Source organism: Pristiophorus japonicus, chromosome 13 (assembly GCF_044704955.1).
Source record: "Pristiophorus japonicus isolate sPriJap1 chromosome 13, sPriJap1.hap1, whole genome shotgun sequence".
Taxonomy (NCBI): domain Eukaryota; kingdom Metazoa; phylum Chordata; class Chondrichthyes; family Pristiophoridae; genus Pristiophorus; species Pristiophorus japonicus.
This window is the reverse complement of record NC_091989.1, coordinates 112,929,429-113,001,517: the sequence shown is the minus strand read 5'-3', so window position 1 is coordinate 113,001,517 and position 72,089 is coordinate 112,929,429. Positions and strand designations below refer to the sequence as shown.

The following is a 72,089-nucleotide window of genomic DNA, read 5'->3' as shown; positions in this document are numbered from 1 at the left end:
TTTTCTGCTCAGGTAGAAAAGACTTGTATTTACAAGGGTACAGTAGCGTAGTGGTTATATTACTGGACTAGTAATCCACAGGCCTAATGATCTGGAGATGTGAGTTCAAATTTAAATTCAGTTCGTTAAATAAATCTGGACTAAAAAGCTAGTATCAGTAATAGTGACCATGAAACTACCGGATTGTCATAAAAACCCATCTGGTTCACTAATGTCCTTTTGGGAAGGAAAGCTACCGTCCTTACCCGGTCTGGCCTATATGTGATTCCAGACCCACAGCAATGTGTTTGATTCTCAACTGCGCTCTGAAATGGCCTAGCAAGCTACTCAGTTGTACCAAATCACTAGGGTACCTTCACCACAAGGGCTGCAGCGGTTCAAGGCGGCGGCTCACCACTACCTTCTCAAGGGTAAATTGGGATGGGCAATAAATGCTGATGTTGCCAGTGACACCCACATCCCATGAACGAAAAAAAAATAGCACCTTTCACGACCTAACGATGTCTCAAAGCGCTTTACAGCCAATAAAGTACTTTTGAAGTGGAGTCACTATTGTAATGTAGGAAATGTGGGAGCCAAATTTGCGCACAGCAAGATCTCGCAAACAGCAATGTGCAAATGACCAGATAATCTGTTTTTGTTGTCATCCAAAATTTGGCACCTGCGACAGTGCAGCACTCCCTCTGCACTGGAGTGTCTGCCTAGATATTTTGCTCAAGGCTCTGGAGTGGGACCTGAGATCAGAGGTGAGAGTTCTAGCCAATGAACTGCTGACACTTGTGTGACTCGGTGCCAACTTTTTCTGACAATGTTACTTTGAAGCACCTTGGGACGTTTTATTGTGTTAAAGGCACTATATAAATGCAAGTTGTTGTTGCTGTCAATGACATTGATTCAATCAAAAGACAAGCCACCTCTATCTTAGGATCCTTAGGCACTACAATTATACCAGGTCTGCTATTATCTGTTCCAGGTAGCTGCGTCCTTAATTAATTTTAACCTCAAATGCTCAATGGCGAAATGCTGACACAAGTGACCCTCTTCCTGCTGGGAAATCAATAGTTAATCACATTTTCAGGAGCAACTTGAGGGATGGACTGTAAGCGTTAATTTCTGCGGTCTGGAAGAGTCCGTGTTCCATGTTTTTATTGAATGTACGAGGTTGCAGCCCCTGTTCCATTATTTAAAGGGGCTGCTCCTCAATTTCTGGCTGCACTTCAGTCCCATACTCCTGATCTTTGGGCACCCTGTGCGGAGGGGAGCGGGTAGGTCCTAAGGCCTCCTTGTAGGACTGCTCCTGGGCACGGCCAAGGGTGCCATCAGCCGGTCCAGACAGTGGGCGGTCGAGGGGGTCGTTCAGCCTGACTGCCTGCCTCTCTTCCGCCTACATCCGGGCCAGGGTGTCCTTGGAGATGGAGTACGCTTGCGGCCTTCCGCGAGAGGTGGGCGCCGGAGGGACTGGAGTGCATCGTCAACTCCGGCAACCAAATTTTAATTTGATTTTATATGTTTTAAAGTTTAATTTGTTTCAACTGCCGGTTTTAGTGCCCCCCCTTTTATAGGGGGCACTTGTAATAATCTATGCTTTTAAAGCCCCCCCCCAAAAAAACACAAAAAAAACCCAAAAAAAGGAAAAAAGGGCAGTCGAAAAGTGTTTGGAGCGTCCCCCTGATCGGGGGGGGGGGGGGGGGGGGGGGACGGACACTTGAATTAATGTTTATTTTGTTTACTCCGAAAGAGTTGTAAGCGTTAATTTCTGTCAACATTGCCCACTCTTTTAATTACCTAAAGTGGCTACTTTAATGCTAATTTTGATCTCGAATTCATCAAATCAGTTAACTCTCTTGCAGAGTTGACACATAACAGCTGAGAATGATGTCGGTGTCTGTCGGCCTCGCCCACTAACCCGCAAAGAAAGTCTTAAAAGCCCTTTGACCAGTACCAGATAGTAATTGTTAGAGAAAAGTATACAAATGGTATGTGTAAGCGTATTTTTTTTAAAAATGCCTTCTGAAAAATCGCGTTGGGCGAATCAGAAATGATATCTTGTGTGTTTTTGCAGGTGCTGTTTGAGGTGCTGATATTTTGTGGATTTTTTGTGCCAGCCTACAGTACTGGTAAGAGAAAAGAAAAGTTCCTCACGCTGTAGTAAAAAGCGGGCTCTTTCCTCTCCCCATCCCCCAACACACACACACTCCACAAAACCTGACCGTGATTCGGGTTTCTCCTGTCTCTGCAAACGCGTATAGCGAAGATTCAACTTTTCATCTCATTTTACTGCTACTCTCTCTCTCTCTCTCTCTCTCTTTGCCCGTGCCCCTCCCCTCTCCCGGGTTAAGTGTCTTGGAAATGTTAATCGCGAAATGTAATTATTTTTCGTCCCTTTCGAGGCTTTCTGCATGAGACAGTAAATGTACATTCCATAATAACGCGCTCTAATTCTTTCTATCATAAACTAATGCTGTCCAAACTGACTTCGAACTGTTTATTTACTACCATAAGAGTATGTCGTGTACTCATATCTTTTATTTAATTTTAATGTTTGTTCAGTAAGGCAAACGGTCCTTCTCAAACCTTTAACCCACAGTTAAACAGGACACATCAGGGAATAAGAAATGCATACAAAACTGGAATGAGTTGTATGTGGGCATATCCTACCTTGAATCACCTTGAGGTCGAAAGTTTAACTAGAAATTTCGAGTCTCCGCGGCAGTTCCAGCATAGCCTACATCAGCTGTGTTCGGTTATGGACCACTCGGGCTCATGGCTGATAGTACTAAACTCCCAGTAGCTTTTACATTACTCAACTGGAGCATAAACAAGATCTTCTAGTAAGTGATCTGAAAACAAACTGAGCTTCAGATATTGCTGCGAATACCACAATTAATAGTTCATGTGGTATTCGCAGCAATATCTGAAGCTCAGTTCGTTTTTGAAATATTTGAAATTACTACTTGACTGGCTATAATCTGTATTTGATGATCCCAATTTGCAATAAATGAATGACTTCCCTCTACTGGTGTCTATCCAGGCTAAATGAAGGGAGAAGACATTAATTCAGTTTGCTCTAATTTGGTTGTACTGATTTATCCAATAGATTGTGATCCCAACCTTTGTAAGAATGAAGGGACCTGCAGTGTTGTGAATGAAGTTGCTCAATGCCTGTGTGTTCATGGGTTCAAAGGAGAGACTTGTGAAGGTAAAACTGCTACAACTCTTTTGGAGTAGTCACCTGGTTTAACAAATGTTTCAATGCAAGCCAGAGACCAGTTATGCACAAACTTTATGCGCAATGACTGGCCTGACTTTCATTCTCAGTTCTACTGCTGCATGTACACTGAATTTGCGAAGGGTGTTTGAATTTAAACGCTGTTTTGAAGAATGACTGACCATGTCGGTTTGTTTCAATTATGTACACAACAGTCACTGTTATAAAAGGCTGCTCGGTCTCCATTTTTTTTTTATCGGCCATCCCCCACGCCAAAGTTGTCTCGGTCCTTTTCAATTCCCCCTAATGCTTATCTTGCTCTACCTAATCCTAACTATTGCTATTTTTTCCCTGTAATTTTGGTAATTGTGGCTTTTGATTTTTAATAGAGAAAATCTAGATTTTAAAATGGGATCCAAACAATGTTTTCCTTGCCCCCGTCCTGTCTGAAATGGAGGCTCTTGACTAGTCTTCTGCATGGGATTCCTGTGGTTTTAATTTAACTGGGGAATCTTCTTGTCGGATTTGACATTTCAGTAATAAAGCGTAAGAATTATGTGGATCTTTGTGAAAATTGTAAGTTTTTAAAAACTGTGAATTCTACCATCTGTTATATCCCTAATGTTTTAACGGACAAGCTGTATACTATTCAGACGCTTAGTAAAAATCAGAATTAATTGAATTTACAACTGATGGGCTAATGGATCTGTAATTTCCTACGTCAAGATTTTTCCCCTCCAGCATAAGTACCACAGTTGCTTGCTTCCAGTCCAGTAGACCCTCCTCCATGGAAGCCTCATCTCTAGTTTTATGGGTCTATTCCAATTATACATTGGGTGTAATTACTGATTTATTTTACAGGTACTTAATCATTTCCCTATCTTATTTATCCTTGGGCTGAAGTGTAAAAATAAAACTATCCTATTTATGATCATGATTTTTACAGATGAGCAGTCACATCATAGGTTATGGTTGGTGTAAAATAAATTGTAGTACATGACTACATAGAACATTGTGGTGGGAGGGGGTTATTAATTACTTGGTGTTTTCTCTGCAGATGTAAAAATGGAGATTATGTGTGAGCAGACCTACATAAAAGTATTGATTATTAAGGATTACTTTGACTGGAAAAATGTAAGCATGGACTCTGTACAATTGTTTGAGGCTGCCTGCAAAGCTGCAATGGAAGTTATACATGGAGAAGAATACTACACTTTCACTATACATCACCATAATTATGCCAGCTGTGGTACTGTTGTCCTGGTGAGAATTTAATTGGACATTATTTATGCAGTTGCATCTTTTGCATGATATGCTCATTTTACCTACTTAATTGGGTGAGGATTACATAGGCATTCTCGAAGATAATTTGTTAAAATTAGTTGGTTTGGGAGTAGTAACTGACTACATAGCTCACAGCAATTGATCCAACATGTATAGCATTAAGTCACTTAAAATTTTTTTTTAAATTGTTCATGGGATGTGGGTGTCACTAGCATTTATTGCCTTGAGAATGCAGGAATGAGTTGCTGCAGTGCATCTTGTAAACACTGCAGCCATGGGGTGCCTGTGGTGGAGGGAGTGAATGTTTTGTTTAAGGTGCTGGATGGGGTGTGACAATCAAGTGGGCTATCTAACAACTTTGGTTTGGGAGGGGAAATAAATATGGAATTGTGTACCTACTCTTTGAACACACACTAAGTCTGAGGTTCAGTCCATGAAATTACACATTTATAATGTACCCATGTGAGATCAAAAGATGACCCATGTTGGAAGGGAAACTTGCTTTTGGGAGGTGGATGGTGCCCTCAATGAACAACCTCAATGTCTGGTACCTGTTGGGAGGGGTGGATACTTGAACATGTACAATTTAACTTGTGAACTAAACACAAATTTAGTTTGTCTTGTATGCTAATTGAGGGAATTGAAATCTTTGCAAAGGGAATGTGAAACCTTCTATTGAATGTAGATGTACAATATTGAAGCAGAACCTGAAAATATTGCTTTATGGTAAATAGACTTTGCTCATGATTTAAATTCACATGGAGGGGGACATTCTCTAGAAGTAGCTCATAGTTCCACTGACTAAGCATGGTTAAACTTTCTTTAGAAAGAAGATCCTGTAGAAGCACTTGCAACTGCAATTTAGAGTTTCTAATGGAAAGTTTGTTCATTTTCATTTCTAGAGTAATGCTACACACATTATGTATATGAATGGATTGCAGACCAAACATATGACCGGTATCATCACCAGGCTTCCTTCTGAAGCAATTGACTTCACTTGTGTATACTATCGTGAGAGGACAGTACAGCTTAAATTCCCAATACAGCCAAAGACAATGTAAGTTCTTGTTTAGTCTGTCTTGTGAAAACTCAGTACTGTTGCCATCTCAGTCTTTGCTTGTACCATAGAAATATAATTGCCTTGGCTTCTGACTTTCAATGGCAGCCTAACTCTAATGCCCATGATAATGCATAAGTAAAGTCTAAAATCCAGCTAGCTTAAAAGTGCCTTAACCTGCCAAGGGGTCTTCAATTGGCATTGGACTAAAAAAAAGGATGGATGTTAGATGGGTTTTCTAAATTGCTAGACTTTATTTAATGCACCCTAAAAACACTTAATCTGAAGCTAAAACATTGCACAAACTTGGGTTCTAAGCAAACCTATCTTCAACCATCACTTTCATTTGCATAAAATTGCAAAATGTTTGAAAATTAGCTTGAATCATTACTTTTGTCATAGAGCTTGTGCTAAATCCAGATGAATTCTGGAAGGTTAATGTAGAATATGCAGGCAACTCCAGTTTCACACATGTTGCCATTAATACCACTATTGAGATGCATGTGTTGAATGATTAGTGATATGCAGTTACATGAGTGAAGCCTATCTCATTCACTCCCATTTTAATAAGAGTCAATGTCAGTCACTCCTCAGTCCTACAAAGCTTCCAGCACCCCTTCTCCTTTTCAACCCACCTCCACTGCTGCCACAGATCTACCTAGAACATCTTGTAAACCAACTTTGTTTTATTAAATAAAACAATGATAAAAGCCACTGATGTAAATGCTGTCCAGGATTTGATCCTGAAAATACAGCCTTATGCACTCCCAAGCACTGCTGAAATGTAATTTTGAATTATTCAGTGACTAAATATATATTTCCTTAATGCCATAAACCCTTGACTTGCCAACAAAACGTGAGTACCTTCATCTCCAATTACCTGTGAGCAGTGATGCAATTGATAAATACAGGTGTAAACTTAATCTATTATGCATTACTTTGACATGTAAATCTTCAATAGTGAATAGTTCAATACCTGTACTAACCTGCCTAGGTTAGGATCCTTGTGCAGATGTACACAGTGGACTAATTCAAGTATTTGGCTGCAGTTTCTACAGCATGTTCTAGCTCGCTCTTCAGTCTCTCTTGGGATTGTTTGCCACCTGTCTTAAGGGTTCTAGTTCCTACTGGCTTCTACAGGAGTAAGTGGAAATCTATATTGAGTAGGCAAAATTGTTAATGTACATTAAAGTATCTTGTGGAATTTGCTCATTAGCTAACTTCCCCCCCCCCCCCCCCCCCAATCAAATCTGAAGACTGTCCAATATTGACTTTTAGTTGTCCTGTCCTATTATTACTTTCTGCCCCTCAATGTGAGCTGAGAAATGGGAAGAGATTTGATATTGGTAACTCACTTGTAACTACAACTTGAGTGGGACCATAATTCTTGATGTGGGGGAAGTGATTTAAAATTTTTGAAGATTTGAGGCAGAAATAATCTTTGCCATTTCTTTAGTATCACAGTGCTACATGTGCAGGAAGGAATGGTTACGGTATCGATGGCACTGTATGAAAGCTCCAAGTATGAGAAGGCTTATGTGGAGTTGCCAGTTCTGCCTTTGACAGAGAGGCTTTACATCAGTGTGAAAATTGAACCTGGAGAACAGAATTTTTTTGACTTGACTATAAATGATTGTTGGGCTACACCAACAAAGAATTCAGATGACTTGCCCCAGTATTATCTAATAAAGAAGGGGTAAGTAAGTTGTCTGTACATGGCTTTAAAGTGCACAATAACCAAATATTAGTGCTAGAGCTATTCCTGGTACAACCTTACCAGCACTTTGAGTACCATTTTCTAAATGTTTGCATCTACTGGTATTACTGGATTGTATGTTTTGAAGTTTACTATAACTTGCAATCTACAGATCAAAATTAAGATTGCTGTAAATAGTGGACTCGACTACAATTTAAATACTGTTGTGCTTAAGTTAGCGAGGCAGACCGTGTACTTTTAGGTATTAATGCTACATTTGTACTTTATTGCACTTTCTGGCTTGTTTTGGTTTTCATCAGTAACCAGACACCACTCCAATCCTAGCTAATGTGAATTTGGCAAACTGGCAGGACCGATAACTTCCAAGGGTTTGGATTTTTGCTGCTAGACTTGATCCTAGCCCAGATTTGCAAATCTGAGTTCACTCATTCCCACTGGTGACTTGCTCTCCAGTGATTATGGTAAAGTTACTTGGAAAATGTTACCATGCACATTTATATTTTAATCCATCCTTGCGCACAAACTTAAATTGTCAACATAATTAAACTTAATTTTGGGGGGGAAAAATATTGGTATCAGCTGGTAGCATTCTTGCCTTGGAGTGGGAAGGTTTTTGGGTTCGTGTCACTCCAGAAACTCAAGCCCAATTTTTCATTGTAACTGAGCTTTTTTTTAAAAATAAGCTGATTTTAAAAAGTCCTTCTATGCAGATGTTAAATCTGAACACCACAAGCAGAGTTTAATGTGCCTCCTGTGTACTGTAACCATTTTAACACTTTAGCTACTCCATGTACTAAATATAACTTGGTGCTTTTTATTAGATGCCCTACTGATGAAACTATGCAGTATCACAATCAAATAGGAAATGAGACTATGGCAAACTTCAGTGTCCAGATGTTTCGATTTATTAAGTATCCAGTAGTGTTCTTGCATTGCAGAACTGAAATTTGTGTTCCCGACAGCCTGGAGCCTTGTATGATTGTGAGTATCTCTCGGCAGTGTTGAGTTTCTACAAAAAAATGTGTAGAATTTTATGAAGTCCTATTCTCTCTGCACAACCAATTGTGTAAAAGCAGCACTTAACACCACCATTTAAGATGCATATGTCTAATTACTTTTTAATGGTATGTAAGTTTTCCTTTCTATTCACAAATTACGTTCCTGTTTTTGTGTAGAACTGTCCTGGCCCATCACCAAAGACCAAAAGGGATATCAACACTGGCTATGAAGGGTTGTTGACTTATGGACCTATTTATTGGACTCTCTCTGAGACCCATTTGCATGAAGTTGGTAAACCTAGTAAGTTTTCTTAATTGCAGACAATGGGGCAAAAAAAATCCCCAGCAAAATCTATGCTCCAGTTTGCTGTTCTATTGATATCTTGCTCAGTGAAGGCATTTTGTTGTGCAGAAGTTCTAGTTAATTTTGTGTATCCAAATAAAGCAATGCCTGGTCAAGTAAAGTATGAACAAAAGGCTTTTTGTAGTGAGGTATTCCATATTCTATCCAACCATCTGGCTTTATTCCAGTCTAAGCACTCGCTGTGACCTTTATTTCCCTTTCTCTACAGTAGCTGAATTGCCATTAAGTGACTTTGGGTTTCAGTCTAGCAGAAAATACTGGGGCCAAAAATCACCTTTTCTTTGCTAAGAGTCCTGTCTATATGCAACACTAAGATATTTACTTGGCAAGTACTGACTTGTGCCTTTCTCCCCCACACCCCATTAGCTAACATGGAGTCTCTCTTACTGTGACATGAAGTTGGTTGTATTAGTTTCAACATATTGCCCAGCAGTCTGGGCACTCTTCTGCAATGACACTAATTCTGCTCTTCGGTAGCTCCTTGATGATGCAGTTCCCTTCCCAGCCATTGAGCTATCTTACTATCTTTATTCCAGATGTAATTATCAACTAAGTTGTACTGTGACCTCCAATTGCTGGGTTTTATTGTAGATCTTTTTTTTTTTTTTTATTGAGGTGTGGCTTTTTATGTCTGTAGACCTCCTATCTGAGCACTGAGTCTCATTGTTGAGAGCATGCCAAAACCAAGCAGAAGGAGTGTACAGCAAACCAGGCTCCCCACCCACCCTTTCCTTCAACCACTGTCTGTCCCACTTGTGAAGGATACTAATTCTTGGACTGTACAGTCACCTGAACTCACTTTGTGGAAGCAAGTCTTCCTCCAATTTTGAGGGACTGCCTATAATGTACAGTAACAATTACCTGCTAACTTAATTTCCTGAAATGGTTTACACTGACTAGCATGTCATGAGCTTTTCTACATATTCCAATTTGTGCAATTAATTTCCCTAGTTCACCAGACCAAGCAAGAATTGGTAATGAAGGCAAGTGAACTCCCAAGAAGTAGATAGTCGAGTTCTTTCCTACCCAACCTCCCCCCCCCCCCCCCTCCCCTGTTTTCTGCTTTGTGCTGTAGCAACTCTTGATCCTACCAAAAGCTGCATAATTAGTCTTAATCTTCTCCTGCAGGCTTGCTGCTTGCTACTGTTCCTGGTGTTGCTGTGCTATCTTCCATGGTGGTCGTTGTCCTTGCAATTGCTTTGGCTAAAGTAATGAGGAAGCAAGGACCAACTGGAGTCATTCGAAGCTATTCAACCAAATAATTACATGTAAAGAACAAACTTGAAATGTAAAGAACAAACTTAAAAATAAAGCAATCAATAATACCTGACTAATCTTGTGGTATATGTACAACACAAATGAGACAATGTTTTTACCACCAATCCAATAGGTAGTATCTGTGTAAGGGGCTGTATTGTCCATTCCATTTAAGCAGGTATGTTTTAGTGCTAAATTCTGACTTGAACAATCCAATTCAGTGAACTTGATATTTAATAGTCTAGGCTTGTAATTGAGGACTAAGACTGCTAGTTTTGCTGAAGTAAGTCTTCTATTGTCTTCAGTACTTTCACTTCAAATTTAAGTATGGGGAATGACCATGCAAGCATTATCCATGGCCTGAGATCTGCTGAAGTGCTTAACTTTAAAATAGCAGACCAAGGGTTCTTCTCACCTGCTCTCTCTCCGAGAGGGCAGTTGACTTTGAATTGCCTTATTTGACTTTGGAAGTCAACTTGCCATGCAACTGAATCTGCATTGGCAGCTGTAGATGCATTATATGGACTTGGACTTGTGTAACTAACAAGTCAACTAAACATTCTTGTAAGTAAGCTATTGCCTCCATTAACTAAATGTATTCATCTGGCAGATAAAAATGGATGTATGTTCCACTAATTCCTAACAGTGCATGGTCAGACTATAAGCCTTGGAATAAAATGCTGTCTAGTTTAGTGCTGCTCTGGTCTGAGTACTATTAAGGGCATGGTGCTTCTATGTTAACACAAGCCATTGAGATCTTGATCCTTGTCTATTACTTGACATGTTGACTGAGGATAAATGTTCAGACTAGTTGGTAGGCTTCCAATATGTTAATTGACATGAAATGAATACTAGCAGGAAAATTTGTGAATCTAATTGGAACTTGTGGCATAGAGCTGGTGTACTGATTATGGACAGATTAGGTTATGGTAAATATACTTCCACTTGTTTCACTCTTTGTAGTGCAATGATCTTTAAGTAAAGTAATTAATCACAAAATTCCTTCTGAAACAATGATTGCCAAAATCTCAATTTGCTATGGGAAAGTCTGGTTTATTCCAGAAAGCTTGCTGAAATGTAATGCATAAAACCTGCACTTCATGCTACACCAGTTCTTCTAGTTGAAACAAGGGATTCTAATTCTGATCTCTCCCCAGTGTCACATGGAGTGTGCACATGTGAACTGTGTATGGATGAGGTTGAACTCCACTGATTGATCATTGAGCCTGCTGCTGTTCAATGCTGCATGGATAATGTCTAGATTCATTCATGAAGTGATGGGGGTGTAGGATGTTTAGATGGTTGCTGGTGATACGTCCTTACTACACAGTATAAATGCACACAAGGCCCATGCTTGAGAGGTCAGTCTGTGACCTGTCCTTTATTCCTTAGCACTCAAGTGATGAAGGTGGGTGGAGCTTCCCCTTTTATACCTGAAGGTCCAGGTTAGGAGTGTCTCCCACCTAGTGGTCAGTGTTCTCACGGTGTACAACTTGGGTCAGGGTTACAATGCTGGTTGAATACATGACATCATCTCCTTCCCCCCCCCCCTCCCCCCCCCCCGTCTTATTGGGATCACAGGTTGAGTCTCTCTGGTGGTTTACACTCCCTTGTAGAGCGCCTGAGTTGGGGCTCCGGTTGTTGGCCGCTGGCCTGAGTGTCTGCTGTTGCAGTGCCTCAGGCCTATCTGGACTGCCCAGTGACTGGGCTCTCCTCTCTTTGGTTCCGGTGTTTGGTCACCTGTGGTGGAGTGAACTCTATCGTGTTCTTCCTCTGCTTCTTTGGGGTTGCTGAACCCCCGTTTTGTTTGATCCACATGTTTGCAGCAGATTTGTCCATTGGTAAGTTTAACTACCAAACACTATTTCCCGCTTTGGCAACTACAGTGCCTGCGAGCCATTTGGGCCCTGCAGCGTAGTTGAGGACAAAAACAGTCATTTACATCAATATATCGCGCCCTCGCATTCCTGTCATGGTAGTGATATTGTGACTGGCGCCTGCTCTTGACAATTTCTCTCATGGTGGGGTGTATAAGGGATAATTGGGTTTTGAGCGTCCTTTTCATTAGTAGCACTGTGAGTGGAACCCCTGTGAGCGAGTGTGGTTGGGATCTATAGGCCAACAGGAGGCGTGATAAGTGGGTTTGTGGGAACCCTCTTGGAATCTGAGCATCCCCTGTTTGATTATCTGCACTGCTCGTTCTGCCTGGCCATTTGAGGCTGGCTTGAACGGTACCATTCTAACATGGTTAATTCCATTGCCTGCCATGAAGTCCTGGAATTCAGTGCTTGTGAAGCACGGGCCATTGTCGCTGACCAAGATGTCCGGTAGACCGTGGGCAGCGAACGTTGCCCGTAGACTTTCTACCGTGGCAGAGGATATGCTTGAATGTAAAATGTCACACTCGAACTATTTGGAGTAGGCGTCTACTACAACCAAAAACATTTTCACAATGAAAGGACCTGCGTAGTCCACATGGATGCGTGACCAAGGCTTGGCGGGCCATGGGCTAACGGGGGCTTCCCTGGGCGCGTGGCCCAGCTGGGCACATGTGTTGCACCTGTGAACACAAAGTTCCAGATCTGCGTCTATCCCTGGCCACCAAACTTGTGACCTGGCAATTGCCTTCATCGTGACAATGCCCGGGTGCCCATTGTGGAGTTCTCTGAACACCCCTCTGCCCATCTGGGGCATGACTACACGGTTTCCCCACAGTAGGCAATTGGCCTGAATCGAGAGTTCATCCTTGCGCCTGTGAAATGGTTTAAATTTCTCAGGGCATGCCCTGTATGTGGCTGCCCAGTCCCCATTCAGGACACATTTCTTGACTAGAGACAATAGCGGGTCTCTATTTGTCCAGACTTTAATCTGATGGGCTGTCACGGGTGAGCCTTCGCTTCCGAAAGCTTCAACAGCCATGACCATCTCAGCAGCATGCTCGGTAGCCCCCTCAGTAGTGGCTAGTGGGAGCCTGCTGAGTGCATCGGCGCAGTTTTCGGTGCCCGGTCTGTGCCGAATTGTGTAGTCATAGGCAGCTAACGTGAGTGCCCACCTCTATGTGGGCCGATGCATTTATGGCCTTGTCGGCCAAAAGGGACGTTGGGGGTTTGTGATCTGTCTCCAGCTCAAATTTCCTGCCAAATAGGTACTGGTGCATTTTCTTTACCGCATATACACATGCGAGCGCCTCCTTTTCTACCATCCCGTATCCCCTTTCTGCCTGGGACAGACTCCTGGAGGCAAAATCTACCGGCTGTAACTGACACACCCGACACCATAGGACGACGCATCGCACATTAACACAAGTTTCTTACATGGGTCATATAGCGTTAACAGATTGTTGGAACATAACAAATTGCGTGCTCTATTAAAAGCCCTTTCCTGGCTGTCCCCCCAGACCCATTCACAACCTTTGCGTAGGAGCACGTGTAGCGGCTCGAGCAGCGTGCTCAATTTGGGAAGGAAGTTACCAAAATAGTTCAGGAGCCCCAGGAACGAACGCAGCTCCGTCGTGTTACGGGGTCTGGGTGCTCTCTGGATCGCTTCCGTCTTGGATGCAGTAGGGCTGATCCCGTCTGCTGCTACCCTCATCCCCAGGAATTCTACCTCTGGAGCTAGGAAGACGCACTTCGCCTTTTTCAGTCGCAGACCTACCCGGTCCAGTCTGCGTAGCACCTCCAGGTTGTGGAGGTGTTCTTCGGTATCGTAACCCGTAATGAGGATGTCGTTCTGAAAAACCACCGTCCCTGCAATCGACTTGAGGAGGCTTTCCATATTTCATTGGAAGATCGCGGCGGTCGAGCGAATCCCGAACGGACATCTGTTGTACTCAAACAACCCCTTGTGTGTCGTGATGGTGGTCAGCTTCTTCGACTCACTCGCCAGCTCCTGGGTCATGTAAGCTGAGGTCAGGTCCAATTTTGAAAAAAGTTTGCCACCGGATAGTGTCGCAAAGAGGTCCTCCGCTCTCGGTAGCGGGTACTGGTCTTGGAGTGACACCCGATTGATGGTGGCCTTGTAATCGCCACATATCCTGACCGACCCATCCGCCTTGAGCACCGGCACAATCGGGCTTGCCCAGTCACTGAATTCGACTGGCAAGATGATGCCTTCCCTCAACAGGCGGTCCAATTTGCCTTCTATCTTTTCCCACACAAATTTGTCCAGGACCTGTGAGCATGATGCTCGCTCCACAGAGGAAATTGCATTGACATCGCCCCATTTCCAGTTCATGACAGCAAGCCAACTCGTCCCCAGTAGTGCGGGACCGTCCCCTGGGACAATCCAGAGTGGCAACCTGTTCTCCGAATCTTTGTGGGTCACGACTACCGTGGCGCTGCCTAGCACCGGAATGATCTGCTTTGTATAAGTCCGTAGCTGTGCGTCAATCGGCGATAATTTTGGCCTCCTGGCCTTGGATGCCCACAACTTTTCGAACTGTTTGATACCCATCAGGGACTGGCTGGCACCCGTGTCTAACTCCATTGATACTGGGATGCCATTGAGGAGCACTTTCATCATTATCGGTGGCGTCCTGGTGTATGAACTGTATACGTGCTCCACATGAACTCGCTGAACTTCAGCTTCCAGCGATTTCCCCTCGTGTCCATTTCTGCAATTTCTGCAGGTATTTTGCTCATCCGGCTGAATGTATGCCTCCACGCCTCCAGCATGAGTTGCGGTTTGAAACAAAAGATCCCATGCCAGTCGATCGTCCCTGACTGCCCCTGTTATTGTCCTCGAGTGCACCATTAACAGGTGTTGATGGCCCCATTACTGGCCGCATTGTCCCTTGCAATGGTGTGAATCGTTGTTCAGCTTGCCATTGTCTCTGTCGAACTCCCCTTCTGGGTTCGACTACATGTTGGGACATGCCTGACTGCCCTTGTCTGCCTGGAGAACTGTGTGCTGCTTTAACAATGTTGAATCTCTGTCCAACCATTCCTTAACACACTACCTCTCGTCTGTTCTGCTAGTGGCCATGCTCACGTGGTTTAAATCCCAGTTTCTTGTCGCCATTGATACGTCCTTACTACACAGTATAAATGCACACGAGGCCCATGCTTGAGAGAAGGTCAGTCTGTGACCTGTCCTTTATTCCTTAGCACTCAAGTGATGAAGGTGGGTGGAGCTTCCCCTTTTATACCTGAAGGTCCAGGTTAGGATTGTCTCCCACCTAGTGGTCAGTGTTCTCACGGTGCACAACTTAGGTCAGTTTATACATGGGTTACAATGCTGGTTGAATACATGACAGCTGGCATCACTAACAACAAGGAACAAAATAGGACAATAACTGAGAAAGATGTACTGTTGAGTTGGTACATGCAATGTTGTCACAGCATATGCTAAGATTGTGAATTAGTAATGAATATACATTCAACATGCTTGGTAACATTGGCATTTAACCATATTAAATGAAGTAGCTGTTGCAATATCTTGCAATTAGGGGAAAAAGCTCTTTCCAAGGTCTGACATCTGGGGACTGCAGCTATTGGTGCTAGCTCTGCCAGCTACACTAAACTTGAGTTTTGGCCTATTTATCTAAAATTTGCAATTTTCATATTTTTATCCAAGCTTTGTATAGTAATAGCTCACTTTTTACCCCTTTGCAACTGGCCCTTTTTTAGCAAATGAGATGTTCTGACAATGCATTGTAGAACTAAAGAGGAACTGAATTCTAAGAAAATAAGAGGTGTAGTAACTGCCTTCAAGCATTAAAATGCAGATCTGAGTATCTATTTATAATGCAGTTTTTTACTTTAGTAGAGAGGCAAGACTAATTTAAGCTCCACGGTAAGGATTGAGTACAACTCTTCTCTCTAGAATCATCCTGCTTATTTCCAGATCTGTAACCGTGGGAGGGACGAAAGAATGTTGGTCACCGCTCTACTTCTAAAAACTGATTAGGTAGCTAGCTCGCCCCTAGTGAGTGGTACCTTTCTAATGTTGGTGTTTTACTAGGAAGGTCGTGTGCATTTTATTGTAAAGGTAAAATGGCATTTTTCCTAGTCCAGTGAGCAAATATCAGTCGGGGAACGTTGCGGGGACAGTGATCAAAAGGTTTAGGTTAAATTGGCAAAGGTCGGAGAAATCTAGCCTTTTTTTAAAAAAAAAGGTTGAGTGGATCTGGCTTGGGTAAATTGGAATCCGTGTGTGGCAGGCAAAATATAGGCTGCCTAATAATTCGGGTATAAGTGGGGCAAGGTGCTCTTGCAGAGAACGGGCCGAAGGGTCTCCTTCCGTGCAGTAACCATTCTATGATTAAGAAATGTTCAAAGAAAAAAAAACATTCGCAACTTTTTATTGCCCTTAATTTTTCCTCCAGGATAGTCACGGCTCGCTCTTGCCGATTTAATTCCTGGAGAGCCCAGGACAATCCCAGCCGGTTGGCAATCTGACGCCCACTGGTGAAGTACACATTCCAACCTGTCCTTTTATAGCCATTCTTCATTCTGCCACCAGAGAAAGACACCACAATAAAAGTCAGTCTGGTGCTTAAAGCTGCAGTCGGGGTTACTTTATTCTGACGTGTTTCCTTCCCTTGGGGGTGGGACTTTCCGGGGAAGAAGTGGCTGTGGCCGCCGTGTGACTGGGGGATAATGGAGAGCGAGTCGGGAGTATACAGCTCCCCAACACCCGCGGCACTGGCTCCAGAAAAGTTTCAGGACTTCACTCTCATCAACCCCCGACATTTGCAAAGTGCGAAGATCGTCGGCTGCGGAGGCTTCGGCGAAGTTTACCAAGCCTTTCACCGGATGTGGATGATTCCCGTAGCAATAAAATACATGACAATGAATCGAAGGTAAGGAATAAGCAGCCACACGGTTGTACTCTGCAATAAGTACACAGCTGTAACGACATATTTCCCTTGTAAAAGACTGCGATGTTGGAATGAAGAGTTGCTCTCTGTAGTTTTAATTGGAATATCCTTGAAGGCGAGAAGTGAAAGGGAGCTGGACTTCCACCCTGACCCTACATGAATTTTGTGTATGTTTAATCTAACTTAAATGGGTGGGTGGTGGGGATGTTTAGGCCAATATTGGATGTGAAGTTCCCCTTTTAATGAACTGAGAGAATACCTGTTTTCTCTGCCACTTCCTTACCATTGCAGGAAAGGGCAACTTGGCAATGTCCCATTTGTGGGATGGTGATTTTATTTTTTGGGTCTCTAATTATGGAGATAAACAAGCGTTTTCCCCATGTTTTATTAGAATAGAAACTACCCCTTGTTTTGTTTGAAATGGGGGAAGAGCTGTACTGCAGTTCCGTCATTGGCAATGGGCCGGAATTTACTATAGCTGGCGAGCGGACGGTGCCCTCCGTTTGTTAGACTTACCTTTGCCAATTTAATTTCCCTGAGCTTTTGAACGGAAAGTTGCTGTAAGTGGGAGATCGAAAGGGCATGCGGCATCTGTGCGAACAGGCCAAGCAACTTTGTATCTCAAGTTAGCTGTGACGCAATGGGTAGCATACTCGCCTGAGCCAGAAGGTTGTGGGTTCAAGTCCCACTCCAGGAACTTAAATCTAGGCTGCCACTCCAGAGCAGTGCTGAGGGAGTGCTGCGCTGTCGGAGGTGCCGTCTTTCGGATGGGACGTTTGAGGCCCCGTCTGCCCCCTCAGGCGGACATGAAAGATCCCATGATGCTAATTCGAAGAAGAGCAGGGGAGTTGCCCTCGGTGTCCTGGCCAATATTTATCCCTCAGTCAACATAACAAAAACAGATTATCTGGTCATTATCACATTGCTGTTTGTGGGAGCTTGCTGTGTGCAAATTGGCTGCCACATTTCCTACATTACAACAGTAACTACACTCCAAAATACACTTCATTGGCTGTAAAGCGCTTTGAGACATCTGGAGGTCGTGAAAGGCGCTCTATAAATGCAAGTCTTTCTTAAGCATCAGATTGAAGAATCGTTACAGAGCAACACAGTCTAAACCAGGACGTGTCAGTTAGAATATTGAATTCAATGTCAATTAAGGTAGAGTTTCACCAGAGGTAAAGAAAGATTGGATTAAGAGTGAGATAAGAGACTAAAAGCAAACAATGTAATTTACATTTTTAAAAAAATCTCCAACAATTAAAAGTTGAAATATTGCAAATTCACATTTGTAATAGTTAATTTTCAGTGCCAGAGAGGTTGTTTGACAATAATTAAAGACTTAGCACGCCATTAAAATTAATACTTACACTTAAATAGACTAGCCCTAACTTTATGTGTGGAGTTTAATTATTATCTACCATCCAAGTACAGGAACTTTACACTGTTTAATGTATTTGAATGGTGAGTCAGATGCAGTTTTCGGGGAGCTAACGGTGGAGCGGAGCATGGGACAGCAACTTCTGGATTTTTGCGTTTAACCCCACATCTGCACTTGCCTGAAGTTGCTCAGCTTTTTCCTCATTAATAATTGTGAGCGCTGTTGGCCTCACTGTTGCTTTGACAGTAAATTGTAGTCCATTCTACAAGCTTCTAGGGGGAGTGTTTGCTCGTGCTGTTGGGGAGGAGTTAAACTAATATGGCAGGGGGATGGGAACCTATGCAGGGAGACAGAGGGAAATAAAATGGAGTCAGAAGCAAAATATAGAAAGGAGAATAGTAAAAGTGGAGGGCAGAGAAACCCAAGGCAAAAAACAAAAAGGGCCACATTACAGCAAAATTCTAAAGGGGCAAAGTGTGTTTTTAAAAAAAACAAGTCTGAAGGCTCTGTGCCTCAATGCAAGGAGTATTGGGAATAAGGTGGATGAATTAACTGCGCAGAAAGCAGCTAACGGATACAATATGATTGGCGTCACGGAGACATGGCTCCAGGAGGACCAAGGCTGGAAACTCAACATCCAAGGGTATTCAGCATTTAGGAAGGAGAAGGAGGCGGGGTGGCGTTGCTGGTTAAAGATGAAATCAATGCAATTGTAAGGAAGGATATTAGCTTGGATGATGTGGAATCGGTATGGGTGGAGCTGCGGAATTCCAAAGGGCAGAAAACGCTAGTGGGAGTTGTGAAAAGACCACCAAATAGTAGTAGTGAGGTTGGGGACAGCATCAAACAAGAAATAAGGGATGTGTGCAATAAAGGTACAGCAGTAATCATGGGCGACTTTAATCTACACATTGATTGGGCTAACCTAACTGGTAGCAATGTGGTGGAGGAGGATTTCCTGGAGTGTATTAGGGATGGTTTTCTAGACCAATATGTCGAGGAACCAACCAGGGAGCTGGCCATCCTAGACTGGGTGATGTGTAATGAGAAGGGACTAATTAGCAATCTTGTTGTGCGAGGCCCCTTGGGGAAAAGTGACCATAATATGGTAGAATTCCTTATTAAGATGGAGAGTGACAAAGTTAATTCGGAAACTAGAGTCCTGAACTTGGGGAAAGGTAACTTCGACGGTATGAGGCGTGAATTGGCTAGAATAGACTGGCAAACGATACTCAAAGGGTTGACGGTGGATAAGCAATGGCAAACATTTAAAAATCACATGGATGAACTTCAGCAAATGTACATCCCTGTCTGGAGTAAAAATAAAACTGGGCTCAACCATGGCTAACAAAGGAAATTAAGGATAGTGTTAAAGCCAAGGAAGAGGCATATAAATTGGCTAGAAAAAATAACAAACCTGAGGACTGGGAGAAATTTAGAATTCAACAGAGGAGCACCAAGGGTTTAATTAAGAGGGGGAACATAGCGTATGAGAGGAAGCTTGCAGGGAATATAAAAACTGACTGCAAAAGCTTCTATAGACATGTGAAGAGAAAACAATTAGTGAAGACAAACGTAGGTCCCTTGCAGTCGGATTCAGGTGAATTTATAATGGGGAACAAAGAAATGGCAGACCAATTGAATAAATACTTTGGTTCTGTCTTCACGAAGGAAGATACAAATAATCTTCCGAAGGTACTAGGGGACAGTGGGTCTAGTGAGAAGGAGGAATTGAAGGATATCCTTATTAGGCGGGAAATTGTGTTCGGGAAATTGATGGGATTGAAGGCCGATAAATCCCTGGGGCCTGCTAGTCTGCATCTCAGAGTGCTCAAGGAAGTGACCCTAGAAATAGTGGATGCATTGGTGATCATTTTCCAACAGTCTATCTACTCTAGATCAGTTCCCATGGACTGGAGGTTAGCTAATGTAATCCCACTTTTTAAAAAAGGAGGGAGAGAGAAAGCGGGTAATTATAGACCGGTTAGCTTGACATCAGTAGTGGGGAAAATGTTGGAATCGATCATGAAGGATGAAATAGCAGCACATTTGGAAAGCGGTGACAGGATCGGACAAGTCAGCATGGATTTATGAAAGGGAAATCATGCTTGACGAATCTTCTGGAATTTTTTGAGGATGTAGCTAGCAGAGTGGACAAGGGAGAACCAGTGGATGTGATGCATTTGGACTTTCAGAAGGCTTTTGACAAGGTCCCGCACAAGAGATTGTTGTGCAAAATCAAAGCACGTGGTATTGGGGGTAATGTACTGACGTAGATAGGGAACTGGTTGGCAGACAGGAAGCAGAGAGTGGGGATAAACGGGTCCTTTTCAGAATGGCAGGCAGTGACTAGTGGAGTGCCGCAGGGCTCAGTGCTGGTACCTCAGCTTTTTACAATATTCATTAACAATTTGGATGAAGGAATAGAGTGTAATATCTCCAAGTTTGCAGATGAAACTAAACTAGGTGGCGGTGTGAGCTGTGAGGAGGATGCCAAGAGGCTGCAGGGTGACTTGGACAGGTTAGGTGAGTGGGCAAATGCATGGCAGATGCTGTATAATGTGGATAAATGTGAGGTTATCCATTTTGGGGGCAAAAACACAAAGGCAGGATATTATCTGAATGGCGGCAGACTAGGAAAAGGGGAGGTGCAATGAGACCTGGGTGTCATGGTTAATCATTCACTGAAAGTGGGCACTCGGGTACAGCAGGCAGTAAAGAAGGCAAATAGTATGTTGGCCTTCATAGCTAGGGGATTTGTATATAGAAGCAGGTCTTACTGCAGTTGTACAGGGCCTTAGTGAGGCCTCACCTGGAATATTGTGTTCAGTTTTGGTCTCCTTGTCTGAGGAAGGACGTTCTTGCTATTGAGGGAGTGCAGTGAAGGTTCACCAGTCTGATTCCAGGGATGGCTGCGCTGTCATATGAGGACTTTATTCACTGGAGTTTAGAAGGATGAAAGAGGATCTCATAGAAACATATAAGATTCTGACGGGACTGGACAGTTTGATGCGGGAAGAATGTTCCCGATGTTGGGGAAGTCCAGAACCAGGGGACATAGTCTTAGGATAAGGGGTAGGCCATTTAGGACTGAAATGAGGAGAAACTTCTTCAATCAGAGAGTTGTTAATCTGTGGAATTCCCTGCCGCAGAGAGTTGTTGATGCCAGCTCAATGGATATATTAAAGAGGGGGTTAGATATGGCTCTTACGGTTAAGGGGATCCAGGGGTATGGAGAGAAAGCAAGAAAGGGGTACTGAAGGAATGATCAGCCATGATCTTATTGAATGGCGGTGCAGGCTCGAAGGGCCGAATGGCCTATTCCTGCACCTATTTTCTATGTTTCTATTATGTTTGGGTGATTTTTATTTGGCACAATTCTTGCCATTGTGTTGCATTGAAAGAATGATTGCCGATCATCAGACAGTAACTTTTAAATACAATGGATTCGAACTTCCATTGCTCCGCCGTCCGGTTTCTCGGTGGTATTGGCCGTTTTGGGCGAGAACCGGGTCGGCGGAAAATTCCCCAGCTGAGTTACGCCGGTGGTTTTAAAGTACCGCTGGGGAGCGGACCACTGGCGTGCACCATCCACAGGTTGCCATCACCCGATTTTTGGCTCCGCGGTGACCCGTATGTAAGTTGAAAAAGAAACATCCACGAGAATTAGCGTAGCTGGGCAATAGATAAGTAGCCCTGCAAGAAAAGGTAAGTAACTGTTTTTTTGCTAATTATTTTTAAATTCTCTTGCAGTGATTTAAGTGAAAAGGATCCTGAGAATGTTGTTCAGATTTTTTTTTAAATTTTGTTTTTTGAAAAAATATTTTTTGTGTTTTTCTCCTCCTATACCCAACCCATAGCCTTGGTGTAAATTTTTAGTAATTTAAGTATTTTTTTTAAAGAACCACCTAATTGGCCCAAGATTCCATTTCTCCCTTGAGAATCGGGGTGTAAGGCCCATTTCCCCCCCCTGAGAATCGGGGTGTAAGGCCCATTTCTCCTTGAAAATCGGGGTGTAAGGCCCATTTCCCCCCCTGAGAATCGGGGTGTAAGACCCATTTCTCCTTGAGAATCGGGGTGTAAGGCCCATTTTTTCCCCTGAGAATCGGGGTATAAGGCCCATTTCTCCCCTGAAAATCGGGGTGTAAGGCCCATTTTTTCCCCTGAGAATCGGGGTGTAAGGCCCATTTCTTCCCCGCGAATCAGGGTGTAAGGCCCATTTTTTTTCGCTGGACAGATTTTTTTCTTTTTCTTTGGGGAATTTTTTTTTACCGGCGATAACTTTGGGAATCTTAGCGATATTTTGGGTGGCAATCTGGCGCTGGCAGATTGTTTGGAAATTCTAGCCCAATCTACATTATGTTGTGCCTTGTGAGGGTAGAGCTTAAACTTAACAAAAACATTAGTTATTTTAAGAACAAATTGTGTTAAAGGAGAATCAGTCAGGTGGGCTCTCACTTCTATCATACTCACTCATAGGCAGCCCCTCGAAACGAGGATGACTTGCTCCTATGCCAAAAAAGGATGAGTTCACATGTGTTTCTATAAAGGACCTGAACTACATCCTCAAGGGTGGAAGATGCCTGTGCGTGGATTTTTTTTTAACGTGTTGTGACCGTTGCACACCAGCCACCACACGGGCTTGACAGAGCTAGGTCTTGGTCCAGTGGCAAGGATTAATCAAGACGACTGGAGACCAGCTCTGCTGCACGGACCAAGTGCTCACACACATCGCAGTGTGGGCTGGCCCGTGCTGCCCCTGGGCCCGTGGCCCCGAACTCACGCCTCCCCTGGGCCCAGATCACTGGCAATATAAAGCAGTTACCGCAGTATTCTGGCCAATATTTTCCCCTGAACCATCATAATTTAAAAAAAAAAAATCCCATATTATTTGGTCATTTATTTCATGCTGTTTGTGGGACCTTGCCAATTGGCTGCCGTGATTTCCCTACATTACAATGGTGTCTATATGCTTCAAAAGTAATTCGATAGCTGTGATGGGGCATCCTGAGGATGTGAAAGGCACAATATAAATGCAAGAAATTGTTGGTGTTTCACCATTTAATTTTTGTTGATCACTGTTAACCTCGCAGATCTGCTTAGTCTTCTAAGCACTGTAGTAGGATTGTAGGACTGAACAAGGTAGGGCACTGAGAAGTGTTTCACCTGTTTAGGATATGATAGTGATACTGTATTACTGTGACTTCTTTCTGACCTTACAGTTGCAGTGGCAAGCATGAATTACTAGAAGAGGCAAAGAAGATGCACAAAGCACAATTTGAGTACGTTGTGCGATTGTATGGAGTTACAGAACGGCATTTTGAGAATGGAATCAAATCGCTGGGATTGGTAACTGAATTCATGGAGAATGGATCATTGAATAACCTTCTTCGCCAACATCAAATCCCTTGGCCTCTTCGTCTGCGTTTTGCATATGAGATTGCTTTGGGAATGAACTTCTTGCATAACCTCCAGCCAGCCCTGTTTCACCATGACTTGAAGCCCGCCAATATTCTGCTGAGCAAAGACTATCGCGTTAAGGTAAATTGATGTGCTCTGCTTAAAAGCTATTAATATTGCCCGAACCTTACCACTTAGTGCAGCTGTGATCTCAGCGATAGTATTGTAAATGAGCTGCTGCCTTGGCACAGTCAGGAACCTATTTGAAACGTGGTGCTACCTGCAATATAAAGGAGAAAACAAAACTGTGAATGGTAGAAATCTCAAATAAAACCAGAAATGCACAGCCAGTCAGTCAGCATCTATCAGGTGAAAAGATAAGTTTGCATTTTTGATGTAAAACCTCTATCACAATCTGGAACATAAATCCAGAGATTGGCCAACACTGCTGTTGGGAAGAAGGGTGAGCTCTTTCGCACCTGTACAGGCTTGCATAATAACTCTGTTCACTGGGCTGTGTATATACTCCCCAACCATTGAGGAGGTCAGAATAGCCAGAAACAAAGCCACAAATAGCAAGTTAAAACCAATTGCAGATGCATAAGCTGGCACAGATGCTCTCTTGTACTGGCTGCCATGGAATTGTCCTGCAATGTTAATGGAACAGATTCCACCATGCTGGGACTAATGGCTTGGCCGATTCGACACTACTGCTTGAGAGAAAATTGACTACCTTGCTTCAAGTTGTTTTTCAAACCATGTGTCTCCCATCTGATCTTTCTTTCTTCCTAGATCTGTGATTTTGGCATGGCAAAATGGCGGAAGTTCACAGGTCAGTACAGCTCTCAATGCAGCAGAAACGGGGGCACCCTTAGTTATATACCACCTGAATGCTTGAAGGACATTAATGCCAGAAAAGATGTAAAGTTTGATGTGTACAGGTAAGCAGGAAAAGTTTCTAAATTACGATAATAATAGAATTTTGTCATGTGTTTCTGAAGTTCATTTTCAACAGTTCTTTAGCGTTTCCTTTTACTAATGAGCACACAAGTGTTATTTAACCAACTTTAAAATACAAATGGCAGCATCAGCAATCTGACATCTTTTGACAATACCTGGCTGCCTTTCCAATTTTCTTCCCTCCTGAATCTTACTGCGGCCATTCTGTTGCCAGACAGCTCGACTACGTGGGCAGCACAGCTGACCCTGAAGTGGTCCTCAATTTTCCCTAAGCCCGTTTTCTGGGGTATTGCCAGAGTAGCGCTGCTGATTTAGGTCAAGGAATGCGCCAGAAAAAGCAGCCGGGCCTTCTGCGCATGCGCAGGGAAAGAAGCTGATATTCTTGACGTCGCTGAAATGGGCGCGCATGCGCAGTAGAGCTCCCAAAGGTCATGTATCCTGTCCTCTCCTCCTCCTCGCCCCCCCCCCACCCTGAGTATTGTGAACTCTCTCCCTCCCCCGCCCCCTCCTCGAGCACCAGCCTTCAGATTGGCTGTCTGCGACCCTCTCCGGTCCCTGAGTGCGTACCTTCCCGGTCTGTGGTGAGGAGTGCCGGTCAGTTTGCTCCCTCCCCCGCCGAGCTTCTTCGGTTCCAAGTGCGTGCTGGTCCCGGTCTGCTCCGTTTCTCACCCCTAGCCCAGGCCGAATGACCTCCGATTTATTTACCTGCGCCGATTTCTTTAACTCTTTGCAAGAGTTTTCTCGAGAGGCCACATACGCTGGCCTAAGCAGAAATGGAGTAACTATCAGCTGGCCAAAGTTCCCTAAATGGCTACAATTGGCGTAGGTGGCTAGTTACAAACCCTTTTGAGGAAAAAAAAATGTACCTTAAAAAAACATAACTGAGTGAGTTACGCTGGTGCAAATTGATTGGGGAAACTGGGGATTTTTAAGTTAGGCCAGCAAAAGCAGCCTGCTCCAAAAAAAAAGGCGCAAATACTGGGGAAAATTGAGCCCATAGGTTAGATTTTCAACATGACGCATGGATCAAAAACTGCCGTTGTGGATTGGCCGATCATTGTAGAAACTGCCCAATTTTCTTTTCCATTATAATGGCGGCATTACTTCCGGATGACAAATCGAAAATCTACCGCTGTCTGTCCACACTTTGCTGCCCTGTGATTCGTGCTGGAATCAGAACTCTTATCTTGGCTAATTTTCCCCCCTCCTTGTCCTTAGCCCAGCAATGTCATGGGGGATCTGCTAATATATAAAAGTTTTGATATATGTCTATCACACTTCAGGTGCCATATTTTGTGTCTCATGCAAATCAACATCTGATTTTTCAAAAGGTATTTTTTATTTCAAAGAGAAAAAAAGCAATTCATTTCCTGCTGGAGATTTTTATGACCCTTCCCTCATTGACTTTAGTATCTCCCTGAGCAGTTAACGTCAGGATACATAGTCATTTTTTAATGAGGTAACAGAGGGTGGATGAGGGCAGTGCAGTTGATGATGTGTATATCGTCTTTCAAAAGGCATTTGGTAAAGTACCACATACTAAGCCTATTAGCAAAAGTAGCATGGATACAAAATTGGCTAAGGGATAGAAAACAGAGTTGTGGTGAATGGCTGTTTTTTGGACTGGAGATTTAGTACTAGGACTAGTGTTCTTTATGATATAAATTAATGACTTGGGGGCTATAGTGTACAATTTTGAAATTTGCAAATGACACGAAACTTGGTGTGTAGTAAATAGTGAGGAAGATAGTAATAGACTTGCACAACATAAGGCATAGGAGCAGGAGTAGAGCATTTGGCCCCTCGAGCCTGCTCTGCCATTTAATAAGATCGTGGCTGATCTGATCCTGGCCTCGGCTCCACTTCCCTGCCCGCTCCCCATAACCCTTTAATCTCTTATCGTTCAAAAATCTGTCCATCTCCACCTTAAATATATTCAATGACCCAACCTTCACAGCTGTCTGGGGCAGAGAATTCTAGAGATTCACGACCCTCTGAGAAGAAATTCCTCCTCATCTCAGTTCTAAATGGGCGACCCCTTATTCTTAAACTATTCCCCCACGAGTGGAAACATCCTCTCTGCATCCACCTTGTCGAGCCCCCTCATTATCTTATGTTTCAATAAGATCACCTCTCATTCTTCTAAAGTCCAATGAGTATAGGCCCAACCTGGTCAACCTTTCTTCATAAGTCAACCCCTTCATCTCAGGAATCAACTAGTGAACCTTCTCTGAAAGGCCTCCAATGCAAGTATATCTCTCCTTAAATACGGACATCAAAACTGTATGCAGGACTCTAGGTGAGGCCTCACCAATACCGTGTACAGTTGTAGCAGGACTTCTCTGCTTTAATATTCCATCCCCCTTGCAATAAAGGCCAACATTCCATTTGCCTTCCTGATTCCTTGCTGTACCAACATACTAACTTTCTGTTTCATGCCTAAGGACCTCCAAGTCCCTCTGTACTGCAGCATTTTGTAATCTCTCTCCATTTAAATAATTTGTTTTTTAATTTTTCCTGCCAAACTGGATAACCTCACACTTTCCCACATTATACTCCATCTGCCAAATGATTTCCCACTCACTTAGCCTGTCTATATCCCTTTGCAGATTCTTTGTGTCCTCCTCACAACTTGCTTTCCCACCCATCTTTGTATCATCAGCAAACTTGGCTACATTACACTCGGTCCCTTCATCCAAATCATTAATACAGATTGTAAATAGTTGAGGACCCAACACGGATCCCTGTGGCACCCCATTAGTTAGCGTTTGCCAACCGGAAAATAACCCATTCATCCCAACTCTCTGTTTACTGTTAGTTAGCCAATCCTTTATCCACGCTAATATATTACCCCAAACCCTGTGAATTTTTATCTTGTGCAGTAATCTTTTATGTGGTACCTTATTGAATGCCTTCTGGAAATCCAAATATACCACATCCACTGGTTTCCCCTTATCCACCCTACTCGTTACATCCTCAAATAACTCGAGCAAATTTGTCAAACATGATTTCCCTTTCATAAAACCATGCTGACTCTGCTTGACTGTGTTATGCTTTTCCAAATGTCCCGCTACTCATCATCACAGGCAGTCCCTTGAAATTGAGGAAGGCTTGCTTCCACTCTATAAAAGTGAGTTCTTGGGTGACTGAACAGTACAATACGAGAATTACAGTTTCTGTCACCGGTGGGACAGAGTCGTTGAAGGAAAGGGTGGGTGGGACTGGTTTGCCACACACTCCATCCGCTGCCTGCGCTTGATTTCTGCATGCTCTCGGCGATGAGACTCTAGGTGCTCAGCGCCCTCCCGGATGCACTTCCTCCACTTAGTGCGGTCTTTGGCCAGGGACTCCCAGGTGTCGGTGGGGATGTTGCATTTCATCAAGGGGGCTTTGAGGGTGTCATTGAAATGTCTCCTCTGCCCACCTTGGGCTCGCTTGTCATGTAGGAGTTCCGAGTAGAGCGCTTGCTTTGGGAGTCTGTTCACATGACTGACACAAATGTGGCCCACCCAACGGAGCTGGTCCTGTGGTCAGTGCTTTGATGCTGGGGATGTTGGCCTGATCGAGGATGCTAACGTTGGTGCGTCTGTTCTCTCAGGGGATTCCTTCCTTAATAATGGACTCCAGCATTTTCCCAATGACAGATGTTAGGCTAACTGGTCTATAGTTTCCTGCTTTCTGTCTCCCTTTTCTAAGTAGGTTGCAACCAATGTGCAGCCACTATCTCTGCAGCCACTTCTTTTAAGATCCTAGGATGCAGGCCATCAGGTCCAGGGGACTTGCCCACTTTTAGTCCCATTAGTTTGCCTAATACTTTTTATCTAGTGGTGATTGTTTTAAGTTACCCCCTTCCTGTAGCCCCTTGATTATGTATTATTGGGATGCTTTTAATGTCTTCTACCATGAAGACCGATACAAAATATTTGTTCAATGTCTCTGCCATTTCCCCGTTCCCTATTATTAATTCTCCAGTCTCATCCTCTAAGGAACCAAGTTTACTTTAGCTGCTCTCTTCCTTTTTATATACCTGTAGAAACTTTTTCTAGTTCTTGATTGTTTACTCTCATAATCCATCTTTTTTTTTTAGTCGTCCTTTGCTGGCTTTTAAAAATTTCCCAATCCTCTGGCCTCCCACTAACAACATTGTATGCCATTGTTTTCAATTTGATACCATCCTTCAAGAAGACATAGGCTGGCAGAATGGGCGGACACATGGCAGAGGAAATTCAACTCGGAAAAGTGTAAGGTGATGACATTTAGATAGGAAGAATGAGGCGAGACAATATATATTAAATGGTACTATTTAAAAGCGGGTGCAAGATGAGAGGGAACTGGGGGTATTTGTGCAGAAATCTTTGAAGGTGACAGGACAGGTTAAAGCAATTAATGAAGGATATGAGATCCTGGGCTCTATAAATACAGGCATAGAATACAAAAGCCGGGAGGTTATGCTAAACCTATAGAAAACATTAGGTCAGCTCCAGCTGGAGTGCTGTGTCCAATTCTGGGCACCTCATTTTAGAAAGGATGTGAAGGCTTTGGAAAGTGTTGTCTCTGCACCTTGTTACAAACTCACACGAGGCATAGATATCTCAGACACGGTCACTCTGTGACCTTCACTTTATTTCCAGGACGGAAGAGTATTGATCCTGGGTGGGACCTCCCCTTTTATACCTGGAAGTCCAGGTGAGGAGCTCACTCCCTGTGGTCAGGGTGTGCATTACAAGGGTACAGGTACTGTAGGCATGAGTTACAGTTACATACTTTTAGTCATTGCAAGATGGTGAAATACATGACATCACCTCCCCCCTTAGGTCTTTTAGTTTCAGAGGTTAATTCTATCGGGTGATCGGCGCTCTCTCGTGGAGCGCCGCAGTTGTAGTTCTGGTAGCTGAGCCTCAGCACGCGTCTCTGTCACTTGAAGTGATTCCGGCCTGTCCGGGCTGGCCGCAGGGACTGTGCATGCTGAGCGCTGTCTTTGTTGCTCGTGCGCTGGCAGTGGTGTGGGTGCTATCTCATCATGCTCTTCTTCCGGTTCCTCTGTGTCTGCACTGAACCTTGTCTTTACTTGGTCCAAGTGTTTGCGGCATATTTGCCCATTGTTTAGTCTGACCACCATGATCCTGTTTCCTTCTTTGCCACTTACAGTGCCCTCAAGCCATTTGAGCTCCTCACCTGGACTTCCAGGTATAAAAGGGGAGGTCCCACCCAGGATCAATACTCTTCCGTCCTGGAAATAAAGTGAAGGTCACAGAGTGACCGTGTCTGAGATATCTATGCCTCGTGTGAGTTTGTAACAAGGTGCAGAGACAACACTTTCCAAAGCCTTCACATCCTTTCTAAAATGAGGTGCCCAGAATTGGACACAGCACTCCAGCTGGAGCTGACCTAATGTTTTCTATAGGTTTAGCATAACCTCCCGGCTTTTGTATTCTATGCCTGTATTTATAGAGCCCAGGATCTCATATCCTTCATTAATTGCTTTAACCTGTCCTGTCACCTTCAAAGATTTCTGCACAAATACCCCCATTAAGAACAAATACCGGGTCATCTATTTTTATACACCTCCCCCTTGAGCCTTGATCATGGAGCTCGGTTTGGGACTGGCGCTTGCCCTCAACAATGTCTGCCAGGGCTGGGTGAATGAGGGACAGCTGCGTCTTGAGCGTGCATTTTATGAGGAGTTCCGCTGGCGGGACTCCCGTGAGCGAGTGCGGCCGGGACCTGTAGGCCAGCAGGAGGCGCGATAGGCGGTACTGAAGGGAGGGTCCTTGGATGCGTTTACGACTTGAACCGCCCATTCCGCCTGGCCATTGGAGGCCGGCTTGAATGGCGCTGTCCGGACGTGCTTGATCCCATTGCCCGACATAAACTCCTGTATTTCATGGCTGGTAAAACACGGGCCATTATTGCTGACCAGGATGTCCGGCAAGCCGTGGGTCGCGAAAACCGTACGCAGACTCTCCACAGTGATGGATGTCGTGCACGAGTTCAATATGATGCGCTCGATCCACTTGGAGTATGCATCGACAACGATCAGGAACAATTTTCCCTTGAATGGGCCCACATAGTCTACGTGAATGCGTGACCATGACCTGGTGGGCCAGGGCCACGGGCTGAGTGAGGCCTCCCTGGGGGCATTGCCCAGCTGGGCACACGTCGTGCACCTGCGAACCCAGTGTTCCAGGTCTGAGTCAATCCGAGCCCACCACACGTGTGACCGGGCAATGGCCTTCATTAACACGATGCCAGGGTGCTCGCTGTGGAGTTCCCTGATGAACACTTCCCTTCCTTTCTGGGGTATGACTACCCGGCTGCCCCATAACAGGTAGTCGGCTTGGATGGAGAGTTCATCCATTCGTCTCTGGAACGGCCTGACTTCCTCGGGGCACGCCGTGTGTGTGGGCGCCCAGTCCCCAGTCAGGACACATTTCTTTATCATGGATAGGAGGGGGTCCCTGTTGGTCCAGAGTTTGATCTGGTGGGCTGTGATGGGGGAGCTCGCAGTATCAAAAGCCTCAATGGCCATGACTATCTCGGTGCTCTGCTCCGACAACCCCTCGGTGGTGGCCAGTGGGAGCTTGCTGAGTTCGTCAGCGCAATTTTCGGTGCCTGGCCGGTGCCGTATGGTGTAGTCATACACAGCCAGCGTGAGGGCCCATCGCTGTATGCGAGCTGACGCATTAGTGTTGACAGCCTTGCTGTTGGACAACAGGGATGTGGTCCGCCTCTAGCTCGAACCGTCTACCGAAAAGGTACTGGTGCATCTTTTTCACACTGCACACACACGAGAGTGCCTCCTTCTCGACCATGCCGTATCCACGCTCTGCCTGGGAGAGCGACCTGGAGGTGTAAGCCACCGGTTGGAGTAGGTCGTCATCGTTACCCTGCAGCAAAACACACCCAACCCCATAGAATGACTCATTGCATGGTAAAACCAGTTTTTTACAGGGGTCATACAAAGTCAACAGTTTGTTGGAACACAGCAGGTTCCTCGCCTTATTGAAAGCCCGTTCTTGACAATCCCCCCAAGACCATTCACAACCTTTACGGAGGAGCATGTGTAACGGCTCCAACAATGTGCTTAAGTTCGGCAGGAAGTTCCCAACAGAGTTCAAGAGTCCCAGGAACGATCGCAACTCTGACGTGTTGCCGGGCCTGGGCGCCCGGCGAATCGCCTCAGTTTTTGATTCAGTGGGCCGGATCCCATCTGCGGCAACCCTCCTGCCCAGGAACTCAACCTCTGGGGCCGAAAACACGCACTTGGCCTTTTTCAGCTGCAGCCTACCTGTTCCAATCGGCGTAGCACCTCCTCCAGGTTGCGGAGGTATTCCTCAGTGTCTCGACCCGTTATAAGGATGTCGTCTTGGAACACGATCATTCCAGGGATGGACTTAAACAAGCTTTCCATTTTTTGCTGAAAGATAGCCGCTGCCAAATGCCAAACGGGCACCTATTGTAAACAAATGATCCTTTGTGTGTCGTGATGGTGGTCAGAAACTTGGATTCTTCAGCCAGGTCCTGAGTCATGTAGGCTGAAGTGAGGTCCAGCTTAGTGAACAGCTTACCACCTGCCAGTGTGGCAAAAAGGCCCTCCGCTCTCGGGAGTGGGTATTGGTCTTGCAGCGACACTCGGTTGATGGTGGCTTTGTAGTCGCCACAAATCCTGACCGAGCCATCTGCTTTGAGGACGGGAACAATGGGACTTGCCCAGTCGCTGAATTTAACGGGCGAAATTATGCTCTCTCTGAGCAGCCTGTCCAGTTCACTTTCAATTTTTTCACGCATCAATGACGGCACCGCTCTGGCTTTGTGGTGCACTGGTCTGGCGTCCAGATTGAGGTGTATCACTACTTTGGTGCCCTTGAACATTCCGACACTGGGTTGAAAGAGTGACTCGAACTTCGCTCCACGGATGAAATGGCGTGCACATCCCCCCCCCATTTCCAATTCATCTCAGCTAGCCAACTCCTTCCCAAGAGCATGGGGCCATTTCCCGGAACAATCCAGAGTGGCAGCCGGTTCTGTGATCCATTCTGTGTTACCACCAAGTTTGCGCTGCCCATCACTGGGATGATCTCTTTGCTGTACGTATGTAGCTGCGTCTCAATGCGTTCCAATTTGGGCCTGCTAGCTCTGTGTGGCCATAGTCTCTCAGATTGTTGGGCACTCATGAGTGACTGGCTAGTTCCGGTATCCAGCTCCATGTGCACCGGGATGCCATTCAGTAAGACTTTCATTATCATGGGTGGCATTTTGGTGTATGAACTGTGGACGTCAGCCACATGAACTCTCTGAACTTCAGCATCCATGGTTGTTCCCCAGGCCTCATCCTGCATTTCAGACCCCTCGTCTGGTTCCTCTGTCTCGCAGACTAGCCTCGCTATTGCCTTTTTGCACATCCTGGCCAGGTGTCCCTTGACATTACAAATCCTACAGGTGTAAAGTTGGAACCTGCAGATTTTTGCAGTGTGTCTGCTCCCACATCTCCAACATGAGCTGAGATTGCTGTTAACAAAAGGACTATTCCCAGGCATTCCTCTCTGATGGCCATTTTGGCTGTTTCTAAGCACTCTGAGGTGGGATGTTAATTGTCCCATCACAGAATGTATTGTTCCTCGTGATGGCGTGAATTGCCGATCCCTTTTCCATTGTCCCTGTTGCCAGGAACTTGTTGCTACCTGGGTGGTGTCGAATTGCCCTTGCCTGCCTGCCCGGACGGTGTCGAATTGCCCTTGCCTGCCTGTGGGTTTCTGTGTCATTTTTATAACATTGATTCTCTGGTTCAACGCAACTTTAAAACCAGGGCTGTGTGCGTAGATTAGCTTGGTCTCCTCTTCCCCCTTCCATAAAGTTCTGAGCTATCAACGCCACCCCTTCTAAAGTCAAATCCTTAGTCTTTATGAGCTTCCTGAAAATGCCGGCATGATTAATGCCCTCGACGAAAATGGCCCTTAACATCCCCCCCCACCCCTGCAGGCATCGGAGAACTTAGAGACTGGCCAAACGCCGCAGTTCCACCACGAAGTCCGAGATGTTTTGACCCTCCCTATGCCGCTGAGAGTAGAACCGGTGCAGGGCCATGTATACGCTACTTGCTGACTTGAGATGCTCACTGATCGAAGGACTTGTCCGCTGGCTTTTGGGGTGCGAGCAGGTCTTTCATTAGCGCATATGTCTGTGGACCACAGCTGGTCAGTAAATGCGCCCTCCGCTTGTCAGGCGCTGCCTCTTCCAGCCAGTCCTTTGTGACAAAGCTCTGCTGGAGTCTTTCCACAAAGTCGTCCCAGTCATCACCCAGACAGTAGCGTTACTCTATGCTGCCGGTTGCCACCCTCGTGGTTCAGTGATTCCCGTTTCTCGTCGCCAGATGTCTCTGCACCTTGTTACAAACTCACACGAGGCATGGATATCTCAGACACGGTCACTCTGTGACCTTCACTTTATTCCCAGGACTAAAGAGTGCTGATCCTGGGTGGGACCTCCCCTTTTATACCTGGAAGCCCAGGTGAGGAGCTCACTCCCTGTGGTCAGGGTGTGCATTACAAGGGTACAGGTACAGTATGCATGAGTTACAGTTACATACTTATAGTCATTGCAAGCTGGTGAAATACATTACAAAGGGTACAGAAGAGATTGACTAGAATGGTTCCAGAGATGAGGGATTCCAGTTACGTGGATAGACTGGATAAGCTGGGGTTGTTCTCCTTGGAGCAGAGAAGGTGAAGATGAGATTTAATAGAAGTCTTTAAAATCGTGAAAGATTTATATAGAGTAAATAAAGAGAAACTGTTTCCGATGGCTGAAGGGTTGATAACCAGAGGGGGCACAGATTTAAAGAACCAGAGGCAACATGAGGGAAAAACTTTTTTACGCTACGAGTGGTTAGGATTTGGAATGCACGTCCTGATAGGAAGGTTCAATAGTAGCCTCAAAGGGAATTGGATAAATACTTTTAAGGAGAACAAAAATTGCAGGAATATGCGGAAAGAGCGGGGGAGTGGTACTAACTGGATTGTTCTTCAAAGGGGCTTGCGCAGACTCGATGGGCCGAATAGCTTCCTTCTGTGCTGTACTATTGTGATTCTATGAATTAGATCTTAATGGGACACACCAGACTGCACACAAGAAAACCATAGCAGCTGGATAATACTGAGTGTTTTATGGTATAAAACAGCGGATCCTCCAACTTACTAAAAGTAATACCATGTGTGATCATCTAATTTTTAAAAAAGTTGTTAAATCATTGAATGGATTTATAATGAAATGTGTACTAAAACTATCGAACTGTTGGGATTTTTTGTGCTGCTAAGTTGTCAACAGTATTGACAGCCTAACGCTGCCTGCAGTGCCCTCTCTGGTCAATGAGCATGCAGCTCTGGGAGTATAGTGGTAGTGTTTATTGTGCTAAAGTGTTTGAGGAGTAGTGGTAAACTCCCTCCTGCAAAGACAATTTTGAGCAGGAGATAAAGCAACAAAGATACAAGCCCTGATTTTAACTATGTGGTGAGAGGTGAGTCTGGGGCTGGTGGGATGAGCAACAGTTTTGCCGGTACCCTTTTAACTCACGAGCCTCATTAACATAGTTTAGGCCCAACTCCCCCCTGAACCTGGCAGGGAGCCATTGCTGGGGACCCATGTGAATGGCTCCCGGAAGTCAGGTAAATGGTGGGGGAGTGGGTGTGGTATGTGATTGCGGTCAGTTGAGAGAGGGGCATGGTAGACCCTAAGTTTGGACCTTTTGAGGAAGGATGTTCTTGCTATTGAGGGAGTGCAGCGAAGGTTCACCAGACTGATTCCCGGGATGGCAGGACTGACATATGAGGAGAGACTGGATCAACTGGGCCTTTATACATTGGAGTTTAGAAGGATGAGAGTGGATCTCATAGAAACATATAAGATTCTGACGGGACAGGTTCGATGCGGGTAGAAATTTCCCGATGTTGGGGAAGTCCAGAACCAGGGGACACAGTCTTAGGATAAGGGGTAGGCCATTTAGTACTGAGATGAGGAGAAACTTCTTTACTCAGAGAGTTGTTAACCTGTTGAATTCCCTGTCGCAGAGAGTTGTTGATGCCAGTTCATTGGATATATTCAAGAGGGAATTGGATTTGGCCCTTACGGCAAAGGGGATCAAGGGGTATGGAGAGAAAACAGGAAAGGGGTACTGAGGGAATGATCAGCCATGATCTTATTGAATGGTGATGCAGGCTCAAAGGGCCGAATAGCCTACTCCTGCACCTATTTTCCATGTTTCTGTTTCCTTGTGACCGTGGAGGAACACTCCTGTTCCTCCAAGCGTACAAGGAAATCTTTATATTAAAAACCTTGGCGCCAGGTTTTCATGGCGATTTCTGCACTCTGCCAAAGGAGCGACTGCTGATTAAATTCCCATCGGGCTCTGAATGGCGTCATCGGACCTTGACTTCTGAATATTTGAGATCTTTGCCTTTGTGTGGCAAAGGCCTCACTCCCCAAACACACCTGTAAAAATTGTGGGTGGGGGTGAGTCTGGCCATTGACCGCGGGAAAGGCACTGTCTCTATTTTGTTGGACGCGGGGAGTTAAAATTGGGCCTACAGTCTACAAAATGTTTCAAATTGATGATGACTTCATTTAAAGTTTACATGTGTCACAGTGAAGTGTGTGATGCAATGACAACGGGATAGAAATGGGAGGTAGTGCAAAACGAGCAGTATAGCATTGACTGCCCAACATATGCTCTGGGCAATACTCTGGTCAATTGACTTTTATGAAACTGAATATCTGGCAAGGCGTATAACAAGCAGCCCATGCAATACAGCTCATTTTATGATCCTGCTCAAGACACAGTTCTCGCCCAATGTATCTAGGTGCTAGAGAGGTAATGGGGACCGGCTAGGATTGTAGTATGGATAGAGGAATATTTGGGCACTTGGAAAGTTTTCTTCTTCTTCTGCACAAATTCAAAGGTGTTTGCTTCATTTAGGGAGTACACTGCAAGTGTCACCTGCAGGAGACAGTTATAGGCATGTAGTTAATCGAACTTGAGCACATAAATCTAGGCTGACACTCCAGTGCAGTGCTGAGGGAGTGCTGCACTGTTGGAGGTGCCGTCTTTCAGATGAGGCGTTATACCGAGGCTCTGTGTGCCCTCTCAGGTGGATGTAAAAAATCGCATATTTTGAAGACGGGAAGGGGAATCCTGGCCAATATTTATCCCTCAATGAACGTAACAAAAACAGATTATCTGGTCATTATCACATTGCTGTTTGTGGGAGCTTGCTGTGCACAAATTGGCTGCTGCATTTCCCACATTACAACAGTGACTACACTCCAAAAGTACTTTATTGGCTGTAAAACACTTAAAGACGTCCGGTGGTTGTGAAAGGCGCTATATAAATGCAAGTCTCCTTTCTTAAATTCCAAATGAGCAGCATTATTTTGTGGAAGCACTGACTAAATGCAAAATAGATCTCTGACAGCGATACTCAGGAAGGTATATTTGGAGCGAAAGCAGTGATACTCCCACAACCCCCGCTCCACCCTGGCATGTTTCTCCAGAGCTAACTGCGCACTGCTTTCGGCAGATCCCCTCACCTGGAACTGAAAGACTTGCATTTATATAACGTCTTTCACAACCTCAGCACGTTCCAAAGTCCTTTACAGTCAATGAAGTACTTCTGTAATTAGTACTGTAATGTAGGAAGCGCGGCAACCAATGTGCGTACAGCAAGGTCCCGCAAACAGCAATGAAATAATGACCAGACAATCTGTTTTAGTGATGTTGGTTGAGGGATAAATATTGGCCGGGACACCAGTAGCACTCCCCTGCTCTTCAAAATAGTATCATGGGATCTTTTCCATCCACCTGAGAGGTCAGATGAGGCCTCGGTTTAATGTGTCATTAGAAAGATCTCACCAGGGCCTCCTGCAATTCCAGTTCTGGCGTTCCCCAAAAGTTCAACAATGTTGAAGTTCTTCAGTGACAAGTGACTGAACCTTTGCCAAAATTGGGAGAGCTATCCCACAGACTAGTCGAGCAACAGCCTGACATTGTCATACTCACAGAAACATACCTTTCAACCAATGTCCAAGATTCCATCACCATCCCTAGATATGTCCTGACCCACCGGCAGGTCAAACATGTGCAATTATATCTCCTGCTGATCATCACCTACCGCCCTCCCTCACCTATGCCCTCCCTCACTTGATAATCAGTACTCCTCCGAATCAGTACTCCTCCATGTTGAACACCACTTGGAAGAAGGACTGCGAGTAGCAAGGGCACAGAATGTACTCTGCGTGGGGGACTTCAGTGTCCATCACCAAGAGTGGCTCGGTCCACCACAGCTGTTCGAGTGCTGAAGGACATAGCTGTCCGATTGGGCCTGCGGCAAGTGATGAGAAAACCAACACAAGGGAAAAACTTACTTGACATCGTCCTCACCAATCTACTTGTCACAAATGCACCTGTCCATGACCGCTTTGGTAGCAGTGAGCACTGCAGTCTTTGTGGAGACAAAGTCCGGTCTTCACACTGAGGACACCCTCCATCGTGTTGTGTGGCACTACCACTGTGCTAAATGGGATAGATTCAGAACAGATCTAGCAGCTCAGAACTGGGCATCCATGAGGTGCAGTGGGCCATCAGTAGCGGCAGAATTATATTCTACCACAATCTGTAACGTCATGGCCCGGCATATCCCTCACTCTGCCATTACCATCAAGACCGAGCAAACCATCCCACAGCCAATGGATCAGATCAAAGCTTTCCAGTCCTGCCACATCCAGTCATGAATGGTGGTGGACAATTAAACAACTAACAGGACGAGGAGGCTCCATGAATATCCTCATCCTCAATGATTGCGGAGCCCAGCATGCAAGTGCAAAAGGCAAGGCGTTTGCAACCATATTCAGCCAGAAGTGTTGAGTGGATGATCTATCTCCGCCTCCTCCTGATGTCCCCACCATCAGACAAGTCATTCTTCAGCCAATTCAATTCACTCCATGTGATATCAAGAAACAGCTGGGCATATTGGCCACAACAAAGATTGTGGGCCTCGACAACATCCCGGCTGTCGTGCTGCAGACTTGTGCTCCAGAACTAGATGCACCTCTAGCCAAGCTGTTCCAATACAGCTGTAACACTGGCATCAACCCGACAATGTGGAAAACTGCCCAGGTATGTCCTATCCACAAAAAGCAAGACAAGTCCAATCGAGCCAGTTACCGCCCCGTCCGTCTACTCTGAATTATCAGCAAAGTGATGGAAGGTGTCATCGATGGTGCTATCAAACGGCAGTTACGCACTGATAACCTGCTCACTGATGCCCAGTTTGTGTTCTGCCAGGTCCACTCGGCTCCAAACCTCATTTTAGCCTTGGTCCAAACATGGACAAAAGAGCTGAATTCCATTGGTGAGGTGAGAGTGACTGTCCTTGATAAGGCAGCATTTGACCGAGTGTGGCACCAAGCAAAACTGAAGTTAATGGAAATCGGGGGGAAAACTCTCCACTGGTCGGAGTCATACAAAGGAAGATGGTTGTTGGAGGTCAATCATCTCTGCTCCAGGACATTGCTGCAGGAGTTCCTCAATGCAGTGTCCTAGGCCCGACCATCTTCAGCTGCTTCATCAATAACTTTCCCTCCATCATAAGGTCAGAAGTAGAGATGTTTGCTGCTGATTGCACAGTTCCATCCACAACTACTCAGATAATGGAGCAGTCCATGCCTGTATGCAGCAAGACCTGGACAACATTCAGGCTTGGGTTGATGAGTGGCAAGTAATATTCATGCCACACAAGTGCCAGGCTATGACCATCTCCAACAAGAGAGAATCTAACCACCGCCCTTTAACATTCAATGGCATTACAATCATCAAATCCCCCATCATCAACATCCTGGGGGTCACCATTGACCAGAAACTTCACTGGCCCAGCCACATAAATATTGTGGTTACAAAAGCAGGTCAGAGGCTGGGTAGTCTGCAGCGAGTGTCTCATCTCCTGACTCCCCAAAGCCTTTCTACCATCTACAAGGCACAAGTCAGGAGTGTGATGGAATACTCTCCACTTGCCTGGATGAGCGCAGCTCCAACAACTCTCAAAAGTTCGACACCATCCAGAATAAAGCAGCCCACTTGATTGGCACCCCATCCACCACCTGAAACATTCACTCCCTCCACCACCACCGCATCGTGGCTGCAGTGTGTACCGTCTACAAGATGCACTGCAGCAACTCGCCATGGCTTTTTCAACAGCACCTCCCAAACCCATGACCTCTACCCCTAGAAGGACAAGGGCAGCAGGCGCATGGGAACATCACCTACAAGTCACACACCATCCTGACTTGGAAATATGTCGCCGACCCTTCATCGTCGCTGGGTCAAAATCCTGGAACTCCCTCCCTAACAGCGTTGTGTGAGTTCCACATGGACTGCAGCTCACCACCACCTTCCCGAGAAATTAGGGATGGACAATAAATGCTGGCTTTGCCAGCGACGCCCACATCCCAGGAATAATTTTTAAAAAAGACTCATCATCGTAGCCCTGTCTTGTCCTCTCCGTGGTTAGGGCTGCCACTTAGACCGTACTTGACTCTACTCCCTCTGCCTTTGTCTTTTCTAGCTGTGCCTTTTTCCTTGCATCCCTGTTCTGGTAAAACCTAAATTTAGTTTATTCTCCATACTTGCACCCTTGGTTAATGTAGTCTGCTTCTTAGGCAGTCCCTCGGAGTCGAGGATGACTTGCTTCCACACTAAAAATTAATTCTCAGGTGACTGAGTCCAATGCGGTCTCTGTCACAGGGCAAGCGGAGATTGAAGGGACGTTGTTTGAAGGGACAGGTGGGTGGGGTGCTTGGGTTGTCATGCGCTCCTTCCGCTGTTTGTGCTTGGCCTCCGCTTGCTCCCGCCGAAGAGACTTTAGGTGTTCGGCACCTTCCCGGATGCTTCTCCTCCACTTTGGACGGTTATGACTGTTATTGCAGATTCAAGAATACAGGCCCTGCCAGCACCAAACCCTCAACAAATGGATGATTATCCATCTGGTTGATTGCTTGGCCTTTAACCAGACCTCGCGACTTTAACACTATGATGCTGTTTCTTCCTGAAACCAATTATAACACACAACATTATAACAATTTTCTATTTATAATCTCGTAGCTATGGAATTGTCATCTGGGAGATACTAACCTGCCAAACACCTTATCAAAGTAAGTGCAACTATGTTTGTGTTTCAATGGCTTAAATGAGGCTTAAATCCTCAGCGTGCGGAGGATTTATCTTTGTGGTATATTATGTGGAGCATTTATCTGTCTTGATCCAGGGCAACTAGGTGCTGGACTTAGTAAAAGTAGATAATTCTCCACTGAGATTTTATTTTATTATATTTTTGTCATTTTTTTCTCGCTGCACACGTTATGTTTTCACACATTTTCCAGGCTCACCTATTCCTGTTTATATATGTAGGTTTAATCCAAGGACCCTATCTGGTAACATGTCATTATTGGGTTCCACTCTCTTATACTGGAATTTAAAAAAAATATTCGTTCCCAGGATATGGGCGTTGCTGGCAATGCCGGCATTTATTGCCCTCGAGAAGGTGATAGTGAGCCGTCGCCTTGAACTGCTGCAGTCCGTGTGATGAAACTGCTCCCACAGTGTTATAGTGGTTTGGTACAACTGAGTGGCTTGCTAGGCCATTTCAGAGGGCATTGCTGTGGATCTGGAGTCACCTATAGGCCAGACCGGGTAAGGATGGCAGATTTCCTTCCCTAAAGTGAACCAGTTGTGTTTTTCTGACCATTCGGTAGTTTCATGGTCACAATTACTGATACTAGCTTTTTAATTCCAGATTTATTTAATTAACTGAATTTAAATTCCCCCAAGCTGCCATGCTGGGATTTGAACTTGGGTCTCCAGATTACTAGTCCAGTAACACAACCACTATACTATTGTACCCCTAATTGTGCCCCATTTTGTGGTCAGGGCTCGTGGTGCTATGTAACCTGCCGATCACCAGTCCTGAGTGGATTCCATGGCTGTGCCCACGTGCAGTCTTCGATGAACTGTTGTTTTAAGAATCACAAGCACAACTTTCATTTTCTGGCCACACACCCATGCCAGTGGCCACAGGTCAAGGATGTGAAGGCCGCGTTACAGCCTTGCTCGGGGGGGCGGATTGTGCAACTCTGCCTTGGCCAGAATAAAATGGCAGCCAGCACTTTATGGCGTCCATTTATATTTCCTGTCGGCAGACAAACCGCCGCTTGAGGTGCTTGTTAGCTGCTGCTCCTACAACAACAACAACTTGTATTTATATAGCGCCTTTAACAGAGTGAATCGTCCCAAGGCACTTCACAGGAGTATTATGAGATAAATTGGCCAGAGGTAGGTTTTAAGCAGCGTTTTGAAAGAGAGGCGGAGAGGTTTGGGCAGGGATTTCCAGAGCTTGGGGTCGAGGCAACAGAAGGCATGACCACCAATGGTTGAGCGATTTGTAATCGGGGATGCTCAAGAGGGCAGAATTAGAGGAGCACAGATATCTTGGTGGGGGGGGGGGGGGTGGCTGAAGGAGATTACAGAGATAGAGAGGGTGGGGGGGGCTGAAGGAGATTACAGAGATAGAGAGGGGCGAGGCCATGGAGGAATTTGAAAACCAGGATGGGAATTTTGAAATCGAGGCGTTGCTTAATCGGGAGCCAATGTAGGACAGCGAGCACAGGGGTGATGGGTGAGGACACGGGCAGCTGAGTTTTGGATTACCTCTAGTTTATATTGGGTAGAATGTGGGAGGCCAGCCAGGGGTGCATTGGAATAGTCAGATCTAGAGGTAACAAAGGCATGGATGAGGGTTTCAGCAGTGGATGAACTGAGGCAGGAGCAGAGACGGGCGATGTTACGGAGGTGGAAATAGACGGTCTTAGTTATGCTGCGGTTATGTAGTTGAAAGCTCACTTCAGGGTCAAATATGACACCAAGATTGCGAACAGTCTGGTTCAGCCTCAGACAGAAGTTGGGGAGAGGGATAGAGTCGGTGGCTAGGGAACGTAGTTTGTGGCGGGGACCGAAAACAATGGCTCCTGTCTTTCCAATATTCAATTTGAGAAAATTTCTGCTCACCAGAACTGGATGTCGGACAAGCAGTCTGACAATTTAGAGATTGTGGAGGGGTCGAAAGAAGTGGTAGTAAGGTAGAGCTGGATGTCATCAGCGTACATGTGGAAACTGACGCTATGTTTTTGGGTGATATCGCCAAGGGGCAATATGTAGATTAGAAATAGGAGGGGGCCAAGGATAGACCCTTGGAAGACACCAGAGATAATGATGCAGGTACAGGAAGAGAAGCTGTTGCAGGTGATTCTCTGGCTATGATTAGATAGATAAGTATGGAACCAGGCGAAGGATAGAGTGATGAACCACTCGGAATGAGTGATCATAGCATGATTGAATTTCAAGTTCAGATGGAGGGTGAGAAAGCTGGATCTCTAACCAGCGTACTAAGCTTAAATAAAGGAGACTGTGAAGGTATGAGGGCAGAGTTGGGTAAAGTGGACTGGGAAAATAGATTAAAGTGTAGGACGGTTGATGAACAGTGGTGTACATTTATGGAGATATTTCACAACTCTCAAGAAAAATATATCCCAGTGAGGAGGAAAGGATGGCTAACTAAAGAAATAAAGGATGGTATTCAATTAAAAACAAGGGCATACAAAGTGGCCAAAACTACTGGGAGGAGAGAAGACTGGGAAGCTTTTAAAAGCCAACAAAGAACGACTAAAAAAATGATTAAGGAAGGGAAGATAGACTCTGAAAGTAAACTAGCACAAAATGTAAAAACAGATAGCAAGAGTTTCTGCAGGTATATAAAAAGGAAAAGAGTGGCTAAAGAAAATGTTGGTCCCTTAGAGGACGAGACTGGAGAACTAGTTATGGGGAACATGGAGATGGCAGAAACTCTGAACAAATATTTTGTATCAGTCTTTACGATAGAGGACACTAACAATATTCTGACAGTGGATAGTCAAGGGGCTATGGGGGGGGAGGAACTTAACACAATCACAATCACTAAGGAGGTGGTACTCAGTAAGATAATGGGGCTAAAGGCAGGTAAATCCCCTGGACCTGATGGCTGGCATCCTAGGGTCTTAAGAGAAGTAGCGGCAGGGATTGTGGATGCATTGGTTATAATTTACCAAAGTTCCCTGGATTCTGGGGAGGTCCCTGCAGATTGGAAAACTGCAAATGTAATGCCCCTATTAAAAAAGGAGGCAGACAAAAAGCAGGAAACTGTAGACCAGTTAGTCTAACATCTGTGGTTGGGAAAATGTTGGAGTCCATTATTAAAGAAGCAGTAGCAGGACATTTGGAAAAGCAAAATTTGGTCAGCCAGAGTCAGCATGGATTTATGAAGGGGGAGTCATGTTTGACAAATTTGCTGAAGTTCTTTGAGGATGTAATGAACAGGGTGGATAAAGGGGAACCAGTGGATGTGGTGTATTTGGACTTCCAGAAAGCATTTGACAAGGTGCCACATAAAAGGTTACTGCACAAGATAAAAGTTCACGGGGTTGGGGGTAATATATTAACATGGATAGAGGATTACCTAACGAACAGAGAGTCGGGATAAATGGTTCATTCTCTGCTTGGCAACCAGGTAACTAGTGGGGTGCCACAGAGATCAGTGCTGGGACCCCAACTATTTACACTCTATATTAACGACTTGGAAGAAGGGACTGAGTGTAACGTAGCCAAGTTTGCTGACGACAAAAAGATGGGAGAAAAAGCAATGAGTGAGGAGGACACAAAAAATCTGCAAAAGGACATAGACAGGCTAAGTGAATGGGCAAAAATTTGGCAGATGGAGTATAATGTTGGAAAGTGTGAGGTCATGCACTTTGGCAGAAAAAAATCAAAGAGTAAGTTATTATTTAAATGGCTAATTTTACGAGCTATTAATGAGGCCACACCTGGAATACTGCGTGCAGTTTTGGTTTCCATATTTACGAAAGGATATACTTGCTTTGGAGGCAGTTCAGAGAAGGTTCACTAGGTTGCTTCCGGGGACTTATGAGGAAAGGTTGAGTAGGTTGGGCCTCTACTCATTGGAGTTCAGAAGAATGAGAGGTGATCTTATCGAAACATACAAGATTATGAGGGGGCTTGAGAAGGTGGATGCAGAGAGGATGTTTCCACTGATGGGGGAGACTAGAACTAGAGAGCATGATCTTAGAATAAGGGGCCGCCCATTTAAAATGGAGATGAGGAGGAATTTCTTCTCTTAGAGGTTTGTATAACTGTGGAATTTGCTGCCTTGGGGAGCTGTGGAAGCTGGGACATTGAATAAATTTAAGGCAGAAATAGACAGTTTCTTGAGCGATAAGGGGTTATGGGGAGCGGGCGGGGAAGTGGAGCTGAGTCCATGATCAGATCAGCCATGATCTTATTGAATGGCGGAGCAGGCTCGAGGGGCCCTATGGCCTACTCCTGTTTCTATTTTTTATGTTCTTAAAGGCTGCAGACAAGTCCAGAAGGACAATGAGGGATAGTTTGCAAAGGATGTGATTTGTGACTTTGAGAGTCATTTCGGTATTGTGGCAGGCGTGGAAACCAGATTGAAGGGATTCAAACATGGAATTGCGGCAAAGATGGGCACGGATTTGGGAGGCCACAACACGTTCAAGGACTTTGGAGAGGAAAGGGAGGTTGGAGATGGGGTGCTAGTTTGCAAGAATGGAGGGGCTGAGGGTTGGTGTTTTGAGGAGAGGGGTGATGATGGCAGATTTGAAGGAGAGGGGAACAGTACCTGAGGAGAGAGAACCGTTAAACAAGTCAGCTAACATGGGAACCAGAAAAGGAAGTTGGGTGGTCAGCAGTTTGGTGGGAATAGGGTCAAGGGAGCAGGAAGTGGGTCTCATGGGCTAGATGAGTTCGGAGAGGTCATGAGGGGTGATCAGAGATACGCTGGAGAAAGATGTGACGTCGTGCTTCCTCAGCTACATCACATTGCTGCCGCTGCCACTAGGCTGGGGGTCGGAGGCATTGCTGTAATGTGAAGTGCAGATTACACTTTATTGTAATCAGAAGCTGCCTCTTTGTGACCAGCAGTTCATTCGTCGAGAAATAAATTGGGGAAATGGCCAATTTTTTATAATCCAAAATTGAAGAGCCAACTTTTTGTTGTACACTGGCATAGAAGAGTTTGCGCATATTTCTAATTGTGTCAAGAAACTACTTTCTTTTTGTTTAGCCTAAATTGTACCCTGTGTTCAATGAGGTTTCTCTTTCTCAGATGCTGTAAATTCTCAGCATATGAGAATGCGTGTAGATGACGGTGACAGACCAGACCTTGGAGACATCCCTCCAGACAGACCAGAATCATCTGATGTGCTCATTCAACTGATGAAAAAGTGTTGGCATCAAAACCCCGATGCTCGGCCAACCTTTTCAAGTATGTTTTATCACTCACTGAATTTATACACCACCATGCGATCGTGAGAGATCTGGGGCAGTGATTACAGTGATATTTGTTAAGAAAGGGTATTCATATCCCCCCATCCCCATCACCCACGTTTGTACCTTTCATCTCCGCTCTCAGATGTTTCACTCCACCCACAACCTTTGACCCCACCCCACGACCTTTGGTATTTCATAAGTCAGTAGTTGCAGCTCAATTTCTTGTTGAAAAATATATATTCCTGGCCTTGTATTTTTCCCCAGCCCATAACACACTCCGACCCTGCCTCAGAATGGGGTCGATAGACTTGTCGCCTTGATAACACCAGTGAGCCAGCCGCTGTTATTTTGAAAGGCTGGAGGACCTGCCTGTTTTGCGGGGTAGGTCTTTGACTATGCAAAGTCTGCAGGGCCAGGTGGGAATGGTCTGGGAGGTGTGGCAGTCAGTCTGGGGAAAGAGGTGGGAGGCGCGGCAGGAAGTCCAATCTGGAGAAATCTGTGAAATAGTTTGTGGATGGATTGAGAATATGTGAACATAGACTGTGTTTGATATCTTCTCTCTCATCAGTGTGTGTTCATGATCTTGAACCAAACCAGTCAAGTGAACAGGAGCTTCGATCAGCAATCCAGACCCTGACCTCACAGGTAGAGGTTTCTTGTTGACTTGATTCTGTCTGTATTGCTCAATTTGTTATTTCCTTTCTCCTCTCCTCTCCTGAAGGAATTGTCTCCCCTGCTGAGGAGCTGTTCTTCAGGCGATGTGCATCCTTCGGTACTTCGCTTCTGTGCCAATTCTTCACTGGTGAGCCTAGGCGGTGAATGTTGGTGCTCTATTTAACCAAACAGGGCATTGAGCTCTGACCCGATTCTGTATCGCCCGATACCCACGCAAACATCCAGCAGGGTCAGGAGTGGCAACTTTGGCCTAATTTCTCCTCTCTGGTTCAGAGGTTAAAGGTACTGCCTCTACTGCTGATGTCACTCACTCGATACGCTATCGGAGAAATGACACTTTAGTGTTGGGTGATTTGCTTCTTGTGTGATTCTTTGTTCAACACTTCAAATTGCTGTGTTATTAGCAACTGTGACAGACCCATAAGTATCTATACTTCACCATAGTGTTGCACGAAAATAGCGTGAGAATGAGTGAGTCTAACTGTGCTGCTGAATGTTTTTCACAAATCAAATGGACATAGCACAGCCATTTCACATGATGCATAGGAACAGGTGTAGGCCATTCAGCCCCTCGAGCCTGTTCTGCCACTCACTGGGATCATGGCTGATCCGTATTTTAACTCCATCTACCTGCCTTGGCTCCATATCCTTTTATACCCTTTCCAGCAAAAAAACGATTAATCTCTGATTTAAAATTGTTAACTGAGCTAGCATTTACTGCTTATTGTGGGATTGTTCCACACTTCTACCAATCTTTGTGAAGACGTTTTTCCTAACTTCTCTCCTGGATGGCCTGGCTTTGTTTTTGAGGTTATGTCCCCTTGTCCTCATCTCCCGCATCAGCGGAAAAAGTTTCTCTCTATCTACCCCATCAGTTCCTTTCACAAATCACCTTACAACCTTCTATATTCCACTGAATATGATGATGAACTCCCTTGGCATATGTTCATATAAACTGGTCAGTATTCCAAGATCATTTTGAATTGCAAATTAACCCCCGGCTACTATTCTCTACTGTTTACCGTCTCTTTAAACCCCTCTCCCCTGTCTCTACTACACTCCCCTCCAACAACAAGTGTGAGGAGTTCATGGACTTGTTTGTCTCAAAGATTGAGACCATCCGATCAGCTGCCTCTGCGAGTTCCCTTCCTTCCCCTAGCCCACAAAGCCAAACTTCATCTGAGGCTCCCACCTGCCCTAGCCCTAAACTCACATCTTTCTCTAGTTTCTCTTTGATCTCCCCTCTTGACCTCTCCAAGCTCAACTTGTCCATGAGACCCACTTCCTGCTCCCTGGACCCTATTCCCACTAAACTGCTGAACACCCAACTTCCATTTTTGGCTCTTATGTTAGCTGACGTTGTTAACGGTTCTCTCTCCCTCTCCCTCTCCCCTCTCCCTCAAATCTGCCGTCATCAACCCCTCGTCAGAAAACCAACCCTTGACTCCACTTTGCTTGCTAGCTTTGCCCCATCTCCAACCTCGCTTTCCTGTCCAAAGTACTTGAACGTGTTGTCGCTTCCCAAATCCGTGCCCACCTTTCCACGAATTCAATGTTTGAATTCCTTCAGTCTGGTTTTCGCCTCTACCACAGTACCAAAACAGCTCTCATCAAAGTCACAAATGGCATCCTTTGTGAGTGTGACAAAGGTAAGCTATCCCTCCTCATCCTTCTGGACCTGTCTTCAGCCTTTGACACAGTTGACCACTCCATCCTCCTCCAATGTCTCTCCACCACTGTCCAGCTGGGTGGGACTGCACTTGCATGGTTCCATTCTTATCTATCTAATCGTAACCAGAAAATCTCCGGCAATGGCTTCTCTCCCCACTCCCGCATCGTTTCCTCTGGTGTCCCCCTAGGATCTGTCCATGGCCCCCTCGTATTTCTCATCTATATGCTGCCCCTTGGCGATATTATCCGAAAACATGTAGTCAGTTTCCACATGTATGCTGACGACACCCAGCTCTACCTCTCCACCACTTCTCTTGACCCCTGCTTGGTATCTGAACTGTCTGATTGTTTGTCCGGCATCCAGTACCGGATGAGCAGAACTATTCTCCAATTAATTACTGAGAAGACCGAAGCCCTCCAGAAACTGCGTTTCCTAACCACTGACTCCATCCCTCTCTGGTAAACAGATGATTCGCAAGCTAGGTGTCATATTTGACCCTGAAATGAGTTTCCTGCCGCATATCTGCGGCATAACTAAAACCGCTTTTTTCCACCTCCGTAACTTGGCCCGTCTCCGCCCTGCCTCAACTCTTTTCTGCTGAAACCCTCATTCATGCCTTTGTTACCTCTAGACTTGACTACCCCAACTCACTCGTTGCTGGCCTCTCACATTCTACACTACGTAAACTTGAGGTCACCCAAAACTCTGTAGCTTGTGTCCTAACTCGCACCAAGTCAGGATCACCCATCACCCCTGTGCTTCCTGGCCTACATTGGCTCCTGGTTAAACAATGCCTCGATTTCAAACTTTCAATCATTATTTACAAATCGCGCCATGGCCTTGCCCCTTCCTATCTCTAATCTTTTTCGGCCTCACAACCCCACAAGATATCTATATTCCTCAAATTCTGACCTCTTGAACATCCCACATTATAACTGCTCAACTATCGGTGGCCATGCCTTCAACTGTTTGAGTCCTAAGCTCTAGAACTCCCTCCTTAAACCTTTCTGCCTCTCTCTCTCTTTCTTTCCTTCTTTAAGACACTCCTTAAAACCTACCTCTTTAACAAAGCTTTTGCTCATCTGCTATAATTTCTTCTTTAATGGCTCGGTGTCAAATTTATCTGTTTTAATTTGTTACACTGCTGTGAAGCGCCTTGGGATGTTTTACTGTGTTCAAGATGCAATAGAAATAAAAGTTGTTATTTTGTACCCATTATTTGTAAAACAAAACTGTACAAGAAAACACACATTTTGTTTATATGCAATTGATAAACTCATGCAAGTGTGCTTTATTTCATTTTTATTGTGGGTTCTTTTTTAATATAGTCCTGGGCTATTGTGAATAAAGCTCCTAGATTGCAACATTATAAATAGTCGTTTTCAGGCCAACGTATTCTGCATCTTCCTTTGGTAAATAATGTGCCCTGTTACAACAACAACTTGTATTTATATAGTGCCTTTAATGTAGTAAAATGTTCCAAGGTGTGTCACAGAAGTGTTACAAGACAACTCTGGTGTTAAACCGATGTGGTATCCCACAGGAGCGATGGGTGTTTTGGGAAAGATTGCTGGGATGGCCTAGGAGGAGGTTGCAATAGTGTTGGGACAGGATTGGAGCCAAGGAGTCCTCTCTCAATATACTGCAGGCTGTAAAAAATAAAATGAAGAAGCATGACTGAAAGCAGAGTATCCTGGCATTGCATAGCTGGTTGGTCAGTACCTGAAAGAGAAAGATGGGTTGATGTTTCTGTGGGACCTTAATCATCATTATATCCAAAAATTCACAGCCTTATGGACTTGATGATTTAGTATAGTCCTTCCAAAGCTTACAGAGATGGAGGTGTCCAGGAATTCAGCTCCTGTGCAGCAGTAGTTACAAGCATGAAGCAGCTTGCTCTGGATCAGGCAGATTACCTGATTTGCTTTCCTTTATCCCAGGAGAGCTCTGCCTCTTTTTGGGAATTTTTTCCAGATTCATGCTTGCACAGGTACATTTATTCTTTACTGAGAGACTGAGCTGATGGTCAAGGCCCATAGGCCAGGGCTTCAAGCTGATGGCAAGGCCCATAGTGTGGGGCATCAACAAGAGGTCAGGCTAGAAGATGAGGTAAATCAAGATGTGATTAGGTGAGATTAAGCTTAGGTTTGAAATGTCTGTAGATTGTAGGAGGGAGATCCACAGCTTTGAGGTCCTGGCAAGGAGTGAGTTAGAGTAGCAGACTGTGTAATCAGTCAGTGGGAGGGAGGGTTTAGGAATAGTGTGCAGGAGGATGTTTTTGCAGTTTAGAAGCAACGAGAGGAAGGTTGAGAGCAGCTCTGATCATAGTTTTGGGTGTTTCTTTACTTTCTGATTTACTTGCTTTTCTTTCCGTGCAGGAGTCACCTTGTGTGGTTGTAGATGGGCCCCTAAGATCTCCCGGAGAGAGTGAAAGCAGCAATGTCCTCTGTGGTAATTTTCATCGGGAGCTTCTTTCCCAGATTCACAATACGGTTCCGATTGTTCCAACAGAGGGCCTCCTATCATCATTACACTTACCAGTGGACAATGATCCAGCCTTCAAATCCATCATGTTTTATATCATTTTCTTGTGTTATTCTTCAAAAGAAAGTTTTGCAACCCACCCGGACTGGTGCTGAACACCGCTCTGAAACCTCCGCTGGTGCTTCCTCTGGCCGTACTGCTCAGACCGACCACCCCCCCCCCCGCAAAACCCGGTGCAGATTCTCATTTGGCGCGGCTCAAATTGTGAAATGAGGGAAGCTGAGAATGTAGAACTGCTACTTCTCTCTGGTGTTTAATTTTACAGCGCCAACTCTCAGTGCCTCCTGTTAGTACTTTAATGTTTATGTTGTCGACCCTTCCTGCGTTATGCAGCCTCTGCTGGGGGAGTAAGTGATGTGCTCCCAAGCTAATGTCTATGATGCTCCATGTGCCAGCAGAGGTGATGAGAGCAGCTCTTCCTCACAACGCCAGGAGCTGAGGTGGATAAATTCACCTCCAGTGTAAAATGAAACCAACAAAATGGACTACCTACGTTTCCATGGCATCAAACACCATGGTAACTGTCAGAGTTTGCTTGTACCGGGTATCGGATTGGCAGGGGCTCAGGGGGTTCTGAGTTCAAACTGTGACCATGATCATTGACTAAACAAAAAAAACGAGACAACCAAATGTCATCCTCGTCTAATTGGGCCGCAAAACCATTCAGTGGAATTTCCAAATTAGAGTTGAGCCAGTTAACAGAAGCTCTTATTGTTTGTATTTCTTCAACTGCACAAAACTTTTAACTATGAATCTGAAGAAGGTTTCAATCTAACTCGAAAGCAAAATATTGCAGTCTAACTATTTAGAATCTATACGGTTTAGTTTGTACAAGGAGTGAGGGTCAGGAATTCTGCAATCACCGATTCCGTGACCCTTTACTTCAGTGCCAAGTGTTTTATACATAGCTCTGCATATGACTCTGTTTCTTGACGATATTCATCAGGTTATTATTGGGTATGGAACCAGATTGAATGTTCAGCTTTTCCTGGGATAAACCGTTCAATCTGACCCTACCTGGAGCGGATGCTTTGGGATGGATTCCCTAAGCTGGATTTCTGTACTGAATGAGCACGAGCTCAGTCTCTCCCAACGGGCCTATCAGTAATGCATAATTTGCAGGCGGCTGTGATGTGGATATCACTTTCACCGATATCGGCACTGGACCGTCAGCCCATTGTTCGCTGAGGAATGTGGACGGTGAACAGAAATGTGAGTTTTTAGAGAAAGAATCGTGTGCTAAGCACTGGAACTTTTCCACCTTCTCTTTTACCCACACCTGGAAGCAGATAAACTTGTTTTATCTGATCTTGTCCACATCCTTGCTTACATGGTGCAGTTCCTATGAGTCACCACTAGGCAGCACTCTAGTCCCAGGGTTTAGGATTACATTTTAACCCAGTGTTATCAAAAATGACCTGACTTAAGTTATAAAGGGTCCTGAGACTCCGGGATACAGAGATCCTTCTGCTCAAAGATTAATTCCGTTACAATATCCCCTGCTGATTACAACCGTTCTTTGTTTTGTTTAGAACCAGTTGAGGAACAGAATAGACACAACAACCTCATCGGTGAGTCATTTCTTTTTCCCCTAAAACAAATATACAGCGGGTGCCACTGACGTTGTCGTTCTTTAAACCCTTCATTTTAACGATGGGGGCCTTTCCAATCTCCTCTCTGTGCTTGTTGAGCTGATCTCATCTGGGGCCAAAGCAAGTGGCCTCTGCCCTTGGACTATGGTCCCTGTTTCTGCCCTGTGTTCACTAGGCCTTGCTGGAATGTGTGTGTGTGTGAACACCAGAGAGCCAGTTCAGCGAGATGCCACTACAGGTACGGAACCTTCCTAGACTGGACCATGGGGTGGTGACAGTATAGCTCCGACCCGGGAGTGCGGCCTTGAAGTATTTGCTGGTGGGTGAGAACAGGATGGGGCTTGGCTGTCATGACCACTGTTCAAATAGGCCACCTGTGTGAGTCTGCACCTTGGGAGGACGGAAGAAAAATGACTCGAGTAAATGGGGGCTTTGCAAATGGGGTCTGACAGCATAGCTGTTAAAATACTCACTATGCAAGTGTCAGAAATACTGGGTGCCCCTGGCTTGTGGTGAATTATGTGCCATTACTACTACTACTACTACTACTACTACTACTACTACTACTACTACTACTACTACTACTACTACTACTACAACAACAACAACAACTTGTATTTATATAGCAGCTTTAACGTAGTGAAACGTCCCAAGACGCTTCATAGGAGTATTGCGGAAAATAAAATTGTCACTGAGCCACATAAGGAGAAATTTGGGCTGGAATCTTGGTCAAAGAGGTAGGTTTTAAGAAGCGTCTTAAAGGAGGAAAGGGGATTAGGGGTAGAGAGGTTCAGGCAGGAAATTCCTGAGCTTGGGGCCTAGGCAGCAGAGAAGGTATGTCCACCAATTGTTGAGTGACTTATAATCCGGGATGTTCAAAAGGGCAGAATTAGAGGAGCGCAGATATCTCTCGGGGGATTGTGGGGATAAAGGAGATTAGATATAGGGAGTCACACGGCCATGGAGGGATTTGAAAACAAGGATGAGAGTTTGAAAATCGAGGCGTTGCTTAACCGGGAGCCAATGTAGGTCAGCGAGCACAGGAGTATGTTGGAATAGTCAAGTCTAGAGGTAACAAAGGCATGATGAGGGCTTCAGCAGCGGATGAGCTGACGCAAGGGCAGAGATGGGCGATGTTACGGAGGTGGAAATAGGCAGTCTTAGTTTTGCTGTGGATATGTGGTCGAAAGCTCATTTCAGGGTTAAATATGACACCAAGGTTGTGAACAGTGTGGTTCAGCCTCAGACAGAAGTTGGGGAGAGGGATGGAGTCAGTGACTAGGGAACGGAGTTTGTGGCAGGGACCGAAAACAACGGCGTTGGTCTTCCCAATATTCAATTTGACAAAATTTCTGCTCATCCAGAACTGGATGTCGGACAAGCAGTCTGACAATTTAGAGACCATGGAGAGGTCGACAGAAGTGATAGTGAGGTGGAACTGGTTGTCATCAGCGTACATGTGGAAACTGACTTTGTGTTTTCGGATGATGTCACTAAGGGGCAACATGCAGATGAGAAATAGGAGGGAGCCAAGGATAGATCCTTGGGGGACACCAGAGGTAATGATGCAATCATGAGATATCTAGGGCAGTGATTACAGTGATATTTGTTGAGAAGGAGCATTCACATCCTCCCATCCCCATCACCCACATTTGTACCTTTCATCTCCCCTCTGGTATGTTTCACTCCACCCACAACCTTTGACCCCACTCCACGACTGTGGCATTTCATAAGTCAGTAGTTGCAGTTCAATTTCTTGTTGAAAATATATATTCCTGGCCTTGTGTTTATTTTCAGCCCCTGACACACTCCATCCCCGCCTCAATGGGGTCAGTAGACATACCGCCTCTAACGCCAGTGCTCTAGCTGCCATTTTGAAAGGCTGGAGGGCCTGCCTGTTTCATGGGGTAGGTCTCTCGATTATGGAAATTGGGTTCCTGTGACATAGTTAGGACCCCGATTGCAATTTTATGAGACACATGGGCAGAGTCTGCGGAGCCAGATGTTAATGTTCTGGGGAGGTGCAGCAGTCAGTCTGGGATAAGAGGTGGGAATGTTCTGGGGAGGTGTAGCAGTCAGTCTGGGATAAGAGATGGGAATGTTCTGGGGAGGTGTAGCAGTCAGTCTGGGATAAGAGGTGGGAATGTTCTGGGGAGGCGCGGCAGTAAGTCCAATCTGGAGAAATCTGTGAAATAGTTTGTGGATGGATTGAGAATATGTGAACATTGACTATGTTTGATATCTTCCCCCTCGTCACAGTGTGTGTTCATGACCTTGAATCAAACCAGTCAAGTGAACAGGAGCTTCGATCAGCAATCCAGACCCTGACCTCACAGGTAGAGGTTTCTTTTGACTTGATTCTGTCTGTATTGTTCAATTTGTTATTTCCTTTCTCCTCTCCTGAAGGAATTATCTCCCCTGCTGAGAAGCTGTTCTTCAGGCGATGGGCCTTCGGTACTTCGCTTCGGTGCCAATTCTTCACCGGTGAGCCTAGGCGGTGAATGTTGGTGCTCTATTTAACCAAACGGGGCATTGAGCTCCGACCCGATTCTGTCTCGCCCGATACCCACGCAAACATCCAGCAGGGTCAGGGGTGGCAACTTTGGCCTAATTTCTCCTCTCTGGTTCAGAGGTTAAAGGTACTGCCTCTACTGCTGATGTCACTCACTCGATACGCTTTCGGAGAAATGACACTTTAGTATTTGGTGATGTGCTTCTTGTGTGATTCTTTGTTCAACACTTCAAATCGCTGTGTTATTACCAACTGTGACAGACCCATAAGTATCTATACTTCACCATAGTGTTGCACAAAAATAGCGTGAGAATGAGTGAGTCTAACTGTGCTGCTGAATGTTTTTCACAAATCAAATGGACATAGCACAGCCATTTCACATGATGCATAGGAACAGGTGTAGGCCATTCAGCCCCTCGAGCCTGTTCTGCCACTCACTGGGATCATGGCTGATCCGTATTTTAACTCCATCGACCTGCCTTGGCTCCATATCCTTTTATACCCTTTCCAGCAAAAAAACAATTAATCTCTGATTTAAAATTGTTAACTGAGCTAGCATTTACTGCTTATTGTGGGATTGTTCCACACTTCTACCAATCTTTTTGTGAAGATGTTTTTCCTAACTTCTCTCCTGGATGGCATGGCTTTGTTTTTGAGGTTATGTCCCCTTGTCCTCATCTCCCGCATCAGCGGAAAAAGTTTCTCTCTATCTACCCCATCAGTTCCTTTCATAAATCACCTTGTAACCTTCTATATTCCACTGAATATGATGATGAACTCCCTTGGCATATGTTCATATAAACTGCTTAGAGTTCCAAGATCATTCTGGAATGCAAAATTAACTCCCGGCTACTATTCTCTACTGTTAACATCTCCTTAAACCCCTCTCCCCTGTCTCCACTACACTCCCCTCCAACAACAAGTGTAAGGAGCTCATGGACTTGTTTGTCTCAAAGATTGAGACCATCCGATCAGCTGCCTCTGCGAGTTCCCTTCCTTCCCCTAGCCCACAGGGCCAAACTTCATCTGAGGCTTCCCCCTGCCCTAGCCCTGAACTCGCATCTTTCTCTAGTTTCTCTTTGATCTCCCCTCTTGACCTCTCCAAGCTCAACTTGTCCATGAGACCCACTTCCTGCTCCCTGGACCCTATTCCCACTAAACTGCTGACCACCCAACTTCCTTTTCTGGCTCTTATGTTAGCTGACGTTGTTAACGGTTCTCTCTCCTCAGGTACTGTTCCCCTCTCCCTCAAATCTGCCGTCATCACCCCTCTCCTCAAAAAACCAACCCTTGACCCCACTTTGCTTGCTAGCTTTGCCCCATCTCCAACCTCCCTTTCCTGTCCAACGTACTTGAACGTGTTGTCGCTTCCCAAATCCGTGACCATCTTTCCATGAATTCGATGTTTGAATCCCTTCAATCTGGTTTTCGTCTCTACTGCAGTACCGAAGCGGCTCTCATCAAAGTCACAAATGACATCCTTTGTGAGTGTGACAAAGATAAGCTATCCCTCCTCGTCCTTCTGGACCTGTCTGCAGCCTTTGACACAGTTGATCACTCCATCCTCCTCCAATGCCTCTCCACCATTGTCCAGCTGGGTGGGACTGCACTTGCATAGGTTCCATTCTTATTTATCTAATCGTATCCAGACAATCTCCTGTAATGGCTTCTCTTTCCACTCCCGCATCGTTGCTTCTGGTGTCCCCCTAGGATCTATCCAGAACCCCCTCTTATTTCTCATCTATATGCTGCCCCTTGGCGGCGATATTATCCGAAAACATGGAGTCAGTTTGCATATGTACGCTGACGACACCCAACTCTACCTCTCCACCATTTTTCTCGACCCCTGCTTGCTATCCAAATTGTCAGATTGCTTGTCCGACATTCAGTACTGGATGAGCAGAAATTTTCTCCAATTAATTATCGGGAAGACCGAAGCCATTATCTTTGGTTCACACCACTGATTGCATGTCTCTTTCTAGCATCAATCTGATAGTGAACAAAACTGTTTGCAACCTAGGTGTCATATTTGAAAATTAGTTTCCAGCCTCATATCTGCAGCATAACTAAAACCGCCTTTTTCCACCTCCTAACATTGCCTGACTACGCCCCTGCCTCAACTTTTTTCTGCTGAAACCCTCATTGTTACCTCCTAGACTTGACTACTCCAACTCACTTGTTGCTGGCCTCCCACATTACACCCTATGTAAACTTGTCATCCAAAACTCAGCAGCCCATGTACTAACCTGTACCAAGTCAGGATCACCCATCACCCCTGTGCTTTCTGACCGACATTGGCTCTCAGTTAAACAACGCCTCGATTTCAAAATTCTAATCCTTGTTTACAAATCATTAATCTTTTTCAGCCTCACAACCCCACAAGATGTCTGCGCTCCTCAAATTTTGCCCTCTTGAGCATCCCTCATTATAACAGCCCAACCATTGGTGGACATGCCTCCAGCTGTTTGGGCCCCAAGCTCTGGAACACCCTTCGTAAACCTCTCTGCCTCTTTATCTCTCTTTCCTCCTTTAAGACGCTCCTTAAAACCTACCTCTTTGACCAAGCTTTTGGGCATCTGCCTTAATTGGGCCTGAAATTCAGGTTGGAGGCTTCCTTCGGATGAAAGCCTCCGACCGATAATTTTTTACGAATTTACCTGGTGGTCCCGACGGCGCCTGCGATTCCGGTGAGGAGGTCTTCTCTTCCCGATCTTCGGAGAGCGCTCCAGTCCTTGAGGTTCGGACGCAGAAGGTGCAGTCACATGTGACAGCACAACCAATCGGGTACAGTATTGTCATTAATAGCAATGGGAACTCCGTATCTAGGCGTTCTTACTGCTATTAATGAAAAACAAAAACAAACGCACAAAACACATGAAAAATAAAAAACACACCTCATATAATTAAAATGAATTGAAATTAAAGTTCATTAAATGTTTTCGAAAAAATATATATATTTTGGATTTTTGTTTAAAGTGCTTTAATAGGTTTTAAAATAAACGTACCTTAGTGAAGAGATTTTAACATAAAACTGTTTTTAATTTTTATTTTTATATGTTTTAAAACTCTTCCGCTGGTAAAAGTGGGCTATCCGCCTGTTTTTACCAGGCAGAAGAATTTTAAGGACATTCGCTGGGCAAGAGATGGGCAAATAGCGCAATCTCGCCCGCGCAAATGTCCTTACTGCGGGGATGCATGTGATCTGTCAAACCAAAACTTAATGGGTCGGAAAAGCCGGTTTTGGGCGCATGCGCATTGCACACTGAAAACCAGCTTTTGCGGGGCCTCGCAGGGTTGGTACGTATTCCGTATGGATCCAGCGAGGCTGGAATTTTAGCCCCAATTTCTTCTTTTGTGGCTCAATGTCCAATTTATCTGTTTTATCTTGTTACACTGCTGTGAAGCACCTTGGGACGTTTTACTATGTTAAAGGCGCAATAGAAATAAGTTATGTTATTTTGTACCGATTATTTCTAAAAAGAAACTGTGCGAGAGAAAATATATTGTTTATATGCAATTGATAAGCTCGTGCAAGTGTGTTTTAGTAAATTTTTCTTGGGGGTGCTTTTTTAATTGTCCTTGGCTATTGTGAATAAAGCTAGATTGCAACATTATAAATGGTCGTTTTCAGGCCAACATATTCTGCATCTTTCTTGGGTAAAGAAATTGGCCTGTTACAACAACAACAACTTGTATTTATATGGCACCTTTAATGTAGTAAAACATCCCAAGGCATGTTACATACAAGACAACTCTGATGTTAATCTGATGTGGTATCTCAGAGGAGCGATGGGTGTTTTGGAATAGATTACTGGGATGTCCTGGGAGGAGGTTGCAATAGTGTCGGGACAGGATTGGAGCCAAGGAGCCCTCTCTCAATATACTGCAGGCTGTAAAAAGTAAAATGAAAAAGCATGACTGAAAGCAGAGTATCCTGGCATTGCATAGCTGGTTGGTTAGTACCTGAAAGAGAAAGATGGGTTGATATTTCTGGTGGGACCTTAATCGTTATTATGTCCAAAAAAATCGCAGCCTTTTGGACAATGATTTAGTATAGTCTTTCCAAAGCTTACAGAGATGGAGGTATCCAGGAATTCAGCTCCTGTGCAGCAGTAGTTACAAGCATGAAGCAGCTTCCTCTGGATCAGGCAGATCACCTGACGTGCTTTCCTCTATCCCAGGAGAGCTCTGCCTCTTTGGGAAGTTATTCCAGATTCATGCTTGCACAGGTACATTTATTCTTTACTGAGAGACTGAGCTGATGGTCAAGGCCCATAGCCCAGGGCATCAACAAGAGAAGATGAGGTAAATCAAGATGTGATTAGGTGAGGTTAAGCTTGGGTTTGAAATGTCTGTAGATTGTAGGAGGGAGATCCACAGCTTTGAGGTCCTGGCAAGGAGTGAGTTAGAGTAGCAGACTGTGTAATCAGTCAGTGGGAGGGAGGGTTTAGGAAGAGTGTGCAGGAGGATGTTTTTGCAGTTTAGAAGCAACGAGAGGAAGGTTGAGAGCAGCTCTGATCATAGTTTTGGGTGTTTCTTTACTTTCTGATTTATTTGCTTTTCTTTATGTGCAGGAGTCACCTTGTGTGGTTGTAGATGAGCCCCTGAAATCTCCCGGAGAGAGTGAAAGCAGCAATGTCCTCTGTGGTAATTTTCATCGGGAGCTTCTTTCCCAGATTCACAATACGGCTCCGATTGTTCCAACAGAGGGCCTCCTATCATCATTACACTTACCAGTGGACAATGATCCAGCCTTCAAATCCATCATGTTTTATATTATTTTCTTGTGTTATTCTTCAAAATAAAGTTTTGCAACCCACCCGGACTGGTGCTGAACACCGCTCTGAAACCTCCGCTGGTGCTTCCTTTGGCCGTACTGCTCAGGGAGACCACCCCCCACCCCCATCCCATCCCATGCAGGAGGTGTCCTGGCTCAGATTCTGTGCAGATTCTCATTTGGTGCGGCTCAAATTGTGAATTGAGGGAAGCTGAGAATGTAGAACTGCGACTTCTCTCTCTGGCGTCTTAATTTTGCAGCGCCAGAGCAGAAATGTGAGTTTTTAGAGAAAGAACCATGTGCTAAGCACTGGCACTTTTCCACCTTCTCTTTTACCCACACCTGGAAGCAGATAAACTTGTTTTTGTTCTATCTGATCTTGCCCACATCCTTGCTTACATGGTGCAGTTCCTATGAGTCACCACTAGGCAGCACTTTAGTCCCAGGGTTTAGGATTACATTTTAACCCAGTGTTGTCAAAAATGACCTGACCTAAGTTATAAAGGGCCCTGAGACTCCGGGATACAGAGACCCTTCTGCTCAAAGATTAATTCCGTTACAATATCCCCTGCTGATTACAACCGTTCTTTGTTTTGTTTAGAACCAGTTGAGGAACAGAATAGACACAACAACCTCATCGGTGAGTCATTTCTTTTTCCCCTTAAAACAAATATACAGCGGGTGCCACTGACGTTGTCGTTCTTTAAACCCTTCATTTTAACGATGGGGGCCTTTCCAATCTCCTCTCTGTGCTTGTTGAGCTGATCTCATCTGGGGCCAAAGCAAGTGGTTTCTGTCCCTGGACTATGGTCCCTGTTTCTGCCCTGTGTTCACTAGGCCTTGCTGGAATGTGTGTGTGTGTGAACACCAGAGAGCCAGTTCAGCGAGATGCCACTACAGGTACGGAACGTTCCTAGACTGGACCATGGGGTGGTGACAGTATAGCTCCGACGCGGGAGCACGGCCTTGAACTATTTGCTGGTGGGTGAGGACAGGATGGGGCTCGGACCTGATGCCACCTGTGTGAGTCTTCACCTTGAGGGAAGGATAGAAGAAAAGTGACTAGAGTAAATGGGGGATTTGCAAATGGGGTTTGACAGCATAGCTGTTTAAAATACTTGCTTCACTGAGTGCCAGGGCTACTGGGTGCCAGGGCTTGTGGTGAATTGTGTGCTATTACTACAACAACAATTTGCATCTATATAGCACCTTTAAAGTAGTGAAACGTCCGAAGGCACTTCACAGGAGTATTGAGACAAAATAATTAACACCGAGCCACATAAGGAGAAATTAGGGCAGATGACCAGAGGCGGAGAGGTTTAGGCAGTGAATTCCAGAGCTTAGGGCCTAGGCAACAGAAGGCACGACCATCAATGGTTGCGCGATTCTAATCAGGGATGCTCAAGAGTGCAGGATTAGAGGAGTGCAGATATCTCGGGGGGGCGGGGGGAGGGGCGGGATTAGAGATCAGGAGGGGCGATGCCAATAAAGGATTTGAAAACGAGGATGAGAATTTTGAAATTGAGGCGTTGCTTAACCAGAAACCAATGTAGGTCAGCAAGCATGGAGATGATGGGTGAACGGGACTTGGTGCGAGTTAGGACACGGCAAGCCGAGTTTTGGATCACCTCTAGTTTATGTAGGGTAGATTGTGGGAGGCCAGCCAGGAGTGCGTTAGAATAGTCAAGTCTGGAGGTAACAAAGGCATGGATGAGGGCTTCAGCAGCGGATGAGCTGAGGCAAGGGTGGAGACGGGTGATGTTAGAGGTGGAAATAGGTGGTCTTAGTTATGCTGCAGATTTGTGGTCAAAAGCTCATTTCAGGGTCAAATATGACACCAAGGTTGCGAATAGTCTGGTTCAGCCTCAGACAGAAGTTGAGGAGAGGGATGGAGTCGGTGGTTAGGGAACGGAGTTTGTGGTGGGGACCGAAAACAATGGCTTCGGTCAGGTTGGTGTAGTACCTCTCATCAGCAAGCAACCTGCCCCATGCCCTGCAACTGTGTAATCTGGCCGCAGCAAACCTCCCTCTTAGATACAAAAAAATCAGAAGAGCTGTGTTTTGGTTTGGTTCAGGCTAACCTGATTGGACGGTTTGTTTGTTTATTGGCTAATTGACCAGCTGCTGCCCAGAGATAGTTGGATCAGAAGTGCCAACACTGCAGCACGGTGCTGCACGCTCTTGTGTTCAGCAAGGCCCCGAGTCTGCCTCTGGTCTGGGCTGAGATAGCTGACCCTTGGATACTGTGGGCCTACAACTAGCCTCAACATCCACAGAATAGGGACAGGCAAGAAAAAACCCCAAATCAGCCAGGGTTTCTGTTCCTGATCATCAGCCAGAAACCCTGCTGGAAAGTAGAATCATATGAGGCCAGGATCAGGCTCAAGTGGAATGTCTCTTGGTAGAATAGCCTGCTGAATCTCACTACCTGTGTGCTGAATGGCTGCTCACTAAAGCACAGGGGAAGGGTGGGTGGGTGAAGAGAGGCGGGGGAAGGGAGATGTGTCTTGTTGTGGAATTCTATCTCTGTCAGCCCAGTGCCTTCAGGAGAGCAGAGGGAGTGAGGAATAAAATGATCCTTGAAGCTAAAACAGCACACCTGTGGCTTGGAATTGATTTGAGCTGTCACAGAACTAGGAACTCTTCAATATTGCGAGGAAAATGGAGCAGCTCAGGTTAATGAAGGGTTTTGGTGAGGTAAATCAGCAGAAATTGTTTCCACTGGCAGAAGAGTCGGTAGCTGGTGTGGCAACTGTGGCTCAGTTGCACACTCTCCTCGCTGAGTCAGAAGGTTGTGGGTTCAAGTCCCACTCCAGGGAATCTAGGCTGACACTCCAGTGCACTGTCTGAGGCGCCGTCATTCGGATGAGACGTTAAACCATCTCTCAGGTGAACGTAAAAGATCCCATAGCACTATTTTGAAGAAGAGCAGGGGAGTTGCTGTCTGTGGGAGCTTGCTGTGTGCAAATTGGCTGCCACTTTTTCCCACATTACTCCAAAAAGTACTTCATTGGCCAAGCACTTTGATATGTCCGGTGGTCATGAAAGGTGCTATATAAATGCAAATCTTTAACTAGAGGACACCGATTTAAGATAATTGGCAAAAGAATCAGAGGGGAGATGAGAATTATTGTTTTTTTCTCAGTGAGTTGGTATGATCTGGAAGACACTGCCTGAAAGGGTGGAGGAAGCAGATAACTTTCAAAAGGGAGTTGGATAAGTACTTGAAAAGGAACCATTTACAGGATTGTGGGAAAAGAACAGGCGAGTGGGATTAATTGGATAGCACTTTCAAGAGCCGACACAGGCACGATGGATCGAATGGCTATATAATTCTGCATCATTCTGTAATGCAGCTCCCTTTTAACAAGCAGTTACTTCCTCCTACATATTAAAATAGCAAAACCTGCAGATTGGTGCACTGAGAATAACATGAGATCAGTATGTCGGCATTCACTCCTCCAACTAATTCTTGAAATTTTTTTGATTTTGTGTAAACAAAACAGAACCTGTTCAGGAAACCAACCGGAAGAAGTGCATGCCTGGTGAGTTTGATATAGACTTCCTGCGCAGATCTAGGGCTGTAGTATACTTCTCGCTGGTCAGGATCTCCCTGTCCCTGTTAAAGGATGGAGAGGTGGCAGGTAATATGAACGGCAATGTTCCCCTCTGGGCCCTCACTGCGAGCCGGCAGACGCTGTGTACCCAAGGTGTGCTGCACCTATGGCGAGGGATAGAGTGTTCCAGGCCCGAAGATTGTCCAGGAGCTGGTGTGGAAATGAAAAAATAAAACTCGCCTATATCAACCTTTGGCGTTTTGGTTGCCATCTCAGGAGAACAGCACGAGCTTTAACACCAGGTTTCTGCAGACACTCCTCTGCTTGGGCACTCGATGGGAGGAGAGTGTGGCAGGTGTGCAGCAATGCTCTTCCCCAGGCGACCCCCTCCATTCTAATGAGCCTGTGTCTACTGCATTTACAGATCCCGCTCCGCCCATTTTGAGCAAGCCCTGGGAATCCTGGGGCAGTATAATGGGGGCAGAGGCTATGCTGGGAATTAAATGTTCTCCAGTGTAAGGAAGAGGAAAGTCCTGTCTCCTTCACACCCCCCGGGGCCCTCGCATCACTGAAGTGAATAACAGGTCAGTGGAGGGAGAGTAGGTGATGTTATAACCCACTTGCAGTCTATCACCTGACGCCCAGTAGTAGTTAGAATATAGGCAGCAATGGTTACCGCCACTGGGAATTTAATCTGCTGGACAACAATTATAATGTAGATCATAAAACTCTTAGCAAGACCATGCGATATACTTGCCTACATACTCAGACTGTGCTCTAACTCCCTCCCACATGTCATGCTTGCTTGCCTAGTGCTTCACCATTTCCCTGGTCTGCTGAGCTCTGGATCGTGCTGTCAGACTTGGGTTCAACCCCAGCCCAGGGTGATGGGACAGATTTGAATCCAGGAGGTGTGAGCAGACATCAATTGGCAACCTCACTCAGATAGATCACAAGATGGCTGGCATGGGGAACGTCATGCCATACTGTTTCAGTGAGGGACACTTCTCTGCACCTGGGGCTAGGGAGCTTCACTGCGCAGTTGGCTGACATTGACTTAGGCCATTGGATTGTGGAATTGGGTCCGGGACTTCCTGCCTCCTCTGTCCTGGTGCATGCTGGGAGCACATGTCAGCAACTTCCACCCTGCAGCTTGTGATTTCCACCCGTTCCATTTAATTGCCCAAGAAATCAGAGGCTGGTGGTGTGGGATTTTCAACGAGCATGGGGCCAGGGTGTTGAAGTGAAAAGTCCCAGGTTGGGTGCCTGAAATGGGGAAAGCGAATATTTAAAACAGTTAGTGGATGCAAAGGCGTTGCTCAGAATGGAGCAACTGGCTCACTTATCCCTTCCACGCCAACACTGAGCTGCCAGTAGCAGCCGCGTTGCTTTAGGGCAGTGAGCCGTGTCGAGGGGATTTGGCTGCAGGGGGAGGATTGATCCGTAAAGGTCCCTCTTCTGCTGACTTGTGGATGTTCCAGAGGCCAGCTGACAGCAGGGCCATTCAGCCCGTCCCTGACCCCAGAAAGCCTGTGTCTGAGTAAAGACTGGGCGAGGGGCTGGCATCGTGCCCGCATACCCTCAAACAAAATAATAATTTGTGATTGTCATTTTTTCTCTTCATAGAAGCAGCTCAGAATGTCAGCCAAGAAAAAATCGTCACGAGTGAGTAATTGTCTTACACCTTTTGAGTGACAAATACTGATATTGGCAGGAAATTGCCGCCTGTGAGCTGAGCAGGGACAACGGGGCTGAATGAATTTGCTGTACTGTTGGTTCTGAACCAACCTGGTCGCTTGAGTCACCTGTACCCCTCACTGGGATTAGTCTCTCCTGACATTCCAATGCATCCTTGCCCCCCGCAGCTTCTTGCTCCATGTGCCTTGCCACAAGAGGAAACTCCTCCAATATCATCTTCTCGTGCGTGATTCATTGCTGTTTCCAGTACTAGATTAATATAAATCAGGTCACACCCTTGTCTCACCCCAACTGTTGATCTGAAGCATTCCGTCAGTTTCCTACCTGCTCTAACCGAGCGCTGGGAGAGTTGGTAAATGCAGCTCACGTCAAAAATATTAGCCACAAAATGTTCTTGGGTGTGGACCGCCATTGTCTGAGCGGGAAGGGGGTGGGATTAGGGGGTTAGGACGCAGTTGCACCAGGCTTGTGCGCCCCTAGATTCCACCGGAGGTGGGAACGGGCGATTCTTGCATCATCTGATTCCAGGTGGAGATCACTGGTGAGGCAGGACTGGTGGGGTGACTTTGGCCGGCCCTGCCTCCGTTATCTTTAACGTGATGTACCTGTGTGACACGGGTGTTGCAGCACTGGGACTCCAGTTTGATGGAACTGGGACCCGGCATGATTAGGAAAAGCTGCTTCCCTACAGAGCCGGAGGGAGGGGGAAACGGGACAACAGAGACTGCACTTCACAAGAACATCATTGGCTGTAAATGCTTTGGGACATCCTAAGATCGGGAAAGGTGCTATATAAATGCAAGTCTTTCTTTTCGATTAAACATGCTGCTTAGCTCCTTGTATTTCCCAAGCCGGGCTCGGCATGAAAACCCCAGAATTCAAGTTCAGCAGTTCAAGGCGGCGGCTTAACACCACCACCTCACGGGCAATTCGGGATGGGCAATAAATGCTGGCCTTGCCAACAATGCCCACATCTCACAAATGAATGAAAAAAATCACTGAACAAGAGAGATATAAAAATTATTGAATAGTTTATTGTGTTGTCCCTGCTGCAGAATATTATCCCCCACCCAGCCGTGTAAATCTGGTGAGGAAAGGTGCACGATATCGCTGATAGAATATGTTTAAATCGATTTGTTGGAATGTTTTTACCCTGTTATATTTAGTCTTTCTATCTGGTTGCAGGTCCTTTAGCCATGGTTACTTTAGATGAATGTTTGGAATTGGCCAAATTGCTGACTAAAGACTGGAAGGGATTAGCCAGATACTTGGGTTTAACCCAATCAGATATCGATGTCATCGATCATGACTACGAGCGGGATGGCTTGCTTGAGAAAGCCTATCAGATGCTTCTCTCATGGAGACAGCAGCGGGGAAAGGATGCCAATCGACAAACTGTTGTGTTGGGCCTGAAGAAGATTAAGAGGAAGGACCTGTGGATGATGTTTTGTAGTTGACACTGTGGTACATTTACAGATTTACTGTATGACCTAATTTATAGCAAACCCGAAGAATATTTTTTTGCTCCTTTTGATTAAAGATCTGTTTTTTTTCCCCCCCCAAAGTCAACTGGGAATTTAATTTACCTGGAGATTGTTTAAAATCTTGCCACAAGAGGAGATTCCTCTAATATCTTTTCATGCAGGATTCATTGCTGCTTCCAGAACTGGACTATAAATCAGGCCACACCCTTGTCTCACCCCAACTGTTGATATGCACACATGCTAATTATGAATGAAAGTGTCATGTATGTAGACCAGGTATACTAACTGTATAAGTCACATAAGGTGTGCCACCAGAGGGCACTGTGGTGGGAGACCTGAGGGTCATCTGCATAGGTGTGCAGGGCCCAGTATAAAAGGCTGCCCACCATGCTCGTGCCTCACTCTGGAGTTACAATAAATGGGACTAAGGTCACAACAGCTCAAGTGCAATACTAGACCCCGTGGAGTCATTCATAAGAGTATTAAAGAGATAACAAAAAGGGTAGTGATCTTCAGTTGGTGTTAATGGAGACAGTGTTAAGTTTAGCCCAAGCTGCTAAATTAACTCTTGGCAGTGAATAATTGTAATGCACATTAATGTGTAACTTGAAAATGCGATTTGACTCAGTTGGTAGGTTGGGAGATTTTGGTTCAAGTACACAATTTAGGCTGACAGTTGAGTGTAGCACATTGTAGGAGGTGCTCTCTTTTGGATGAGAGGTTGAATTGAGACCTTGTCTGCCCTCATAGGAGAACGTAATATATTCTGTGGCACTAACCGAAGAAGAGCAGGGGATTCAGCTGGTGTCCCCGTCAACATATCTCCCTCAGCCAACACCATCGAACATTTCTTTTTGTGGGAGTTTGCAAATTGGCTGCTGCATTTGCCTAAATAACAGCAGTTCTGTACTTCAGAAGTAATCTGTTGGCTATAAAGCACTTTGGCATGTTCTGAGAACATGATGTGCACTATATAAATGCAAGTTCTTCCTTCCATTAGTCAGGTTTACTTAATTCCATTAATTTCTCAGCTGATGTTGAAGCACCAGAGAGAAGTGATGGCGTTTGAGGAGATATTGCCTTCAAGAGGAGTCTCCGCGACGTGGGTATATCAGGTCCCTCAGTGCTCGTTATTGCCGCAATGGCTCCCTGATCTAAACCTGTGGTCAGGGAACGAAGTTGAGATGGCAATCACGGTGAAAGTGTTAGGGCTAGAATTTCCACTCCATTCCTGCCGTTTTTTTTCGGTGATACTGCTCGTTTTCGGCAGAAAACCATCCGTTGAGAATTTCCAGTGTTCCGGCGGTTTCGAAATACCGCTGGGGAGCGGACCGCCGGCGTGCACCACCGAAAAAAACCCTACCGCCCAAGTTTGGTCTCGGCGGTGACCCACCCGTAGGTGAGTTTAAAAAAAAAAAAAATCGCCCATGAGAACGCAGTGGGAGCTGGGCGGTCAGTAAATAGCCCTGCAAAAAAAGTAAGTTAAAGTGGTTTTTTTAATAATTCTTTTAAATTAAAAGCGAGTTAAGCGGAAAAGGGTCCTGAGTGTTTTTTTTTCTTTTTTAGAAAAAATATTTTTGTATTTCTGCCCCCCGCCCCCGCCCTCTCTAGGCCTAACCTGCAGCCTCGGAATAAATTTGAGTAAGTACTGCCCAATTTGCCCAGGATCGTGTTTTCCGCTGAGAATGTGCGTGTAAGACCCATTTTTCCCGCTGGGTGGAATTTTTTTCCTTTTTATGTGCAATTTTTCGCTGGCGTTAATTTAATAATCTTTGCCACACAAAAAACTACTATCAGGCGGTGTCGGATGTTATGGAAATTCTGTGTCTGCTGCACTGAACCTTTGTGCCACTGGGTGTTTCCAGACACCCTGCTTCAATCAGCGAGCATGCAGATCACTGCTGCCCCACTGGGGTGTACCAGATACCCTCTCCTGCCATCTGCATGACGTTCAACGGTGACAGGAGAGCCCGTCCCAATTTTACCAGTTGTGCAGATTCCCTGTGTACAAGGCCCTATTGCATTGCACTCACATCACTATTCATGACCATGCCCACTGAGCCATTGGGGAAAACCTTATTTTCAATATTTATTGGTAAGATCCATTGGTAACTTGAGGGGAGATGAGAGTTTTTTTTCCATGCAGCAAGTTCTTATGATCTGGAAGCAGATTCAATAAAAGGCAGTTGGATATATAGTTGAACAGGAGAAATTTGCAGGGCAATGAGGAAAGAGCAGGTGAGTGGGATTAGTTGGATAGCTCTTTCAAAGATGGGCCGAATGGCCTCCTATACTGTATCATTCTATGTGAAGCCCCAGTCTATAGTTCTGCAGTATCCTCTGGAGGATTCTCCTATAACTGCCAGGCACAAGGCCCAGGTTACAACACAGGCGGGACCTGAGTAATGTCGCAGCCTGTTTTCAATTACAAATCATTGTCATCCTCTGATTGTAAAAAAAAAACCCTGTATTTTTATCTCACAATAAAAGATTTGCCTTTACAGATGATGTCATGCTTTATCATAAAAGAAAAAGGTGAGGTAATTGCTTCAGTCTGTTAACAAAGACTACAAAGCAGAGGTATTGTTTAACAAACCAGATTACTTAATGAGAAAAGTAATTTCTGCAAATGTCCTAGCTGGATTTGGATAGGTCGGAATGGAGCCATGCAGGGAGAGTCCAATGGAGCTGGAAGATGCTGGAGAGGCATTTGAGGGAGGATAGAGTGGCCAACTATACAGGGTGCTGTGGCAAGGCCGAGGAGGCCCAGAGGAGCACAGTCGTAGAGGACTTAATCTGCGACTTTGGCCAGGGCACATTTGATGCTGTGAGAAAGGTGGAACTGTGGGTCGGGGAAGAGCGGGGGGAGTTCAAATTGGGAGAGATGGACATTTGAGGGCCTTTGAAGAAGAGGGTTGAGGCTGTTTTTTAACGAGGAGGGGAGTGATGATGGTTTAGAATGGGAAAGAAATGGTGCTTGAGGAAAGGGAACTTTTCATGATTGTCATGTATTCAACCAGCAAAGTAACCCATGTATAATCCGACCTAAGTTGTACACTAAGAACAATGACCACTAGGTGGTGAACGTGTGGGAAACACTCCTAACCGAGACCTTCAGATATAAAAGGGGAAGCTCCACCCACTTCCAGCACTTGAGTGCTATGAAATAAAGGACAGGTCACAGACTGACCTCTCAAGCATGGGCCTCGTGTGCATTTATACTGTGTAGTAAGTACGTATCAATGGCAACGAGGATGGGATTTAAACCACGCGAGAATGGTCACTAACAATAACGGGCAATCAGGGACGATCGACTGGCAAGAGACCTTTTGTTTCAAACCGCAGCTCATGCTGGAGGCGTGGAGGCACACACTCAGCCGGAGTTTGCAGAGATGAGCAGAAATTGCAGAAATGAACGCTGGGGAAAATCGCTGGAAGCTGAAGTTCAGTGAGTTCATGTGGAGCATGTATACAGTTCATACACCAGGACGCCACCGATAATGATGAAAGTGCTCCTCAATGGCATCCCAGTATCAATGGAGTTAGACACGGGGGCCAGCCAGTCCCTGATGGGTATCAAACAGTTCGAAAAGTTGTGGGCGTCCAAGGCCACGAGGCCAAAATTATCGCCGATTGACGCACAGCTACGGACTTACACAAAGCAGATCATTCCAGGTAGTCGTGACCCACAAAGATTCGGAGAACAGACTGCCACTCTGGATTGTCCCAGGGGATGGTCCCGCACTACTGGGGAGGAGTTGGCTTGCTGTCATGAACTGGAAATGGAGCGATGTCAATGCAATTTCCTCTGTGGAGCGAGTATCATGCTCACAGATCCTGGACAAATTTGACTCATTATTTCAACCCGGCATTGGCACTTTCATGGGGGCCAAGGTAGTGATTCACATAAACCTGGATGCCAGACCAGTACACCACAAGACCAGAGCGGTGCCGTACGTGATGCGGGAAAAGATAGAAGGCGAATTGGACCGCCTGCTGAGGGAAGGCATCATCTCGCCAGTCGAATTCAGTGACTGGGCGAGCCCGATTGTGCCGGATGGGTCAGTCAGGATATGTGGCGATTACAAGGCTACCATCAATCGGGTATCACTCCAAGACCAGTACCCGCTACCGAGAGCGGAGGACCTCTTTGCGACGCTATCCGGTGGCAAACTTTTTTCAAAATTGGACTTGACCTCAGCTTACATGACCCAGGAGCTGGCGAGTGAGTCGAAGAAGCTGACCACCATCACGACACACAAGGGGTTGTTTGAGTACAACAGATGTCCGTTCGGGATTCGCTCGGTCGCCGTGATCTTCCAACGAAATATGGAAAGCCTCCTCAAGTCGATTGCAGGGACGGTGGTTTTTCAGGACGACATCCTCATTACGGGTTACGATACTGAAGAACACCTCCACAACCTGGAGGAGGTGCTACGCAGACTGGACCGGGTAGGGCTGCGACTAAAAAAGGCGAAGTGCATCTTCCTAGCTCCAGAGATAGAATTCCTGGGGATGAGGGTAGCAGCAGACGGGATCAGCCCTACTGCGTCCAAGACGGAAGCGATCCAGAGATCACCCAGACCCCGTAACACGACAGAGCTGCATTCATTCCTGGAGCTCCTGAACTATTTTGGTAACTTTCTTCCCAAATTGAGCACGCTGCTCGAGCCACTACATGTGCTCCTACGCAAAGGTCACGAATGGGTCTGGGGGGACAGTCAGGAAAGGGCTTTTAATAGAGCATGCAAATTGTTATGTTCTAACAATCTGTTAACGCTATATGACCCATGTAATAAACTTGTGTTAATGTGCGATGTGTCGTCCTATGATGTCGGGTGTGTGTTGCAGCATGTCAATGCCAAGGGTCAGTTACAGCCGGTAGCTTATGCCTCCAGGAGTCTGTCCCAGGCAGAAAGGGGCTACGGGATGGTAGAAAAGGAGGTGCTCGCATGTGTGTATGCGGTAAAGAAAATGCACCAGTACCTGTTTGGCAGGAAATTTGAGCTGGAGACAGATCACAAACCCCTAACGTCCCTTTTGGCCGACAACAAGACCATAAATGCAAACGCATCGGCCCGCATACAGAGGTGGGCACTCACGTTAGCCGCCTATGACTACACAATTCGGCACAGACCGGGCACCGAAAACTGCGCCGATGCACTCAGCAGGCTCCCACTAGCCACCACTGAGGGGGCTACCGAGCATGCTGCTGAGATGGTCATGGCTGTTGAAGCTTTCGGAAGCGAAGACTCACCCGTGACAGCCTGTCAGATTAAAGTCTGGACAAATAGAGACCCGCTATTGTCTCTAGTCAAGAAATGTGTCCTGAATGGGGACTGGGCAGCCACATACAGGGCATGCCCTGAGAAATTTAAACCATTTCACAGGCGCAAGGATGAACTCTCGATTCAGGCCGATTGCCTACTGTGGGGAAACCGGGTAGTCATGCAGAGAGGTGTTCATCAGAGAACTCCACAATGGGCACCCGGGCATTGTCACGATGAAGGCAATTGCCAGGTCACACGTTTGGTGGCCAGGGATAGACGCAGATCTGGAACTTTGTGTTTGCAGGTGCAACACGTGTGCCCAGCTGGGCAATGCGCCCAGGGAAGCCCCCCTTAGCTCCCTGGCCATGGCCCACCAAGCCTTGGTCACGCATCCATGTGGACTACATAGGTCCTTTCATGGGGAAA

At 45.5% G+C, this 72,089-nt stretch overlaps 1 protein-coding gene across 1 annotated transcript; it reads left to right on the top strand.

Annotated features, from left to right (window-relative positions):
- Positions 1–16,352: 16,352 nt before the first annotated feature.
- Positions 16,353–68,894, top strand: LOC139278769 (receptor-interacting serine/threonine-protein kinase 2-like). Its single transcript, XM_070897896.1, has 14 exons — positions 16,353–16,687; positions 23,309–23,627; positions 24,279–24,427; positions 40,591–40,640; positions 45,719–45,877; positions 46,451–46,527; positions 50,608–50,680; positions 52,306–52,344; positions 54,625–54,701; positions 59,452–59,524; positions 60,256–60,294; positions 63,161–63,199; positions 64,838–64,876; positions 66,095–68,894. The coding sequence occupies exons 1-14, from the start codon at positions 16,485–16,487 to the stop codon at positions 66,364–66,366; spliced, it is 1,608 nt and encodes a 535-aa protein (XP_070753997.1). The 5' UTR covers positions 16,353–16,484; the 3' UTR covers positions 66,367–68,894.
- Positions 68,895–72,089: the final 3,195 nt, after the last annotated feature.

What these genes read in the sequence shown, in the direction of transcription:
- LOC139278769 (XM_070897896.1), top strand. Translation starts at nt 16,485, where the DNA reads ATGGAGAGCGAGTCGGGAGTATACAGCTCCCCAACACCCGCGGCACTG. An exon ending in TACATGACAATGAATCGAAG is followed by an intron (nt 16,688 to 23,308) that starts GTAAGGAATAAG and finishes CTGACCTTACAG; the next exon opens with TTGCAGTGGCAAGCATGAAT. An exon ending in CCGGAAGAAGTGCATGCCTG is followed by an intron (nt 63,200 to 64,837) that starts GTGAGTTTGATA and finishes TTCTCTTCATAG; the next exon opens with AAGCAGCTCAGAATGTCAGC.